Here is a 72,089-nt window from a genome sequence, read left to right on the forward strand (position 1 = left end):
CCTGCACTTGAATCTCAGTAGCATACATTCCAATGTGGCTTTTCATACAGGTATACAGCCATGGTTCGAGGAAAAAAAAGAACCCAGTACACTCTCATTGCTCTGATGCAGTACATGCAATAAATACCAGTACATTGTTTTACTGCTTGGATTATACTGACGTTTTAGTGTGTGTGTTGGCAGGAGGGACCCCCGTCATCGTCCAAGGCAGCAACCAATGAGGATCAGGCTCTCCAGCGTTCTACTGATGTCAGTCCTGACTCTGAGGAGCTGTTTAAGGACTTCTGAGTACTGACCTTTCACTCCTCCATCAAATTCTGTCTATCCCTCACTCCTTTTATCTCTCTATCCTCCATCACTTACTTCTCTGTCACTCTATCAGCCGGTCCCAGCTCTCTGCCTTCCCCTCTGCCTTCCCCCCGGTCCCAGCTCTAACCCTTCGATGTTTGTAAATCTACAAGATGTGGAAAGGTATAAGCAGTGTAGTGATGGAGCTTCCACCACATTCCTTCCACATCTGCAGACATCAAAGGGCCAGGGCCAAGGGGAAAGGGAAGGGAGCAAATTGGTATATTCGATCACTCACTATTTTCCCTCTCTATCCTCCATCCCTTGCTTTCTCTGTCTCTCTATCCCTCTACACAGGGGTGGCCAACACCTGGTACTAATCAGCTGCTCATCATAAGGACCCTGACAAGCTGGGTCAGGTGTAATGGCAGTGCTGGAACTAAAGCCCACTAGCTCTACAGAAAATCTCTGTCCTCCATCTCTCCACCCTGTGCCATCCTCTATCACTGAAACAACTTGACAGAATTACAGAGGATGTCAAATAGACTGTTAAATACACAGAAGTGAATAAGTATTTTTCATACTGTACCATTGTTTACCAATGGCATCATTTAGAATAATGTAAGGGATATTTGTATCCTCAAGATGAACAAACATGAGTTAAAGCTCAGTGTGCTTATTTTAACATGATGAACAGAAGTGTCAGTTCTTTATGTAATGCTATATGTGTATGAAACTCTAATACAGTGAAATAAAGTGAAGGCTAAGATCAAATATAACAGGGGCTGTTGTGTTCTCTAGTATGTTAACTGTGGTTTGATAATTATCTGTTTCGGGGAGGCTACACACAGACAATGCTGGAAAGACAGTTATCTTATATGGCATCCTTTATATCGCACCCCGGAGGACATTGAAAACATTGTGAAATGATTACCGGTAACTTATTTTGTTGGGATTCTGCCTGGGTGCGCTACTGAGTCATTTGAATTTATGCAGCATAAATTGTTTTAGGCGACCCCATCTCTCTCTCTCTCTCTCTCTCTCTCTAACTCCTTGTGTTTTATGATAAGGGGCGGTATCGACTTTGGGGTGTAGGGCATGTGCGCCCCTCCTTTAGCTGGTGACGGATAACAGTAGTGGGTGTGAGGTGGATTTGAACTTCAAGCCGGGGCAGAGTGGAGGAGACTCCTAGCTGATGTCTGAGTAGACTGCGCTCGGAGGAGAGAAGAGAGCTCTGTACAGCTGGAACTAGAACGTATATTAGTCTGGTTCTGGAACTAGAATCCGGGATCTTTGGAAAGTTGATCGAAAACTTACTTGGTGGATAGCTGGACCCAAGGTAGGATATTATCGTTGCTTGATTGAATTGCTTTTCTATGTATGCCTGTTGTCATTTATCATAGGCTAAGTAAGGGTAGTCTTATTATTACTTTTTAATAAACTGCCGTTTTCTCCGTAGCATATGAGCCGATTTGCAGTGGACGTTTTCGTAACAAGGCCTCAGTTGTAGATGATGGTTCACATTGATGTCTGCTTATTGACACTTTTCACGCTTTGCTTGCTGTGATTTATCACCGTCTATACTGTATATCCACGGGCATTCAGAGAGAGAGAGGTGTTTGGGTGATCAGCTTGAGGAATGTTCTCACAATGATCGAGGATCTATAGCCTACAACAGCTCCATTAGCAGATCTCACACCAGGGGTTAGCGCTTTAATGGCCAGGCCATTTACAGTGATCGACAACATATAACATTTTCAGCACAGCTGCTGCTGTAGACGATAGAGAGGCAAGCGAATTTATCATTTCTGTTTCAGGGACGCCTCTGAGTGGCGCGCGTCACAGTTGTCCAATTGCGCGAAGGGACATCTGGAGTAAAATTGTCCCCATTGCCCTCAGCTTCAGTCAGGAGTGTGTGTGTTTAGCCATTTTCCACGGAGCTGCTGGAGAGATGTCCCTGCTTGTCAAAGCTGTTTTGATTGTTCCAATACGACTCAATGCAGTGTCCCAACAAAGTTTTTATTACTTCCATGATCCTACTTAGTGGCTGCAGCTTTTATAGTCATGAGTCTCTTGTCCATTGGTTCCCCTGTTCCAGAACAGTACCACTCTCCATTGTCAGACAATAGGGCTCCTCGCTCTGTGTTTTTGCGTTTTACCTTTCAACACCATAGTGAAGTGAAGTAGGTTGTAGTAAATTTAGCATGTAGACATTTCAACACAAAGGCTAAACAAAAATAATCATGTTAAGTACATAGTCTACTGAAAGGCTGGTAATGGCTCACATCAACACCATTATCCCAGAAACCCTAGACCCACTCCAATTTGCATACCGCCCAAACAGATCCACAGATGATGAAATCTCTATTGCACTCTACACTGCCATTTCCCACCTGGACAAAAGGAACACCTATGTGAGAATGCTATTCATTGACTACAGCTCAGCGTTCAACACCATAGTACCCTCAAAGCTCATCACTAAGCTAAGGAACCTGGGACTAAACACCTCCCTCTGCCACTGGATCCTGGACTTCCTGACGGGCCGCCCCCAGGTGGTGAGGGTAGGTAGCAACACATCTGCCACGCTGATCCACAACACTGTAGCTCCTCATGGGTGCGTGTTCAGTCCCCTTCTGTACTCCCTGTTCACCCACGACTGCATGGCCAGGCACGACTCGAACACCATCATTAAGTTTGCAGACGACACAACAGTGCTAGGCCTAATCACAGACAACGATGAGACAGCCTATAGGGAGGAGGTCAGAGACCTGGCTGTGTGGTGCCAGAATAACAACCTATCCCTCAACGTGATCAAGACAAAGGAGATGATTGTGGACAACAGAAAAAGGAGCACCAAGCACGCCCCCATTCTCATCGACGGGGCTCTAGTGGAGCAGGTTCAAAGCGTCAAGTTCCTTGGTGTCCACATCAACAACAAACTAGAATGGTCCAAACACACCAAGACAGTCGTGAAGAGGGCACGACAAAGCCTATTCCCCCTCAGGAAACTAAAAAGATTTGGCATGGGTCCTGAGATCCTCAAAAGGTTCTACAGCTGCAACATTGAGAGCATCCTGACTGGTTGCATCACTGCCTGGTACGGCAACTGCTCGGCCTCCGACTGCAAGGCACTACAGAGGGGAGTGTGTACGGCCCAGTACATCACTGGGGCTAAGCTGCCTGCCATCCAGGACCTCTACACCAGGCGGTGTCAGAGGAAGGCCCTAAAAATTGTCAAAGCCCCCAGCCACCCCAGTCATAGACTGTTCTCTCTACTACTGCATGGCAAGCGGTACCGGAGTGCCAAGTCTAGGACAAAAAGGCTTCTCAACAGTTTTTACCCCCAAGCCATAAGACTCCTGAACAGGTAACCAAATGGTTACCCAGACTATTTGCACTGTGTGCCCCCCCCCCCCCCCCCCCAACTCCTCTTCTACTCTGCTGCTACTCTCTGTTTATCATATATGCATAGTCACTTTAACTACACATTCATGTACATACTACCTCAATTGGCCCGACCAACCAGTGCTCCCGCACATTGGCTAACCGGACTATCTGCATTGTGTCCCACCACCCACCACCCACCAACCCCTCTTACGCTACTGCTACTCTCTGTTCATCATATATGCATAGTCACTTTAACCATATCTACATGTACATACTACCTCAATCAGCCTGACTAACCAGTGTCTGTATATAGCCTTGCTACTCTTATTTTCAAATGTCTTTTTACTGTTGTTTTATTTCTTTACTTACCTACACACACACACACACACACACACACACACACACACACACACACACACACACACACACACACACACACACACACACACACACACACCTTTTTTATCGCACTATTGTTTAGAGCCTGTAAGTAAGCATTTCACTGTTAGGTCTACACCTGTTTTATTCGGCGCACGTGACAAATAAACTTTGATTTGATTACTTACATCAGCCGACAGTATGTCACTTGCTCAGACTTGATCAGTACTTGTAGTAAAAACGGACTGTGCATAGTTGTTCCAATAGGGCCATGCAAGGTGAGGCCCCTGGAGTGTGTGCATGTGTGCACAGGTAGAGTCACTAGTCTAGGTCCCACTCTGGATTTCCCCCCTCAATCGCTACAGTTTATGTTAAAGTAGGTATATACTGTATGTCATTCATGATCATTTTGATGTGATGAACTCAGTGTTTATTGGTTCCACAGGTTCTATAGAGATGTTACATCTCAGGCACCTGCTCTGGCTGATGTTTCTCTGTTCTGCTTTAGCTGAGAAAGGTGAGTCTTGCTGTGTGTGTGTGTGTGTGTGTGTGTGCGTGTGCGTGTGTGCGTGTGTGTGTTTTTTCACTGACAAACTGGAAACAGGTCATTAGGTTTACACAAAAGCAGAAAGAGACATTCACGCAGCTCCATTCATCTTTCTCAATCCTCAAGACACGCACACACATGCACACAGGATTGGTTAAGTAACTTTCTAAATGTAATCTGTTAGTTACTAGTTAACTGTCCAAAATTGTAATCATTAACGTAACGTTTGTATTACCCAAACTCAGTAACGTAATCTGATTACTTTCTGATTACTTTCCCCTTAAGAGGCATTAGAAGAAGACAGAAATGATCCATCAATCACATTTGGTATCATCCTGGTGGTCTCTGACTTGTGGTCAGACTTGCTCTGGTGGAACAAACTTAGACTTGTGCCTTTTTTCATTGTCATTGAGAAAACGGAAAGGTGTCATAATGTATTTTTTTCGCCAAAAATTCTTTCTGAATTTAAAAGTAATCCAAGAAGTAATCATGTAGTTTTTCAAAAGTATCTGATACTGAGATGTTTTTTTGTTTTTTTGTTTTGGTTATTAAACAACTAATTGACCAACTTTAGTTCGTTTTTTGTGAGTCCAACGCACCGTTTCTCTAGAGAGAAATCAAATAATTCACGAGAGAAATCAAGTCAAGAACTATGTGGGATGCTGGGCTGAAATTGTAGTTTTCATTAAGAAAATATTCAACCTAGTTCTGCGCAGAAACATGGTAATTCGACTGGATGAGAGAGGAATGTACTGAACACCACAACGAGAGGGACCGAGACAGTTCGTGAATGTATGCCTTATTTACTAGTAAAAGGATTTTGTCATACAGCTCTGCAGCATACTTAGGCAGGCTAGCTAAATAGTATGACTAAAGACAGTACAGTGTGGGGAGCACAGAGATAACGTTGTCTGGTTGTCTGGCTGGCTGCTACTGCCTGAACAGAGATGAGATGACTTTAAGGAATTCAAAATGATTAAGTCATGAAATAAAAACGAAGTAATATACACAACTGAAATATTTTATTATTTTATAATAATTTTTTTATTGATGTCTACCTAATGTAGACCTGACAAAGACAATGGAATATGTTTTATATGTTTGCAATTGAAAGTTCACTATTCTTGGCTGTGAAATTTCCATTAAAAAGCTCTAAAATCATTTTAATGTAACTATTTCAGAATACATTTAATGTTGAAGAAAAATAAAAAAGCACTACTGTAATCTGATGACAGTTAGATTTTTGTAATCAGTTTACATGTAATCAATTACTCTCCAACCCTGCACACACACATGCTTCCAATTACTGTACCTACATCTGGGGTTGGATTAATCACACTGTAAGCCATCCGCACCACACACAACCCTCTACTAAACCCATTCACAAACGAAACCCATTCACAAACTAAACCCATTCACAAACTAAACCCATTCACAAACTAAACCCATTCACAAACTAAACCTATTCACAAATTAAACCCATTCACAAACTAAACCTATTCACAAACTAAACCCATTCACAAACTAAACCCATTCACAAACTAAACCTATTCACAAACTAAACCTATTCACAAACTAAACCTATTCACAAACTAAACCCATTCACAAACGAAACCTATTCACAAACTAAACCCATTCACAAACTAAACCCATTCACAAACTAAACCCATTCACAAACTAAACCTATTCACAAACTAAACCCATTCACAAACTAATCCCATTCACAAACCTATCCCATTCACAAACTAAACCCATTCACAAACTAAACCTATTCACAAACTAAACCCATTCACAAACTAAACCTATTCACAAACTAAACCTATTCACAAACTAAACCCATTCACAAACTAAACCTATTCACAAACTAAACCCATTCACAAACTAAAACCATGCTCTGTGTATCTGTCTGCTCTTTGTCATTTAGTGACTTGCAGGCGATCTGTCCTGAATTACACCCATCCACCCTGTGTGCTATCTGACCTGATATAACTGTACATGCTCATTCTGTAGTCATTTGAACTATTAATCCCTGACCTAGAGTCTTACTCTATGACCTTTAACCCCGACCCCTAGCCATGACCCCAAACCTCATATACTTGCTCATCAGTTTTGATAATATAGACACTTGTGTCCTTTACTTGCATGGCTAGATAGTAACTCCCTCTTTCTCTGTTTTTAGATCCATCATGGAGGATGACGGTAGAGAAGGCAGCTCCCGTTAGTGGTTCTCTGGCAGGCAGGGTGGTGCTACCATGCCACTTCTCCATCACCCCCACCACACACACCTCCACACTCACCCCTAGCACCCAGGGCCCAGAGGACCAGCTGAGGATCAAGTGGAGCAAGCTCGAGGGAGATGCGGAGCGTGTGGTGCTGGTGGCCCATGGAGGAGTGATCAAGGTGGGGCAGGAGTACAGGGGAAGGGTGTCTGTGCCCAGCCACCCCCAGGAGGTAGGGGATGCCTCGCTGATCGTTGTCCAACTGAGGGCTAGCGACGCTGGACTCTATCGCTGCGAAGTCATGCATGGGATGGAGGACACCCAGGATAGTGTTCATCTCAATGTCAGTGGTGAGTGGACACACACACGGTAGCAGACACACACAGTAGCACACACTCACACACACATTTCGCCCATTAGAATGTGTAAATAACATAATATATGCCATTTTAGCAGAATCTTTTACCCAAAGCGACTTACAGTTATGCGTGCATACATTTTACGTAGGGGTGGTCCATGCGCTTTTGTCATTAGTTCCATTAGTTGTTGGGTAATATAAATACTGTGAAAGTCTCTAATACTAACTGTTTCCTGTTATTCCCACCCAGACATGCTGGTCCATAGGGAGCCTTTAGTTCGTCTGTAAAGGTGCCACGGTGTGGTCATGTATCAGCCTTATTATGGTGGAATAGTGCAGTTAGCATTCTTGGACAGCAGAGCTGAGCAGCAGGCCAAGTCATCATCGCTAGACTGAGGAAGTAACTGGCAGACAGTGGTGTTGTAGGACTCCAGGAGGAGGACGGTCTTGTACATCTTGAGACCTGGAGACCGGTGTTAGTGACTCAGCTTCATCATTACCTGCTCAGATGGCAGGAGATTCAGACCGGGACTGTGATGTGTGAGGCAGAGCAGATGGCTGGCTGAAACATTTAGCAGGTCTGCATACGTAGATGGAGAAACATTATTGTGTATTCTGCCCAGGGAGTACTGCTATGTTACTCTGGTTGTAACACATTACCTCATGCTGGATCTGATCTGTGCAGACCTACAGGGCTGGTGTAGGTCTTCTGAGGATAAGGTAGAGGTGGTCTGCTCTTTGGTCTCTTCTGGCCAAGGACACTAAGAGAGGGAGAGAGACTGAGACTGAGAGTACTCCTGAGAAATTAACCTAGAAATGTATCCCTCATCTGACAAATTAATCAGTAGTCTACAGTAGCTAGTATCACTATGTTTCACAGCACGGCAGTCAAGTGTCCATTAGCTGTGCCAGAGTAAACAAAACCACAGACTGTCTCCAGGTCTCCCTCTCTGAGTCTTTCTGGGTAGCATGCTGATGTGAGCTGGCTCTACACATGTAGTATTGTTCACTAAACATACAAACCTGTGTTCCAAACATTCTGCTCTGATAGATTTGTCCTATACATTGTGTTATGTAGCTCATTTTGGGGGGTGGTGGGTTACAATGTACTATTGTGTGTGGCATTCAAGCTGGGTGTCTTTCAAAAGGAGAGACCCCCTAAATAGCCCAGATTATCATAGATTCCACATTAGAGATGAACCACAGCCTGTTGATATAGTACAGCCTTTGTGTGTGTAGATACAGCCCCTGTTCAGTCTCTGTTCACTAGGCAACAGACAGAGACTGCTCTATCACACTAACAACTGTCCCTTTACTGCACGTCAATCTACTGGTCAACTCTATAACTGGAGCCAGCTTCCTGGAGGGAAAAATGATCAACTCTTATGAACTTGGAAGACAGGGGTTTGATTCCTCTGCAGAACGATAGTCGTGTTACTTGGTTGTCGCAGTTTCCTCATTTGAATGCACTTTTTGTACAGTAAGTGGATCTGGATAACAGTGGATCCAAAACTACACACACACACGCACACACACACACACACACACACACACACACACACACACACACACCACACACACACACACACACACACACACACACACACACACACACACACACACACACACACACACACAGACTGAACTCCTGTCTCTGTCTCTCCAGGTGTGGTGTTTCACTACAGATCTAGCTCTAGTCGTTACACCTTGTCCTTCCCTGGGGCCATTGACGCGTGTCTCGCTGCCGGGGCCACCATCGCTACAGCCGAACAGCTGACCGTCGCCTTCGAGGACGGACTGGACCAGTGTGACGCCGGATGGATAGCCGACCAGACTGTCAGGTGTGTGTGTTACCTGAGCTCTCAACTGATATACCCATCTCAGGGATACCTCCGTCCTGTCAGAGTTTGTATTGAAGACCACATTTCCCATGCTCCCTCTCTCTTCCCTGTAGATACCCAATCACGAAGCCCCGTCCTGGTTGCATGGGCGATATGAAGCACAGACCTGGGATCAGGACGTATGGGCTCAGAGACCCTAAAGAGACCTATGACGTCTACTGCTATGTAGACAAACTACACGGTGAGGGAGTGTTATTGTTGGTGTTTCTTGATAGTGAGCTAAAGTTATATCAGCGTGTGCCTCTTTGGGTAAAGTGAGTATATGTCTCCCCTGTACTGTAGGTGAGGTGTTCTACGCCCCTGTCAGCTACAAGCTGACCCTTCGCCAGGCCAAGCATGAGTGTGAGAGGCAGGGGGCGGTGCTCGCCTCCCCTGGTAACCTGTTTGCCGCGTGGCGTGGAGGACTGGATCGCTGTGACTACGGCTGGCTGTCAGACGGCAGCGTCCGCTACCCCATCTCCGTCCCCAGGCCCCAGTGTGGAGGAGGGCTGCTGGGGGTCCGGACCCTGTACCGATTCCCTGACCAGTCAGGCTTCCCCAACCCTGTTGACAGACACGGAGCTTTCTGTTTCAAGGGTAAGACTACTGCAATACTATTACCACCACTGTTACTGAAGCTGCTGTCGCTGCTGCTAAGATAATGATGACAATGGCAATTACATTAATGCTGATGAGGATAGGAAGGAAGAGGACGAGGACGAGGATGAGGAGGGAGAAAGTGAAGAGGAGGAGGATAACGAGAAAGAGAGGGAGGAGGAGGAGAAAGGGCGAGAGAGGAGACATACTCTCTTGAGAAAAGACAGAGAGAAAAAGTGAGAGAGTTGCTCCTCTATTGTAGTAACAGACAGGCAGACTTGGCAGGGGAGTATCACCAGGGATATTTATGCAGCTTGAGTTTCTCTCAGGCTCAATGAGTTATGACCCATCCTGTGTGAGGATGAACTCTCACCCTGTTTTCACTTCCTGCTGAGGGTTGTCTAAATGGCCAAGCCTGGGGGGACAGATCACATCTCAGTAGAGAGAGTGAGGAGGGGATGGGGAGAGAGAAAGTGAGATATGAAGGAAATGAGGGAGGAGTAGAATGAGAAAGAGCGAGAGAGACAAAAAGGGGGGAGAGGAGGAGGGCAGTGTCACATGAAAGTCCTTTTACAGCAAAAGACTTAAGAAATATGCATGTAACCCACATTTATTCCTACATCTCCCGTTGATATCAATGCATGATTTATGTAATAGTTAAAGTTACGGGCATGTGTTGTACGTTAGGATCTGGCCCACAAAGTGTTTAAAGCTTTTATTGTGTTATCATGTTGGACATGTCTGTTTACTTTATATCACATCTGGAAAGACAATGGCCCACTCCCTTCCTCTCCCAGACCTACTGTATCACCCAATACTCCCAGCCTTACTGTATCACCCAATACTCCCAGCCTTACTGTATCACCCCATACTCCCAGCCTTACTGTATCACCCCATACTCCCAGCCTTACTGTATCACCCCATACTCCCTGCCTTACTGTATCACCCCATACTCCCAGACCTACTGTATCACCCGATACTCCCAGCCTTACTGTATCACCCCATACTCCCTGCCTTACTGTATCACCCCATATTCCCTGCCTTACTGTATCACCCCATACTCCCTGCCTTACTGTATCACCCCATATTCCCTGCCTTACTGTATCACCCCATATTCCCTGCCTTACTGTATCACCCCATACTCCCTGCCTTACTGTATCACCCCATATTCCCTGCCTTACTGTATCACCCCATATTCCCTGCCTTACTGTATCACCCCATATTCCCTGCATTACTGTATCACCCCATACTCCCTGCCTTACTGTATCACCCCATACTCCCTGCCTTACTGTATCACCCCATATTCCCTGCCTTACTGTATCACCCCATACTCCCTGCCTTACTGTATCACCCCATACTCCCAGACCTACTGTATCACCCCATTCTCCCAGCCTTACTGTATCACCCCATATTCCCTGCCTTACTGTATCACCCCATATTCCCTGCCTTACTGTATCACCCCATACTCCCAGCCTTACTGTATCACCCCATACTCCCAGCCGTACTGTATCACCCCATACTCCCAGCCTTACTGTATCACCCCATACTCCCAGCCGTACTGTATCACCCCATATTCCCTGCCTTACTGTATTACCCCATACTCCCAGACTTACTGTATCACCCCATACTTACTGCAGTCTCTAACCTCTCCATCCTCTCTCTACCTTACTGCAGTCTCCAACCTCTCCATCCTCTCTCTACCTTACTGCAGTCTCTAACCTCTCCATCCTCTCTCTACCTTACTGCAGTCTCTAACCTCTCCATCCTCTCTCTACCTTACTGCAGTCTCTAACCTCTCCATCCTCTCTCTACCTTACTGCAGTCTCTAACCTCTCCATCCTCTCTCTACCTTACTGCAGTCTCTAACCTCTCCATCCTCTCTCTACCTTACTGCAGTCTCTAACCTCTCCATCCTCTCTCTACCTTACTGCAGTCTCTAACCTCTCCATCCTCTCTCTACCTTACTGCAGTCTCTAACCTCTCCATCCTCTCTCTACCTTACTGCAGTCTCTAACCTCTCCATCCTCTCTCTACCTTACTGCAGTCTGCAACATCACCTTCTTCTACTTTCCTTGCTGTTGTCTGCAGTCTCCAACCTCCCATTATTCTGCCTTACTGCAGTCTCCAAGTCTCCAACCTCCCCTTCTTGTCCCTGCTTCCCTGCCATACTGCAGTCTCCAACCTCCCCTACCTCTTCAACCCTCTCCCTACCTTACAGTCTCCAACTCCATGGCTGATTTAGCCCAATGTCTCCAACATGGTCGGTTAAGGCCAGTTCTTTAAGAGTCGGGGCTTAAGACTGGATCCTGGCTCGAAACATGGCTCTGATTTGTTGGGCCACTAGAAAACATTAAAAACTGTAGGTGGGTCGCAGCAGAGACCCAGTTACAGTTAGGAACCCAAGTATATAGTGTGGTGTTGCAAGGTGGATGAGTTATGCAGAGAAATAGGGCTCTGTTTAACTCTATCTCTCTCCTGTTCCTCACATTTGGGGCTGTGTGTTTTTTACGAGGGGAAAACCCAACTCATGCTCTCTAAGACAGAAACAGGACAGGTCCCTAATGCACTACAGCTGTCCCCTTCCCAGAGAGAGAGTGTAACGAGAGAGAAAGCAAAAGAGGAGGGAGAGAGAGATACTGAGTAGGAGAGCGAGCAGGCAAGTCTTACTTGCCCAGGAGTATCATTATCATCATCATGATCATCATCATCATCAGAATAGATTTACGCACTTGCAACCTTCTTTTTCCACCAACAAAATATTATGTTGCAATCTACTGGTTTCTAAAATACCAGAAAATGTAATCCATGCCATAATTCCCATGGAAATCACCTGAAACAGTAAGGTCTCTGACAGAGTGGTAGTGATTTATACAGCTCAGAACCTACAGTATATGTGAGTTGCCTCATGCACAGTGGACGTGACATGGATATAGGGACAGGGGACAGACTGCAGCCCAGCCAACCAGATGGCCTGGCCCAGCCAAACACATGACATCAGACCTGGGCTGGAGCTAAGCAGGAGCTGGTCCCCTCACAGTGTGAGTGAGCAGGCTAACTAACTCCCCTGAGGGTCTCTGCTCAGAGTAATGCCAGCTATAAACGCCCCCAACACTCACACAGAGAGAGAGAAAGAGGGGGGTGGGGGTGTAGAGGAAGATAAAGTGATGGAGAGAGGGAGTGAACGACAGAGAGAGAGAAAGAGAAAAAGAAAGCGAAAGGTTGGGAAAGAGAGAGAGGGAGCGAGAAGGGGTAAGGGGGGGGGGGGGGTCCCAGCTCCTTCATCTATACATGGCCTCAACATTTTGAGAGGAGGTGGGGTGCTGAAATGGAATATATACATTAAACATAATTATGTCATTATCGTGTGTCAATAAGGTTAACATGCATCAGCTGCCCGGTGTGTGTGTGTGTGTGTGTGTGTGTGTGTGTGTGTGTGTGTGTGTGTGTGTGTGTGTGTGTGTGTGTGTGTGTGTGTGTGTGTGTGTGTGTGTGTGTGTGTGTGTGTGTGTGTGTGTGTGTGTGTGTGTGTGTGTGCGTGTGTGCGTGTGTAAAGATTTACTAGAGGTCCACAGATGTTGTTGGATGCCAAACTCATATTTCTCTGTGGTTTACACAGACAGCCTGTGGGTGAATTATATGGGCAGACAATGTAAAGACTTTGGGTAAGGCTAGAAAAGAGAGAGTGCTAACATGTTGGCTTAAGATGTGTTCCAGTGTTGAAACATAGCAGGTTATGTGAAGCCAAAAGGGTGTGTGTGTGTGTGTGTGTGTGTGTGTGTGTGTGTGTGTGTGTGTGTGTGTGTGTGTGTGTGTGTGTGTGTGTGTGTGTGTGTGTGTGTGTGTGTGTGTGCTTATGCCAAAGAATCTCCCAAGGGAAAAAGGAGGTTGGAGGTGTACAGTTGTAAAACAGCACATTTGAACACAGTTCAGACACCATGCTGTCTAAAAATACAGACCTCCTGGCAGTTAGAGAGAGGATTATTATCCTGACAGACTGACACCACTGGCACTGACACTTCCACTGGTTTATTCTTGACGGCTGACGTCTCTCTTTAAAAATAAAACTCTCTGAGTTGGATTGCCTTTTACAGCCTGTTGCTGTGAGCTGACACCGTTCTGATTCTCACAACACCATGTTTAGCATTCTCTGTTAACGTTCAGATTCTTCTTCCTTTCTGATTTACTATGGCACAGCATCGAACATCTGACCCCATCTGACCCTCATCTGACCCCCATCTAACCCTCATCTGACCTCCATGGTTCATCTGGTTATCTGACCCCATCTAACCCTCATCTGACCTCCATGGTTCATCTGGTTATCTGACCCCCATCTAACCCTCATCTGACCTCCATGGTTCATCTGGTTATCTGACCCCATCTAACCCTCATCTGACCTCCATGGTTCATCTGGTTATCTGACCCTCATCTAAACCTCATCTGACCTCCATGGTTCATCTGGTTATCTGACCCCCATCTAACCCTCATCTGACCTAGATGGTTCATCTGGTTATCTGACCCCCATCTAACCCTCATCTGACCTCCATGGTTCATCTGGTTATCTGACCCCCATCTAACCCTCATCTGACCCCCATGGTTCATCTGGTTATCTGACCCCCATCTAACCCTCATCTGACCTCCATGGTTCATCTGGTTATCTGACCCCCATCTAACCCTCATCTGACCCCCATGGTTCATCTGGTTATCTGACCCCCATCTAACCCTCATCTAACCCCCATGGTTCATCTGGAACATTACTGTATCTTGACTGTTATCTCAGGTGGGGGTATATTTTCCTGTTAAAGGTGTTGTGACCACAGCTAAGCATCTCCCGTCTCTCTGTCTCTGCAGGGAAGGAACCAGAGATCACCACTCCTGGACCTGTGACGACCACAGACGCTCGCAGGACAGACACAGCTACAGACAATCCTGATGCCATCTACCACACAGGCAGAACTGACCACACAGTTACAGACAGAACTCACACAGGCAGAACTGACCACACAGTTACAGACAGAACTCACACAGGCAGAACTGACCACACAGTTACAGACAGAACTCACACAGCCAGAACTGACCACACAGTTACAGACAGAACTCACACAGCCAGAACTGACCACACAGTTACAGACAGAACTCACACAGCCAGAATTGACCACACAGTTACAGACAGAACTCACACAGCCAGAACTGACCACACAGTTACAGACAGAACTCACACAGCCAGAACTGACCACACAGTTACAGACAGAACTCACCCCACAGACAGACCACACCAGACTACTGCAGACCAAGACAGAAGTCAGCATGCAGGTGGACCACATGAGACAGCTTATACAGGCACAGACAGACATTACACAGCTACTGACAGAACACACACCACCAAACACAAACATTACACCACTGACTACACGACAATAGACAAAGACAGAACGACAGAAGACAGAACGACAGAAGACAGAACGACAGAAGACAGAACGACAGAAGACAGAACTACAGAAGACAGAACTACAGAAGACAGAACTACAGAAGACAGAACTACAGGCAGAAAGCCAGACTCCTCTGTTGGTACCACTCTGTTCCCTGAGAATGACGTGGATGACTTTGGCCCAGACCTAACCAAGGTAGAGTCAGTCCCAAGCAGGGGTGATACCCTGTTCCCTATGCAGCTGCCCCCTCTCCCCACCACCCGCTCCCAGCCCATCCACCCCCACCTCGACATCAACCAGGGGGGAGACCGGGTGGGAGAGGGAGAGACTCAGATAGGCTCAGGCAGAGGGGAGAGCAGTGGGAGTGGGGAGGGGAGCAGTAGTGATGGGGGAAGTGAGGGGGAGGACAAGGTAGTAGTGATTCCTACACAGGGCTTCATGGCCGGGACAGGGATGGGATCAGACCCTTCACGCCCAGGACAACCAGGTTACCCAGGACGTCCAGGGTTGGTCACACCAGAGCAGGGCCAACCAGGCTGGGACGGAGTGACAGGACAGAAGCCTGCTGTGGTCTACAAGGAGGAGGAGGGCCAGAGCTCTAGAACAACAGCCCATAGCATACCAGGAGCCACGGAATCATACAGCGTGGACCAATCGGTGGCGATCCCTCATGAGGCATCTCCCACCAAACCACCCTTCCACCTCATCATCGTCAACGTGCATGACAAGAACCAAACAGGTGAGAGTTTACTGTTGACTCTAGTGACATGATGTGGAGATAAACACAATATTGTTTAATGTACTTCACAACCAACCTAACTCTTATCTTAGGACTGCTAAGTCAGAATGTATGTAGATGCACTGTAACACCTGTGTTTAGAGGGATTTTCCTCATATTGTATCACTAAACTATGCAGTGTCTCAGCCCTCTTGTTGTGAAGTGACTTTAATAACTTCTGTTGTGTACTCTAATATTCTGAGTCTCTGTGGGTGACCGTGTGCTGAAGGACTCTGTACTCGCTGTACCCACAGTGGCCTGCTTCTATTGATGCTCTGTAGGCAGACAGAATAGAGAGAGAGAGAGATTGCATGGAAAGAGAGTATACAGGACACACTGTTAACGAATGTGTGCGGAATGGACAGGAAGGAGACAGTGACCACTCTTAAAGCAGGCTACTGCTGGACAACTGTGACCTAAACTGACCTGATACATCTCCATAATATATTCATATCTCCAGATTACCATCCAAGAAACATTTACGAGGGGTCTCTGAGATCTGTCATGTCAGGAAGCCTTGGCTGCTGTAGGACTTCAGGATCTGTGGCAGCATTTTTACATTCAGGGCTGACCTCATTTAGCTGCGTGTGTGCGTGCGTGCTTGCAGTCAGGCCTTGGGGAAATGTGTGGCTTGACGAGTTTGAGCTCTGGATGCTTTCTAGGTGTTTTAGGTCTTGTTTTAATAGAGAAGTTGTATCATTATCACCCCTGTCCATTTACAAGCAACACCAGTTTACATGCAACACATCACATTCTGCACAAACAGAATCTGTTGGTCTTAGCTTGGTCCTCCAGAGAGAGCGAAAAAGAGAGAAAGACACGCATGCATGCACACACACACACACACACACACACACACACACACACACACACACACTACAAGTAAGTATTTAGTTGGATGGTGTATACCATGTGTATCATGGACATTACGACCAATAAAACTTAAAGAAACTTAAACAAATGGCAGAGCCTCTTTTAGATCAATCAGTGATGTAATCATTGTCAACTAATTACTCCCTCCTTCTCCAACCGTCATCCCCCCTAACTCCCCCATCCCCGTGCCTCTCCCCCTTTCCCCTTTGATGTGCGTGAGTCGACCCTGCTCCCCTACCCCATCCAAGGTAGAACATTTATGAATGGCTATTGTTTATTATTAAAGGGCATATTGTATATTGGATCCAGTAAGTTAGGTAACATTTCACCCAGTAACTCAATAAGAGCTCACTTCTTAAGTGGGTTATAGTCCTACTGTTTCTACCTTAGAGGAAATTGAAATATATAGTATTATGGTTCACACTTCCTATTTCACATATAGTAGATCTTTTTGATTCAGGGTCACAATTGGACACCTCTTTAGGTTGGGAGTGGGTTTTATTAAGATGGGTAAGTCTGACGCACACACACACACATTTAAGTAATTTATTAGACGCTCTTATCCAGAGGGTCTTACAGGAGCTCAAGGGCATGTCGACAGATTTTTCACCCAGTCAGCTCAGGGATTTGAACCAGTGACCTTTAGTTTACTGGCCCAACGCTCTTAACCGCTAGGCCGGATACACACACACACACACACACACACACACACACACACACACACACACACACACACACACACACACACACACACACACACACACACACACACACACACACACACACACACACACACACACACACACACACACACACACACACACACACACACACACACACACACACACACACACACACACACACACACACACACACACACACACACACACACACACACACACACACACACACACACACACACACACACACACACACACACACACACACACACACACACACACACACACACACACACACACACACACACACACACACACACACACACACACACACACACACACACACACACACACACACACACACACACACACACACACACACACACACACACACACACACACACACACACACACACACACACACACACACACACACACACACACACACACACACACACACACACACACACACACACACACACACACACACACACACACACACACACACACACACACACACACACACACACACACACACACACACACACACACACACACACACACACACACACACACACACACACACACACACACACACACACACCACACACACACACACACACACACACACACACACACACACACACACACACACACACACACACACACACACACACACACACACACACACACACACACACACACACACACACACACACACACACACACACACACACACACACACACACACACACACACACACACACACACACACACACACACACACACACACACACACACACACACACACACACACACACACACACACACACACACACACACACACACACACACACACACACACACACACACACACACACACACACACACACACACACACACACAGATTAAATGATTTATTTATACCATCTCGTCACGTTTTTTTATTTGTCCCCAGAGATATAACTAACCTCAGGTTTAGTGCTGCCTGTCCATATGTGCTTCCCCCTTGCACCCGTTCCCACGATATATGTTCCATGTGTACCATAAAGATCTAATGAAGACACACAAACCTGCCTTGTTCCAGTAATACGTCTGGCTCGGATCGACCCAGTCGTAGCCAACACACAGCAGACACTATTCACTCTTTGTGGATGGTATTGCAGTGCTGAAACAATGATCATTTATCAGCAATGTGCATGAGGAATTCCCCATGGTGTTTCTGGTAGACCTTAATCCGCAGGATCTGCAGGTCCTGATGCGTGCGCACACACACACACACACACACACACACACACACACACACACACACACACACACACCCTTATTTGGATCCACAATGTAGATTTCAAGAGATATCCAAACCTCTCAAAGGTCCCTGTATACATGGACACTGACAGCTAAAGAAACCTCCTTCTTCTCCAAACAGCTAGGCTGCCCCTAACAGCTGAAACAGAGCAGTACCTAGCCAACTGCTTTGCTTTGGTCTGGAGGCCACGTACTGCAAGCCTATGAATCTGGCTGAGACTGCCAAATATAAGTATCACAGTATATCAGAGGCTGTCCAAGCGTGCTACGAGGGGCTAGTATTTTATGTAGCAGTCAAATGAGCAACTTCTGGAATCAGACCCCCCCCCCCCATGCAAGAAAGCACATCAACATTGTGGAAAATGTCACAAGGGAGAATTTTTCTTGTTTTACTATCCTTGTGGGTCCCCACTAGGATAGAACCAACCCACACACACACTCTCTGACTACTCCCTGTCTTGCTTCTGTGTTTCCAGTGGACCACATCCTGCAGATCCTTGGCCAGCCTCTAGGGGGTAATGGAGATTTCCAGTCCCCGCTCATCCCAGCCTTCCCATTCATCCAGACTGAGGCCATCCAGGGCAGCGAGGACTCTGACAGTATCCATCCCATCACTCTCCCCCCAACGCTAAGCTTCATCAACGGGAAACACCAGGTCAGATTTACTGTGCTTGACTAGATTTGTGAGATATATTCAGCCTCTCTTTCAAGGACAATGGAAGTAGAAAAGCATTATCAGGATGGGTTGCATAAAGTGACACAACAGGAACATGAAAATGAATTCATTCATTTAGGTGACTCTGGAGCCAGAGCTGCCAGGGAAGGAGCAGGAGGCGAGAGGAGACCAGTTTGAGACGGCCACACCAGTCCACAGTGAACTGGGAGAAGAGATGGATCATGATGAGGAGGAGAAGAGCCTCACTCCCTTTGACTATGGAGTCATTCATACTGGAGAGACCAGAGAGTCCACAACTACAGACAGAGACACAGACAGAGACACAGACAGAGACACAGACAGAGACACAGACAGAGACACAGCCAGAGACACAACTACAGACAGAGACACAACTACAGACAGAGACACAGACAGAGACACAACTACAGACAGAGACACAGACAGAGACACAGCCAGAGACACAACTACAGACAGAGACACAACTACAGACAGAGACACAGACAGAGACACAACTACAGACAGAGACACAGACAGAGACACAGCCAGAGACACAACTACAGACAGAGACACAGACAGAGACACAGCCAGAGACACAGCCAGAGACACAGACAGAGACACAGACAGAGACACAGACAGAGACACAGCCAGAGACACAACTACAGACAGAGACACAGCCAGAGACACAGCCAGAGACACAGCCAGAGACACAGCCAGAGACACAACTACAGACAGAGACACAGACAGAGACACAGACAGAGACACAGCCAGAGACACAACTACAGACAGAGACACAGACAGAGACACAGACAGAGACACAGACAGAGACACAGACAGAGACACAGCCAGAGACACAGCCAGAGACACAGCCAGAGACACAGACAGAGACACAGCCAGAGACACAGCCAGAGACACAGCCAGAGACACAGCCAGAGACATAGCCAGAGACACAACTACAGACAGAGACACTACTACAGACAGAGACACAACTACAAACAGAGACACAGACAGAGACAGAGACACAGACAGAGAAACAGACATATACGGAGACACAGACAGACACACAACTTCAGTCACAGACAGATATACAAACAGAGAGAGGACACAGACAGGAGGAAAGACAGAGAGCTCCAAAGAAACAACCCCTTCTTCCCTACACACATCCCCAGTCTCTTCCCCAGTCTCTTCCCCAGTCTCTTCCCCAGTCTCTTCCCCAGTCTCTTCCCCAGTCTCTTCCCCAGTCTCTTCCTCAGTCTCTTCCCCAGTCTCTTCCCCAGTCTCTTCCCCAGTCTCTTCCCCAGTCTCTTCCCCAGGCTCTTCCCCAGGCTCTTCCCCAGTCTCTTCCCCAGTCTCTTCCCCAGTCCCAGTCTCTTCCCCAGTCTCTTCCCCAGGCTCTTCCCCAGTCTCTTCCCCAGTCCCAGTCTCTTCCCCAGTCTCTTCCCCAGGCTCTTCCCCAGTCTCTTCCCCAGTCCCAGTCTCTTCCCCAGTCTCTTCCCCAGGCTCTTCCCCAGTCTCTTCCCCAGTCCCAGGCTCTTCCCCAGTCTCTTCCCCAGTCTCAGCCTCATCCCCTGGTTCCCCCGATACTTCCCCAGATGGCATCTCCCCCTATGAGGACATGGAGGGGTCGGGTGGCCATACCCAGGAGGGCTCAACAGATGATACCCGGCCCACCCCAGCCTTAGATAGCCAACCAGGTGTGGTCACGGACGAGACAGAGATTGGAGGGGCGGAGAGCGTCACACACACCCCATCTCACACACACTACACTTACACCAAAGACACACAAACTCCCTCTCAGACCGAGGTAGGAGACTTTGAGGGGTCTACGTCGACAGAAGAGGAAGGCTCGGCCCAGGAGGTGTACCCACCTGAAGACCCCAGAATCACCAGCCCTGGCAGCCCTGGAGCCATTGAGGCTCCCCTGGTGGGGCCTGGGGTGGAGGGACAGGTGACAGTTACACCCGAACCGGGAGCCAGACCGGGAGCCAGACCAGGAGCCAGACCAGGAGCCAGACCAGCCCAGGCAGGAGGGACTGTAGGAGACCACACTGCACATCACATAGACTCTTCTACACAGCACACAGACTACCCCCTCCAGCCTACCATGCAGGATAAAGACCTCTGGACTCATACTGAGGATCAGACCAGATACCCACCTACACATGGGAAGGACCAAACCACCCAGCATGCCTCACACCATAGGGATCACTCCACATACACTAAGGATCATACCAAATACCCCACTACACAAACCACCCAGCATCCAACACACGATGGAGATCACTCCACACACACTAAAGAGCAAACCAAACAACCTTCTCACCCTAGATTCCCCACCACCCACCACCAGGAGCAAACCAGCCTCTCTACCACAGATCAGAAGACCACACAGCACCTGAACCTGACATACACACACCCTGCTCACCCCTCCACCTCCCACCTCCCACCCACCCTCCTCCACTCCACCTTCTGCACATCCCTCCACTCCACCTCCCACCCACTCCTCCACTCCACCTTCTGCACATCCCTCCACTCCACCTCCCACCCACTCCTCCACTGCACCTTCTGCACATCCCTCCACTCTACCTCCCACCCACTCCTCCACTCCACCTTCTGCACATCCCTCCACTCTACCTCCCACCCACTTCTCCACTCCACCTTCTGCACATCCCTCCACTCTACCTCCCACCCACTCCTCCACTCCACCTCCTGCACACCCCTCCACTTCATTTCCCACCCACCCCTCCACTCCACCTCCTGCCCGGCCCTCCCGCCCCATCCCTGACTGGGCCCTGACCACCCAGACCCTCCTGCCTGACGGGGAGGAGTTTGTGGATTATGACCGTGTGAATGGTTCTCCTCTGCTGGAGGCCAGTCCCCCTGTTCCTGAGGAACCCCAGTCCACCTATCATCCTGAAACAGGAACTGACTACTACATCGAGGCCCAGACCGTCGATGTCAGACGTAGGTGTAAATCTCAGAGCCTATTCAATGTTTAATGATGGGTGTATGACGTCATCATGGCCATTGGTTGTTGTTGAACGTTGATGATAATAATGTTATTAATGAGTGCCAGTCCAACCATCATCAATGTTATTGATGATGATAATAATGTTATTAATGATGATAATAATGTTATTGATGATGATAATAATGTTATTGATGATGATAATAATGTTATTAATGATGATAATAATGTTATTAATGATGATAATAATGTTATTGATGATAATAATTATGTTATTGATGATGATAATAATGTTATTAATGATGATAATAATGTTATTGATGATGATAATACTGTTATTGATGATGATAATAATGTTATTAATGATGATAATAATGTTATTGATGATAATAATAATGTTATTGATGATGATAATAATGTTATTAATGATGATAATAATGTTATTAATGATGATAATAATGTTATTGATGATGATAATAATGTTATTAATGATGATAATAATGTTATTGATGATGATAATAATGTTATTAATGATGATAATAGTGTTATTGATGATGATAATACTGTTATTGATGATGATAATAATGTTATTAATGATGATAATGTTATTGATCATAATAATAATGTTATTGATGATGATAACAATGTTATTGATGGTGATAATAATGTTCTTGATGATGATGATGACAATGTTATTGATGATGATAATAATGTTATTGATGATGATAATAATGTTATTGATGATGATAATAATGTTATTGATGATTATAATAATGTTCTTGATGATAATAATAATGTTATTGATGATGATGATGATGATGATGATGATGATGATGATAATAATGTTCTTAATGACAATGATGCTGATGATGCTGATGATGATGACAATGATAGCGATGCCGATGTTAACTTTGCGATGATGCTAATGATAACTACTGTGATGATGAGGATGATAATTATGATGATATGTGTGTGTCTGTCTCAGCTTTGCAGCAGTGCACGGTGAATGTGTGTCTGAACAAAGCATCTTGCTACCAGAGAGGCAACGCCAGCATCTGTGTATGTGCACCTGGATACACCGGACAGCGCTGCGAGACAGGTACACACACACACACACACACACACACACACACACACACACACACACACACACACACACAGTTATATTATATTCTATGTCATTTGTGTAGATGTTGATGAGTGCCAGTCCAACCCGTGTGCTAATGGAGCCACCTGTATGGACGGAGTCAACTCCTTCAGCTGTGTGTGTCTGCCCAGCTACGCAGGACAGCTCTGTGAACAAGGTAACACACACACCAGTGCAGCTGCTTTAATACCCTCATCAAAGCTTTTACAAAAAAGAGTCAGCCTTTCAAGACAACTCACAGTTCTGTCCAAAAGTGGTAAATGATTCTAGTGGAACTGCCAGCTCTTGGTCGTATTTAGTCAGTAAACAGACTCCATTCTCTGGATCAGGCTGAGAACACCATTGTCCAAGGTTGACTACGGCTGTGTATAGGTTGCATCACACACACACACACACGCACACACAGTGAGTCATGTCTGTGCTCCCTGGATATCCCGTAACGCTGGGCGTTGGCTGCACACTAGATTAGTTCCAGCTTCATCCCCAGTACTGCTGCTTTTACTCAGCAACTATACTGTACATACATGCATGCTTACATGCATACACCAAATAACATGTGCATTCACCTCGTACTGTATCTGTAACAGTACATACACACATGTCATGCTAAACAAACACACTGACAGCCACACCTGGAGAGCCACAGCTGTGTTCTGATGCTAGTGGGCCAGAGGAGAGAGAGCAAGGACAGAATCAGTCCATTATTTTATTAGAAAGATGTTGCAGCTGTAGGGAACTGGATCAATACAGGCTGTACTAACCACTGGCATGGACCAAATCAACTCTTTATCCAATACAGAGCTGCTCGTTGACAAGTTGGTGTATGTTTGTGTTTGTGTGTGTGAGTATGTGTGTATGTAAGCATGTGTGTGTGTGAGCGTGTGTATGTAAGCGTCTGTGTGTGGGTGTGTGTGTGTGTGTGTGTGTGTGTGTGTGTGTGTGTGTGTGTGTGTGTGTGTGTGTGTGTGTGTGTGTGTGTGTGTGTGTGTGTGTGTGTGTGTGTGAGAGCCTGTATGTGTGTGTGTGTGTAGCCAGTGACGGGGGTATGATAAGCTAATAAAGGTGATTTGAAGCTCGCTGATGATAGACGCACCCTGAGGCCTTGATTAAAAGTAATTTCATTGTCAATTGCACTCAAGGTCCAACTGAAACTTCCTCCTTTAACCCATCCCCTCTGAATCTGAGAGGGCGTTACCTGCCTTGCTCACGGGCAGAAAGACAGATTTTTCACCTTGTTGGCTCAGGGATTCAAATGGTCAACCTTTCAGTTACTGGCCCAGTGCTCTAACCGCTAGGCCACCTGCTGGCCCATAACCCCCCACTTGACACACACCACAGACATGCTCAGTCAACCAGTCTTGCTATAACCCTTTATAATGTTTGCATGTTTCTCTAGACATTATAAATGATGACGTAACAAACACCTGCCTGTTCAGCCTGTACGATATGAATAACACTGGTCATCCCCTAGCAACGAACTTAGCAACAAGACCCACGGGAAACAAGCAAAACAGACCCATTCTACAGTAGAACACTCAGAATAAACTTCTAGAAAAATGGAACTAGTCTAAACAACTATTCAGAATTCTAATTCTATGACAACAGCTCATCCAAGCCAGCAGCATGCTGGATCATGGTTATCTGACATAGCATTGTGGACCCACTAACATACACAAATCTTGCACAGTCCCAAAACTACAAAGAGGGTTCAGTATGGAGCCACAGTCCCTTAATGCAGTAGCATGCTCTTCTATTCTCGACTTACACAGGTGGATCAATGTGGGTGAATGTATGAGAGCGAGCAAGCTTGTGTGTGTGCGTGTGTATGTGTTTGGCCTAGAGAACAGGGGAACTTGTGAGGGTTTCCAAAATGGATAATGAGCTCCAACTGTGAGTCTGTGAGCTCATTCAGTCAGGGACCTTTCTAAACCAGCTGGAGCTCTTTCACAGTCCACCATTTGTTTTAGTTTCTCTCTCTAACTCTCTCACTCGGTTTCAATCTCTTTCGCTCTCTGTTTCTCTCTCTTCTCCCCTAATTTTGTGCAATTTGTTTCATCTCTGTGGATATTGTTAGCCATTGATTCCTCTGTTAATCGTTCCTCTCTCTCCCCCAGACACGGAGGTGTGTGAGTATGGCTGGCAGAAGTTCGAGAGCCATTGTTATAAGTACGTCACCCACCGTCGGACATGGGATGCTGCCGAGAGAGAGTGTCGTGTCCAAGGAGCCCACCTAGCCAGTGTCCTGTCACAGGAGGAGCAGCTGTATGTCAACCGTAAGTCCCGCCTCCCTTAGGTTGTCATTAGTCACAGGTAACAGGTTAGGGTGAGAGGTCAGAGGGTAGAGAGTATGGAGCGTAGAGATATTGTGTGTCATATGTAGCACTCAGGACTCCATAATGAAACTGTTTTGATGAGTCTGCACAACAAACTGTAAAAAACAGTTTTCCTGACTAGTTTATTGGGGACAGTTCACAGTAGGGGGGACTCACGTCATACCCTAGGGCTGCTTACCTACTGTACAGTAAGTACCCCTTCTGATTTGGTCTGTATCATTCATACACACACAGCAAACTACCCACTGGGCACAAACGTCAGCACAACGTCTAGTTTTGATTTACATTTGGTTGAGTTGTCAGCTAACGTGAATTCAGCGTAAAATCAACACATTTCACCATGTCATTGGATTTAAAAGTTGGGTGACAAAAATATCCAATCAGCTTTCCACATTGATTCAACGTCATCACATAGAATCTTTGGTTGAAATGATGTGTAGACAATGTTGATTCAACCAGAAAGGGGGAAAGAGGGAGAGATCGGCAGTGTTTTGGGGCTTAGAAAGCAGCCTTTGGGAACAGGAAGCTGGTGATTCATACATCGTAAAATGTATTTGTGATTTGTTGTTGTAGAGTTAGACAGATTCAGTCCTGTTGTTTCTCACCCCCAGGTCTGGGCCATGACTACCAGTGGATCGGTCTGAACGACAAGATGTTTGAGAGAGACTTCCGCTGGACAGACGGCAGCATCATGGTAAAACAGGAGAAAATCCCCTGATAAGATTCACTACATGGTCAAAAGTATGTGGACACCCCTTCAGATGAGTGGATTCGGCTATATCAGCCACACCCGTTGCTGACAAGTGAATAACATCCAGCACACAGCCATGCAATCTCCATAGACAAACATTGGCAGTAGAATAGCCTGTACTGCAGAGCTCAGTAACTTTCAGCGTGGCACCGTCATAGGATGCCACCTTTCCAACAAGTCAGTTCGTCAAATTTCTGCCCTGCTAGAGCTGCTCCGGACAACTGTAAGTGCTGTTAATGTGAAGTGGAAACGTCGCAAAGTGGTAGGCCACACAAGCTCACAGAGCGGGACCGCCGAGTGTTGAAATGCGTAGCGTGTAAAAATCGTCTGTCCTTGGTTGCAACACTCTCTACCGAGTTCCAAACTGCCTTTGGAAGCGACGTCATCACAATAACTGTTTGTTGGGAGCTTCATGAAATGGGTTTCCATGGCCGAGCAGCCACACACAAGCCTAAGATCACCATGCGCAATGCCAAGCGTTGGCTGGAGTTATGTAAAGGTCGCCGCCGCCATTGGACTCTGGAGCAGTGGAATCACGCTTCACCATCTGGCAGTCCAACGGACGAATCTGGGTTTGGCGGATGCCAGGAGAAAGTTACCTGCCCGAATACAAAGTGCCAACTGTAAAGTTTGGTGGTTGGAGGAATAATGGTCTGGGGCTGTTTTTCGTGGTTCGGGCTAGGCCCCTCATTGTTCAGGCCAGGTGCTTCCAACTTTGTAGCAACAGTTAGTGGAAGACCTTGACTGGCCTGCACAGAGCTCTGACCTCAACACTATCGAACACCTTTGGGATGAATTGGAACGCTGACTGCCTAATCGCCCAATATCAGTGCCCGACCTCATTAATTCTCTTGTGGCTGAATGGAAGGAAGTACCCGCAGCAATATTCCAACATCTAGTGGAAAGCCTTCCCAGAAGAGTGGAGGCTGTTATAGCAGCAAAGGGGGGACCAACTCCATATTAATGCCCATGATTTTGGAATGAGACAATCGATGAGCAGGCGTCCACATACTTTTGGCCATGTAGTGTATGATATGATGTGATATGGGTGTTACAGATGATTTTAACACATACACACACATACTAAGCAGAGAATGTCTGTTTTCTCTGTATGAAGTGTGAGCTGAGATATGGAGCAAGGACAGTGTGTGTGTTTGTGTGTGTGTGTGTGTTGCTGCGCACACACAGCCACAAGAGAGAGACACAGATGATACTGTTGAAACAATGTTGTTTTTTAACGGCGTTATCGCTCAGTACTGCAAGATACAACCTTGTTCAGTTCTAAGTGTACATGTGTGTGTTTGAGTGTGTGTTTTAGTTAACATGCATTAATGCATAGCTGTAGCCGTTTGAACCAGGGACACTCCAACAAAAATATCCTAAAGAAGAGAAGGGGGAGGCGGGGAAAATTGGGGAGAATTCCCCCTGTCCCCATGCCAGAGGGTGGTTCTGGTGGTCGGGGGTTAGCTAAACATCTGGTTCAGTTTCACAGTAGAGATTATAGGTCTGGCTCACTGAGATGGCGCAATAGCGCCCCCGTATGACCTCTTTGTGTATTACAGCCACATGCTAACGCCACCGCAGCACTATTCTGTCACAGGAGTCTCCACTGGGTTCTTTCGTCTAGCGGCTGTTCGTTAGTAAAGCTTCTGACAGCTTACAGAAAAGCAGGGTTAACAAAGGAAACTTGTGTATAAACTGATAGGCTTGTTAAAAGGTACTGTCATCTGGTTCCTATAGTGGCTAGTGATGAATGAGATTGGTAAAGAAGTTACAATGAGATTCCTCCCCTGTGTTATACAGTGACTACCTTATTGGTCAGGTATACTGTGAATGATGATCTTATACAGTAAGGGCTGTGTGAGCTATCAGGGTAACTGTGGAGCTGTTAAGCTGCTAGTGAATATGACTGTAGTAAAAAGGTCTAAACTTTGCTGATGATGATGAGAGTGTGTGATTTGTTTGTTTGCAGCAATATGAGCACTGGCGTCCCAACCAGCCAGACAGTTTCTTCCAATCTGGAGAGGACTGTGTGGTGATGATCTGGCACGAGGGAGGACAGTGGAACGATGTACCCTGCAACTACCACCTCACCTTCACCTGCAAGAAGGGCACAGGTAACACAAATGGGTCAATTCCAGTTCAATTCCAGTCAATTCAGAAAGTAAACCAAATTTCAATTTTCCTCGTTGAAAAACATTGAAGAGAATTGGCATGGGTCTTCAGATCCTCAAAAGGTTTTACAGCTGCTCCATCGAGAGCATCCTGACTGGTTGCATCACTGCCTGGTATGGCAACTGCTCGGCCTCCGACCGCAAGGCACTACAGAGGGTAGTGCGTACGGCCCAGTACATCACCGGGGCCAAGCTTCCTGCCATCCAGGACCGCTATACCAGGCGGTGTCAGAGGAAGGCCCTAAAAATTGTCAAAGACTCCAGGCACCCTAGTCATAGACTGTTTTCTCTGCTACCGCACGGCATGCGGTACCGGAGCGCCAAGTCTAGGTCCAAGAGGCTTCTTAACAGCTTCTACCCCCAAACCATAAGACTCCTGAACAGCTAATCAAAGGGCTACCCAGACATGCACTCTCACACACACACACACACACACACACACACACACACACACACACACACACACACACACACACACACACACACACACACACACACACACACACACACACACACACACACACACACACACACACACACACCTTACCCTTGTCCTCTCTCCTCCCTCCAGTCTCTTGCAGCCAGCCCCCATTAGTGAAGGATGCCTGTGTGTTTGGTTCTATGAAGCCTCGTTATGAAATCAACACTCTGGTTCGTTACCACTGTAAAAACGGCTTCATACAGAGACATGTCCCTACCATCCGCTGCCGTGACAATGGCCAATGGGACAGCCCCAAGATCACCTGTATGAGCCGTGAGTACCTTCCCTTTCCGCTGTCTCCATGACAACCAGAACAGACTATAGCCACCAACTAATCAGGGCCTTGATGCAACGACATTAACAATCTCTCCTTTTGTTTTTTCAGCCGCTACCTACCAGAAGTCTTTCGTTTCTAGGCAACGTACCGATAATCACAATCATAACCAGAATCAGTACAATCACAACAATCGAAACCAACAATACAACAATTAAAACAACCAAGACCAACAGAAGAACTACAACCAGCAACGTCAGGGCAGCCGTAACCAGCAGCAACAGAGCCAGAGAGAGATGAGACATCAACACTAATCTGATCTCTGCTCAGTCCTTAAAAGCGCAGATAAGGTTGCAAAATTCCCCAAATTCCAAAATTTTCCAGAAATCCTGGTTGGAGGATTCTGAATTTCCTGCTTATTCCCTCCTGATTCCAGGACTCTTCCAACTGGGATTTCTATAATTTTGAGTAATGTACTAATCCCAGATCAAGTCAGATCGGATCAAAGGGGCTAGCTAGGGCCAGACCCATAGACATACATTCAGAACTATTTATAAATATGTATAGCTATGGCTCTGGATAGGGCCATGGAGTATTTCACAAGGCATAATCATAATCAGCAAGCTAACTCTGATAAACTGATAAAACACAGGTTTAATAAACATTGTTACACATTGTATTGTATTGAGTATTGAGTCAATTTCAAATTCAACTAGGACAAATTAAGTTTCAGAATATTTTTGAAGTTAGTTGGCTAACTTGATCTTGATCTTGCTTAGCGAAATCTCCCCAGATCACATCTGATTCTTCCTACAACAACACACAGTGCCTTAATGGTTAATACAGCAACAGTGTCCATCTCTAGAACAGGAGAGCTTTTCTGTGCCTGCTCTAGAGGGACACATCTCAATCCAATGCTTTCTGAAAATGTCCACTTTATCCTGTTTCTTTTTCCTGAGAAATAATCCACTGAAAAGACATATAAAATATATATTTGTCTCACTACTAGAATGTCTGCCTGTGCCCTGGTGACAAGTTTGCAATTATTCCAGTGAAAGAGACCCTAGTTTATTATTTGGAATAATGAGCATTCACATAATCACATCAGCAAGTTATGAAGGTTTATATGAATCATTCCACATTTTCTGCTCACAGAATGGAAGATAGAAGTTGATTGTTCTCATATACAACCCCCCCCCCCACCTTCAGAACAGCTTCAATTCGTCTGGGCATGGACTCTACAAGGTGTTGAAAGCGTTCCACATGGACGCTGGCCCATGTTGACTCCAATGCTTCCCACAGTTGTGTCAAGTTGGCTGGATGTCCTTTGGGTAGTGGACCATTATTGATAAATACGGAAAACTGTTGAGTGTTAAAAGCCCAGCAGCGTTGAAGTTCTTGACACAAACCAGTGTGCCTGGCACCTACTACCATACCCCGTTCAAAGGTACTTAAATCTTTTGTCTTGTCCATTCATCCTCTGAATGGCACACATACACAATCCATGCCTCAAGGCTTAAAAATCCTTCTTTAACCTGTCTCCTCCCCTTCATCTACACTGATTGAAGGGGATTTAACAGGTGACATCAATAAGGGACCATAGCTTTCACCTATATTCACCTGGTCAGTCTGTGTCATGGAAAGAGCAGGTGTTCTTAGTGTTTTGTATACTCAGTGTAGTCTTGATTCAATATTGTGCATACAGGCAGTATGTCATGTGAATTCATTTTATGTAAATAAAAATTAGCCACATGTTTATCACTATCTTCGGTCAATGAAAAAGTCACTATGAAGTGCAATCGTTGTTCATGACAAGTGACTGTTAACATATGGAGCATAGACCTGATATCTGTGACAGTCACCTCCTGCAGTGGCTCTCCAGCGTATTCAAAAACATCAGTCATTCCTTCATCGTAAAGATCATGTTTTTAAAAGGGTGTGTTTAAAAAAAAAACAGTATGTATACAATGATAAAGAGGAAAATATAGAGTTTAATGCATGTCAGGTATGTGGGTGGGCGTGTGCTGTGGCTAGAGACCTGACTCATAAGATAGAGGATAAAAGTTATATATGAAGACATATCCATTTAATTTATTGTATATGTTACACCTATGAATGGACTGTGATACTGTTAAAGGTCATGAGAACTGAAGTGATTTTTACAACAATGACTTCTTTTGCTGTTTACAGAAATCTGTCTTGTTGTACCTTGCAGAGAAAGTACCTTATCTTACATTATGTTGCCTTTCAGTTCTTTATGTTGCACACAACCTGTTTAGTAAAGTTATACAATCCAGATATCTGAGCTGTTACTGTGCTGGGCAGGGGGTTGACCTGTACCCAAGAATCACCACAAACTGCTCTCAACAGAACCAACTGTACCCAAGAATCACCACAAACTGCTCTCAACAGAACCAACTGTACCCAAGAACCACCACAAACTGCTCTCAACAGAACCAACTGTACCCAAGAACCACCACAAACTGCTCTCAACAGAACCAACTGTACCCAAGAATCACCACAAACTGCTCTCAACAGAACCAACTGTACCCAAGAACCACCACAAACTGCTCTCAACAGAACCAACTGTACCCAAGAATCACCACAAACTGCTCTCAACAGAACCAACTGTACCCAAGAATCACCACAGACTGCTCTCAACAGAACCAACTGTACCCAAGAATCACCACAAACTGCTCTCAACAGAACCAACTGTACCCAAGAATCACCACAAACTGCTCTCAACAGAACCAACTTTGAGAAACACTCAGGTCGTGTTCCCCTGCTCAGACAATGCATGTATCAACCAATGGATGCATGCCAGATCATCGACTGCGCCGTCAGGCATCAGATTGCTGTAACATATGAATTTGTTGGCTGATACGTAAAATACCTATCCAGGCACATCTAAGCAGAGTAACACAACCTCAAAGACACTTGAACTATGACCTTTTAGAAATACAAATGATTCCTTTTTACGTTAGGAACATTATTGGTCCCCAAAAAATAGCTCAAATACTTCTTCAGTATATCCTGTTACTATCGTCCGTAAAATATCTGTATAAATCAATTGCTCCTGATTAAGCATGGACAACAGTACAAAGAGGAGACTGTATTGAAAGTTTATCGGCTAATATCGCTGTTCCTCAGTTAGAGGATTCTGCTGCATTTGTCTTCTTTGTTTACTGCTTTCATACATTCTGTTTGTTTTATCATCCATGTCTGTTTCTACCCAGAGAGTGTTGGGGATACTGTATCGGAGGAGGCAGAGGGAATGTGACTTATCAGAGAATACTTAGTCTGTTTCTATGTTATGTTGTGTATGTCGCCAAAGACCCACTAATAATGTACCTATACACCATCCTCTGCTCCATCGCAACTTCTGCTGTGTGTGCAATAAAAATATTATAACAAATTTTATCCATGTGTATCAATGTTCTCTCGCTTCATATCTCAATGCAGAAGATTAGTCATTACATACACTGGAGCTTGTTGAAAATTAGACAAATATTGTCTTTACCTGCAATAAGTATTGATTACCAACAGAGGGAGCCACTGTACTTTATTTCAGGGAGTGGGGATGTATTCTAATGTCTAATGCTTAGAGTGATGACATACTCTCACTAAGTGAATGAGTCTATCTTTCCTGTCTGTCTGTCAGTCCAGCCCTGCTGAATGTCCTGGCAACAGCTGAAGGCTGGTTGGGGGACATGAAAATAGCCTTTTGCTCTAGAAACCAGCATGAAAATATGAAACGCCGCCAGCAAACCAACCACCCTCATGACGTCATCCAGCTTCTAAAACAATCTGCTGCTTTGAAAGACATTTTTCAGTAACAAGATCAAGGAACAGAACAGTAATACCACGAAAAGACTTCTGTAATTCCTCAAACTGGCAGGAAAACACTTATGCAAACGTCCCCCACGTTTGGAAACACGTACATTACTGAGGGCCTGCATGTGTCTGTTGGTACCCCTATCCTCCTACTATATCCCCTAACCCTATCCTCCTACTATATCCCCTAACCCTATCCTCCTACTATATCCCCTAACCCTATCCTACTATATCCCCTAACCCTATCCTAATACTATATCCCCTAACCCTATCCTACTATATCCCCTAACCCTATCCTCCTACTATATCCCCTAACCCTATCCTACTATATCCCCTAACCCTATCCTCCTACTATATCCCCTAACCCTATCCTACTATATCCCCTAACCCTATCCTAATACTATATCCCCTAACCCTATCCTACTATATCCCCTAACCCTACCCTCCTACTATATCCCCTAACCCTATCCCTACTATATCCCCTAACCCTATCCTCCTACTATATCCCCTAACCCTACCCTCCTACTATATCCCCTAACCCTATCCTACTATATCCCCTAACCCTATCCTACTATATCCCCTAACCCTATCCTCCTACTAGATCCTCTACCCCTATCCTCCTACTATATCCCCTAACCCTATCCTCCTACTAGATCCTCTACCCCTATCCTCCTACTATATCCCCTAACCCTATCCTCCTACTAGATCCTCTACCCCTATCCTCCTACTATATCCCCTAACCCTATCCTCCTACTATATCCCCTAACCCTATCCTCCTACTATATCCTCTACCCCTATCCTCCCACTATATCCACTACCCCTATCCTCCTACTATATCCCCTAACCCTATCCTCCTACTAGATCCTCTACCCCTATCCTCCTACTATATCCCCTAACCCTATCCTCCTACTATATCCCCTACCCCTATCCTCCTACTATATCCTCTACCCCTATCCTCCTACTATATCCCCTACCCCTATCCTCCTACTATATCCTCTACCCCTATCCTCCTACTATATCCACTACCCCTATCCTCCTACTATATCCCCTAACCCTATCCTCCTACTAGATCCTCTACCCCTATCCTCCTACTATATCCACTACCCCTATCCTCCTACTATATCCCCTAACCCTATCCTCCTACTATATCCACTACCCCTATCCTCCTACTATATCCTCTACCCCTATCCTCCTACTATATCCCCTACCCCTATCCTCCTACTATATCCCCTAACCCTATCCTCCTACTAGATCCTCTACCCCTATCCTCCTACTAGATCCTCTACCCCTATCCTCCTACTATATCCCCTAACCCTATCCTCCTACTATATCCTCTACCATCATCCTCCTACTATATCCTCAACCATCATCCTCCTACTAGATCCTCTACCCCTATCCTCCTACTATATCCCCTAACCCTATCCTCCTACTATATCCACTACCCCTATCCTCCTACTATATCCTCTACCCCTATCCTCCTACTATATCCCCTAACCCTATCCTCCTACTATATCCTCTACCCCTATCCTCCTACTATATCCCCTAACCCTATCCTCCTACTAGATCCTCTACCCCTATCCTCCTACTATATCCTCTACCCCTATCCTCCAACTATATACCCTAACCCTATCCTACTATATCCCCTAACCCTATCCTCCTACTATATCCCCTAACCCTATCCTCCTACTATATCCACTACCCCTATCCTCCTACTATATCCTCTACCCCTATCCTCCTACTAAATCCTCTACCCCTATCCTCCTACTATATCCTCTACCCCTATCCTCCTACTATATCCACTACCCCTATCCTCCTACTAAATCCTCTACCCCTATCCTCCTACTATATCCTCTACCCCTATCCTCCTACTATATCCACTACCCCTATCCTCCTACTATATCCCCTAACCCTATCCTCCTACTAGATCCTCTACCCCTATCCTCCTACTATATCCTCTAACCCTATCCTCCTAATATATCCCCTAACCCTATCCTTCTACTAGATCCTCTACCCCGATCCTCCTACTATATCCTCTAACCCTATCCTCCTACTATATCCCCTAACCCTATCCTTCTACTATATCCTCTACCCCTATCCTCCTACTATATCCCGTATCCCATCCTCCTACTATATCCTCTACCCTTAAATGGGGTGATTTTCTGGCCCATTCATGGTCTAGTCTAGAGAGGGCTGCTCTGCTAGTGATGAGTGAGGGTATTGCAGGCTCTGTGGTAATGCAGCTAGATCGGCTTCAGACATGCAGACTAACTTAGCATCGTTAGCTTGCTAACAGCCTGTCACTGTTCAGACAACCAGCTCCATAGATATCACTGGGTCTACTCATTCCCTCTAAGAAATGATTTGTGTAAAAAATATCTGTTTTTTTGTTTTGTTTTAAGAAATGTGAAATTACACTGCAAGTATTTATTTTGCCTATCTGCAGTGCATACAAGCTCAGATGCTCGCCTTGTGTTTCTAGACACTAGAGGCTAAGCCATACATAGAGGCACAGAAACTAGTGTCTTACATAATGATTATACTGCAGGTCTGCATGTCAAGATACTACCCAGTGGCACAGTACTCTATTGCCAGGCATTTTGTGTTGCTGCTGAGGACTTAATACTGTTTACCTTGTCCCTTCTAGGCCACCGTAAGTCTTCTGACATAAACACAGTGTTCAGTGCAACATTTGTATTTGTTTTTCCTTGTTTTTATGTTTCTGGGGTTAGTTTCAACACTTTAGCCCTTTGACTGATCATGAAACTCTGGGATAGCATAGAAAATAAAACTGTAATGTTAATATTTATATATCAAAAGATATTCATAAACAGAAATACAATTCTAGATAATCACATTCTACACATTCATATTTGAAAACTGAAACAATGCTAATGGTTGCCTTCTCCTTTTTATCTGTTTCTATGAAACTGATGTTTGGTCCACACATTATAAAATAAACTCCTCAAAATGATGCTGAAGTACATGACACTGTTGTAGCACCCTGCAAAGATGGACAGTAGACAGGCTTTTCATTGTGCTATACACTGACACATGACATAGACTGACCAGGTGAATCCAGGTGAAAGCTATGATCCTGATTTTGTACACTCAGAGTAGTTGCTTTCTGTAATATAATAATAGCTTGATCTACGCCATCTTTGCGTTTAGTTTTTGTGTAAATAGTGTTGTTCTTTTGTTGTCCTAGGTTTAATTGCACAGAACAGGTAAGTGCCCAAAGGTATCAGTCCAATTATCAGAAGTTGTACCAGGTTGTTCTCAGTCCAAGCACGTCCTTTGGGGTATGGCATGAATAATCCACTAACTATGTCACTTTGGGAATGTGTGACATCATCTTTACCTCCCTCCCTCCCTCCCGTCCCCAAATCCATCTTCCCTTTCTGTTCCTGCATAGAAACAACAGATTAAATAACATTTACCTTAAATATGCGTAAACTATGCCCGTACAATTTCAGGTCCCAGATTAGAAAAAAAACATGGATTTTGTCTCACACCTCGTGTTTTACAGTATCTAAAAAGAAAACATCACAGTTTTAGTTATACCACTAACTTCCTCCACATGACCTCCCTCTCTCCTATGTCCTCTCCCACATCCTCCTCTCCCTCCTTCTCTTTGTAAATGTAATAGGTTCTCAATGTGTGTGAGAACCTACCTATCACTCAGCCACCCTGCGTTGCACCAGTCCAAACCCCAATGCCAAGCCTCATACAGCTGGTCAAACGACGCCATGATGGAGTCCTGATCGCGACACGCCGCTCAGCTTCAAAGAAGTTCAGGTTGTAACGACCCAGCTCAGGGAAGTAGGGGTAGACGATAACAGGGAGAGGAGAGAGGAGAAGAGAGGGAGAGAGAGGGAGATGTGGAAGAGAGAGGAGAAAATCAATAACATAACAGCAATAAATAAAACATCAATTTGCTTCGGGTTTTATGTGTTCACTTAATCTCTCTTTAAACAAAACAGTAGTTGTAAAAAAACAAACTGTAATAGCTAAACCCCCATTACCTTATAGCCTTTTATCAAATCCTACTATTTCTATTCCAGTGTTGTGTTCGTGTGTGGTGGCTGTAGGCCTGTAACTCCAGGCTTTAGATTGGCAATGGGTGATCATTCTCATATATAATAAAGCAGGTCTGGCTGGCTGATGTATGGAGTTATACCCTGTCCCATGGAGGAGAGCCAGGAATGGAAATCTAATTGATGAACTCCATTACTCTGGCCTGACTCTGTGTGTGTATGTGTGTGTGTGTGTGTGTGTGTGTGTGTGTGTGTGTGTGTGTGTGTGTGTGTGTGTGTGTGTGGTGTGTGTGTGTGTGTGTGTGTGTGTGTGCTTCTGCATGAGCGTGCTTGTGTGTGCACCTGTATGCGCATGCCTGTGTGTGTGCAAGTGTGTGTTTGTGCGCGAGTGTGTGCCCCTGACAGTCCTCCTGGGTAGTCAGCTCGTGGTGCTATATATAGCCAGAACCCTGGGCCAGCTAGACAAGGACAGGCTGCTGCGGAGTTGACACAGTCACTTTACCACAGCCCAGTCACTTAAAATGATGGTTCTCCCAAAGAGTTAGTCAAACATTTCCATACCTGAAAAGTGAACGGAGTGCATTTTAAATGCTGTGTGAGGGCATACTTTCAGTATCTGTGTGTGTGAGTGTCTACGAGCATCCATGCGTATGTTACCTTGCAGGTCCAGAGACACCACACATGTTCCGTTTTCCATCCCGTCGATGACCTCACACTTATATCTCCCATAATCCTCCAGTGTGAGCTCTGTGATGACCAGCGACGCATCGGTAGGAGGCGAGTCCTGTAAGTAGACGCGTCCATGGAAACGTCCGTAACTCCGCTTGTGGAAGCCCATGGCAACGAACACATCCACCTAGAACAAGATGAAGGATGATTTGAAATTGATGTCATCATTTGGCACCAATGGATACTTCCTGGTCTCTTTTATGACAGACTATCCCCCATAGTGCAATACTTTTGACCAGACCTGTAGAGTATCTGACTCTGACTAAAAGTCCTGCATTATATGGATGGAAAAGGAGGTTTGATTCAAGTTTTACCCTGGTCTATTTTATGACATTGGTTCTTGTAGAAACACACCTCTTTGAGGTATTCTGAGGTCAGCTTGGTCCATTTTATCCTCAGTTTGGGGTTGGTGGGCAGTGACACGTTGTAACGCCCTGGCCATAGAGAGGGGTTTTTTGTTCTTTATTTTGGTTAGGCCAGGGTGATACATTGGGTGGGCGTTCTATGTTCTGTTTCTATGTTTTTGTATTTCTTTGTTTTGGCTCCCAATCAGGCACAGCTGAAGTTCGTTGTTGTTGATTGGGAGTCACACATAAGTCCAGTTGAAACTGGAGCAGCAGCATGACCAGGTGGACTGGGGACAGCAAGGAGTCATCAGGCCAGGTAGTCCTGAAGCATGGTCCGAGGGCTCAGGTCCTCCGAGAAAGTGAAAGAAAGTAAGTATGCCCTCTCTAACCCCCTTCTTTCTTTCTCTTCTTTCTTTCTTTCTTTCTTTCTTTCTTTCTTTCTTTCTTTCTTTCTTTCTTTCTTTCTCTTCACGCAGGACACCGAATAAGACATGAGAAATATTCCAGATATAACAGACTGAAACTAGCCCCCCAACACATAAACTACTGCAGCATAAATACTGGAGGCTGAGACAGGAGGGGTCGGGAGACACTGTGGCCCCGTCCGACGATACCCCCGGAGAGGGCCAAACAGGCAGGATATAACCCCACCCACTTTGCCAAAGCACAGCCCCCACACCACTAGAGGGATATCTTCAATCACCAACTTACCATCCTGAGACAAGGCCGAGCATAGCCCACAAAGATCTCCACTACGGCACAACTGAAGGGGGGGGGGGGCCAACCCGGACAGGAAGATCACATCAGTGACTCAACCCACTCAAGCGACACACCCCTCCTAGGAACGGCATGGAAGAGCACCAGTAAGCCAGTGACTCAGCCCCTGTAATAGGGTTAGAGGCAGAGAATCCCAGTGGAGAGAGGGGAACCGGCCAGGCAGAGACAGCAAGGGCGGTTCGTTGATCCAGTGCCTTTCCGTTCGCCTTCACACTCCTGGGCCAGACTACACTCAATCATACGACCTACTGAAGAGATGAGTCTTCAATAAAGACTTAAAAGGTTGAGACCGAGTCTACGTCTCTCACATGGATAGGCAGACCATTCCATAAAAATGGAGCTCTATAGGAGAAAGCCCTGCCTCCAGCTGTTTGCTTAGAAATTCTAGGGACAGTAAGGAGGCATGCGTCTTGTGACCATAGCGTACGTGTAGGTATGTACGGCAGGACCAAATCGGAAAGATAGGTAGGAGCAAGCCCACGTAATGCTTTGTAGGTTAGCAGTAAAACCTTGAAATCAGCCCTTGCCTTAACAGGAAGCCAGTGTAGTGAGGCTAGTAATATGATCAAATGTTTTGGTTCTAGTCAAGATTCTAGCAGCCGTGTTTAGCACTAACTGAAGTTTATTTAGTGCTTTATCCGGGTAGCCGGAAAGTAGAGCATTGCAGTAGTCTAACCTAGAAGTGACAAAAGCATGGATTAATTTTTCTGCATTATTTTTGGACAGAAAGTTCCTGATTTTTGCAATGTTACGTAGATGGGAAAAAAGCTGTCCTTGAAACAGTCTTGATATGTTCGTCAAAAGAGAGATCAGGGTCCAGAGTAACGCCGAGGTCCTTCACAGTTTTATTTGAGACGACTGTACAACCATCGAGCAGATTCACAGAAGATCTCTCTGTTTCTTGGGACCTAGACCAAGCATCTCATTTTTTGTCAGAGTTTAAAAGTAGAACATTTGCCGCCATCCACTTCCTTATGTCTGAAACACAGGCTACCAGGGAGGGCAATTTTGGGGCTTCACCATGTTTAATCGAAATGTACAGCTGTGTGTCATCCGAATAGCAGTGAAAGTTAACATTATGTTTTCGAATGACATCACCAAGAGGTCAAATATAAAACAATAGTGGTCCTTAAACGGAGCCTTGAGGAACACTGACATTTACAGTTGATTTGTCAGAGGACAAACTATCCACAGAGACAAACTGATATCTTTCCGACAGATAAGATCTAAACCAGGCCAGAACTTGTCCGTGTAGACCAAGTCTTATGGCTTGCGGGTAGAAGCTGTTAAGAAGCCTCTTGGACCTAGACTCGGCGCTCCGATATCTCTTGCCGTGCGGTCCCAGAGAGAACAGTCTATGACTAGGGTGACTGTAGACTTTGACAATTTTTAGGGCCTTTCTCTGACACCGCCTGATATAGAGGTCCTGGATGGCAGGAAGCTTGGCCCAAGTGATGTACTTGGCCATACGCACTACCCTCTGTAGTGACTTGCAGTCGGAGGCTGAGCAGTTGCCATACCAGGCAGTGATGCAACCAGTCAGGATGCTCTCGATGGTGCAGCTGTAGAACATTTTGAGGATCTTAGGACCCATGCCAAATCTTTTCAGTCTCCTCAGGGGGAATAGGCTTTCTTGTGCCCTCTTCACGACTGTCTTAGCGTGTTTGGACCATGATAGTTTGTTGGTGATAAAAGAATGAACATAGTCAGGTTTATGTTAGAGAATGAACATAGTCAGGTTTATGTTAGAGATTGAACATAGTCAGGTTTATGTGTGGTTGAGAATAATCATCTCTGCCAGACCTACAGGGTACATGGGGTAGCAATTAGTCCGGGGATGAGATTAAGTTTTAGGTTATGTTCATGTCTGTAGGAAAATAAACATACGGTATGTCAGGTTCCTGTGCGTCCAGATATGTTAATAGACAGGTACGTTATGGTGTAACAGTCTGTAGGTGTTTCACCAGTCCTCTCACTTGCTTCTGTGGTTAATAGATCAATAAAAAAAACACTGGTAAAATGTACAGTACAGTACGTGGCTCAAACAGAACATAGACGCTGTTACTGGAGGACTAAGGCTGGGCTGGGTGGTTTATTTAGTCTTGAATGGGGCATTTCTGTATTCATTTCAGTATACGCAAAGGATCCAACCTGGGTCTGTGACGGAAGGACTGAGTGGGTTTCGTAGATGCTAGTACCAGTAGCATCTACTATAGTAGAGATGGGATGTTGTAACAGTCATCTCTAAAGACAGCTGAGGACACCAGAGACACCAGATTCACTAGAACAGCCTTTCTAAAAGTATGGGTCTCGACCCAAAGTGGGTCTTTGCTAGGTAATGCCCCTCCTTATCCCAGCTCACTGATCACCATAGCATCACCCACCCGTAGCACGCGCTCCAGCAGGTATATTTCACTGGTCATCCCCAAAGCCAACACTTCCTTTGGCTGCCTTTCCTTCCAGTTCTCTGCTGCCAATGACTGGAACGAATTGCAAAACTCTCCCTCTCTAACTTTAAGCATCAGCTGTCAGAGCAGCTTATTTGATCACTGTACCTGTACACAGCCAATCTATAAATAGCATACCCAACTACCTCATCCCCATATTATTACTTACCCTCTTGCTCTTTTGCATCCCAGTATCTATACTTGCACATCATCATCTGCACATCTATCACTCCAGTGTTAATTGCTAAATTGTAATTATCTCGCCTCTATGGCCTATTTATTGCCTTACCTCCCTACTCTTTTACATTTGCACACACTATACATCGATTTTTCTATTGTGTTATTGACTGTATGTTTGTTTATGTGTAACTCTGTGTTGTTATTTTTGTCACACTGCTTTGCTTTATCTTGGCCAGGTCGCAGTTGTAAATGAGAACTTGTTCTCAACTGGCCTACCTAGTTAAATAAAGGTGAAATAAAACATTTAAAAAAATAATGATCTTGTTAGAATAATGTTACAATAATCCATATTTTATTAATCAGGTTAATTTGCTCAATAAAAGGAGCAGTAGTCTACTACTAAAAGCATATGTTGAAGCTGTGGAAGCTGAACCACAAAATATCCTTCATTCCTGTTCTTGATTCTCCACCAAGAAAAAGTTGGACACGTTGTGTTCTTCCACCAGCTGTTGCTAAAACACACACACACACACACACACACACACACACACACACACACACACACACACACACACACACACACACACACACACACACACACACTGCTCCAATATTTGTTTAACCAGGTGTTTCCTCCACGTTGGTGCTTTTAACAAGAGTCCGGGGGGGGGGGGGGGGGGGGGGGTGTGTGTGTGTGTGTGTGTGTGTGTGTGTGTGTGTGTGTGTGTGTGTGTGTGTGTGTGTGTCAGACGAGGGGCCACAGACCCTGGGCATAGTGGAGCCACTCAGTCTCACATCAGAGAGACGCATGTTACCCTTTCTAAGAGATTATAATATAAACTACAATGCGAAAGGTACTGTTTCCTTGACTTTTAGTCATGTCCGCACATGTAACAGCAGTTTACAGCACTTTTTGTTCATTTTTCTTCCTCTCCCCAGTTCACTTAAACAATATATTTTTTTCCCCCATGGGCTTCACCAGAGCACCCCCTAGTGGCTGGAAAACAACTGTATTAAGCCACTTACAACACCCCCCTGCAGAAAAGAAATGTTGTCCCAAACATTTCACTGGCCTCAAAACAAACACAGAGGATGTAAGTACTGGTCATGAGAACACCTGAGAAAACTGAACAAACACTCATAACTATATAGACATGCCCAGTCTACCTATATGGGTAAAGACGAAACCCCAACTAAATATGATCACATTGTGATTAGTAAAGGTAAACAAGAAAATATATACACCGCTGAGCATCTCTAGTTGTTATCCTGATAAGAGCTTGGCAGCCCAAAGTGTTATAGGTTAGAATGTCTCTGGGCCTCCTCTGCCGGGCTGAACGACGAGGCAAGGTCATGGGTGACCCCAATTAATCAGTGTCCACTTCATCATGAGATGATTGAGTCTCTGAGCCCTCAGATGTTTCCATATTTACCCCCGGGCATGTCGAAGTCTAACACTGGCTCTCAGACATGAAGTGGCATCCTTAACACCTTAACAATAATAAGTAATAATATCTCAGAGAATAATATGAAACTATACGCTGATTCGGTGAGTGAGTTTATAAGTAAGTGTATAGGAGATGTTGTACCCACTGTGACTATTAAAACCTACCCTAACCAGAAACTGTGGATAGGTGGTGGCATTCGCACAAAACTGAAAACGCGAACCACCGCATTTACCATGGAAAGGTGACTGAGAGTATGGCCGAATACAAACAGTGTAGTTATTCCCTCCGTAAGGCAATCAAACAAGCAAAATGTCAGTATAGAGACAAAGTGGAGTCGTAATTCAACGGCTCAGACACGAGATGTATGTGGCAGGGTCTACAGACAATCACGGACTACAAAAAGAAAACTGCTGCTGCCTACATAGCACTCACTTCTGTCATCATGAAGTGCTTTGAGAGACTAGTCAAGGATCATATCACCTCCATCTTACCTGTCACCCTAAACCCACTTCAATTTGCCAACCGCCCCAATAGGTCCACAGAAGATGCAATCAGCATTACACTGCAACTACCCTATCCCATCTGGACAAGAAGAATACCTATGTAAGAATTCTGTTCATTGACTACAGCTCAGCATTCAACACCATAGTACCCTCCAAGCTCATCATTAAGCTTGAGGCCCTGCGTCTCAACCCCGCCCTGTGTAATTGGGTCCTGGACTTCCTGACGGGCCGTCCCCAGGTGGTGAAGGTAGGAAACAACATCTCCACTTCGCTGATCCTCAACACTGGGGCCCCACAATGATGCGTGCTCAGCCGCCTCCTGTACTCCCTGTTCACCCATGACTGCGTGGCCATGCACGTATCCAACTCAATCATCATGTTTGCAGACGACACAACAGTAGTAGGCTTTATTACCAACAACGACGAGGCACTCGGAGTGTGGTGTCAGGAAAACCACCTCTCACTCAACATCAACAAAACAAAGGAGATGATCGTAGACATCAGGAAACAGCAGATGGAGCCCCCCCCATCCACATCGATGGGATAGCAGTGGAAAGTTTTAAGTACCTTGACATACACATCACGGACAAAATGGTCCACCCACACAGACAGTGTGGTGAAGAAGGCACTGCAGCACCTCTTCAACCTCAGAAGGCTGAAGAAATTTGGCTAGTCACCTAAAACCCTCACACACTTTTACAGATGCACAATTGAGAACATCCTGTCGGGCTGTATCACCGCCTGGTACGGCAACTGCACCGCCCACAACCGCAGGGCTCTTCAGATGGTGGTAGGGTCTGCACAACGCATAGCCTTAACCTTAATCACTTTGATAAGATCTGCAAAGAGTGGGACAAAATCCCTCCTGAGATGTGTGCAAACCTGGTGGCCAACTACAAGAAACGTCTGACCTCTGTGATTGCCAACAAGGGTTTTGCCACCAAGTACTAAGTCATGTTTTGCAGAGGGGTCAAATACTTATTTCCCTCATTAAAATGCAAATCATTTTATAACATTTTTGACATGCGTTTTTCTGGATTTTTTTTGTTATTTATTCTGTTAGTTATTCTGTCTCTCACTGTTCAAATAAACCTACCATTAAAATTATAGACTGATCATTTCTTTGTCAGTGGGCAAACGTACAAAATCAGCAGGGGATCAAATACTTTTTTCCCTCACTGTATACTGTATCCTTCACTATTTATTCTTTACTATCTATTGCATCTTAGCCGCTCTGTCACTGCTCATCCATATATTTTATACTTATATATTCTTATCCCATTCCTTTACTAGTGTCACAGCTGTCGTCATGGAGAGAAGTGGACCAAGGTGCAGCGGAGTTAGTGTTCATAATTTTTAATTCAAAACGGAACACTATACACTTCCAAAACAATAAAACACCGACAGCTCAACAGTATTGACAGCATAACACACTGAACAGAAACAATTACCCACAACCCCAAGGAAAAACACACACTACTATATAGGACTCCCAATCAAAGGCAACTCAACACACCTGCTTTCAATTGGGAGTCCAACCCCAATTAACTAACACATAACACAAAATTTCTGCCACGTCCTGACCAAAGCTAATACAATTACGCCCTCTGCTGGTCAGGACGTGACAACTAGATTGTGTGTATTAGGTTTTGTTGTGGAATTGTTAGATATTACCTGTTAGATACTGCTGCACTGTCGGATCTAGAAGCATAAGCATTTCGCTACACTCACAATAACATCTGCTAACCATGTGTATGTGACAAATACGATTTGATTTGATTTGACAGACATGAGGAATATAAATGAGGTCATTGAGATAAAGAGAAAAGTCAACAGTATCACTACTTCTGGTGTTCTGTTATGCATTTGGAGTGAGTGGGATATTTGTCTATTGGATTAATTGACTAGGATTGGGTCAAGCCACTGGAATTTACTGAAAGCGTAAATAATATTAAATTATTGTTTGTGTAGTTACTTCTGATGAAACCTATAAATGTTCATAAATGTTTATTTAAAGTCAGTCATCTTCAGAATATCAATTAAACGTATTCTTGATTTACTGTTGGCATCGGACTGAAATATCCAATTGTGCCAGAATGATGTTTCTATGTACTGTAGTTGAATGTTAGCTTGGGTACCTGACTTTCTACTTTCAACAATGCTATATAGATTTAGTTCTTCAACAACAATCTGGCTAAAAGCCCATCTTCTGGCTCACAGGTATGGTACAGACAGTATTGTTTTCAGAGCTCTGTAACGTTCTGATCTGTCAAGCAGAGTTTGGTGCAGGTAACCATAACCTTGTTATGATGCTCTTACCATGCTAATAGCCTAATATCATGGGCAGAGTTTAAGGTAAACTTCAGTGCTCAACTCACACTCTTACATTTCACCAGCTTACACCATGGGCTCTCAAACAAAAAGAGAGAAATAGCTTGTACTGACAGATGTTGCTATTTTAGGGATTTGAGTGATTTATTTATCTCTTAACACACATGGGGGACAGGACACACAGTCAGAGATAAGGAGAGACACTCTGGCACTTTGAGGGAGAGATGACTGTCTGTCAATGGGAACGTACAGTACGTACGGTCACTGTGGGGACGACGTCATTGATGCACTTATTGATGAAGCCAATGACTGATGTGGTGTACTCCTCAATGCCATCGGAGGAATCCCAGCAACATATTCCAGTCTGTGCTAGCAAAACAGTCCTGTAGCTTAGCATCTGCTTCATCTGACCACTTTTTTATTGATTGAGTCACTGGTGCTTCCTGCTTGAATTTTTGTAAGCAGGAATCAGGAGGATAGAATTATAGTCCGATTTGCCAAATGGAGGGCGAGGGAGAGCTTTCTATGTGTCTCTGTGTCTGGAGTAAAGTCGGACCGCCGCCTCTGGGTGAGCATTTTCCTGTTTGCTTATGGCGGAATACAGCTCATTTAGTGATGTCTTAGTGCCAGCATCAGTCTGTGGTGGTATGTAGACAGCTACGAAAAATACAGATGAAAACTCTCTAGGTGGATAGTGTGGTCTACAGCTTATCATGAGATACCCTACCTCAGGCGAGTAAAACCTTGAGACTTCCTTAGATATCGTGCACCAGCTGTTATTTACAAAAATACATAGTTCGCTGCCCCTTGTCTTACCAGAGGCTGCTATTCTATGTTGATAATGTCGTCGTTCAGCCACGAATCTGTGAAGCATAAGATATTAGAGTTTTGAATGTCCCGTTGGTAGTTTAATGTTCCGCGTTGGTCATCAATTTTATTTTCCAAAGATTGCACGTTTGCTAGCAGAATGGAAGGAAGGGGAGGTTTATTTGATCGCCTACGAATTCTCAGAAGGCAGCCCGCCCTCTGGACCCTTTTTCTCCGTCTTCTCTTCACGCAAATGATGGGGATCTGGGCCTGTTCCCGAGAAAGAAGTACATCATTCTCGTCGGACTCATAAAAGGAAAAAAAGGATTCTGCCAGTTCGTGGTGAGTAATCGCAGTTCTGATGTCCAGAATTTATTTTCGCCATAAGAGATGGTAGCAGCAATATTTGTAGAAAATACGTTTTTAAAAAATGGTTTCAAACAATGCAAAGAAACGAACAAAAAAACACAATTGGTTAGGAATACGTAAAACATCAGCCTTCTTCCCCAGCGCCATTTTCACATGTTATGTACTGGATCGGTGGATAGCCAGCTATTTTCAAAACATTGGATTACCAACTAGAGTGGTGACGTCTCAGTTTGCATCACATTTTCACATGGATGTATATACAATACTGAACAAAAATATAAACACAACATGTAAAGTGTTGGTCTCATGTTTCATGAGCTGAAATAAAAGATTCTAGACATTTTCCATACGCACAAGAACCTTATTTATCTCAAATGTTGTGCACCCTGGTCCTGCCTCAGTAACAGTTTATAAATTCCTTTTTAGAAAACATTTCAATTCAGCCTTTGTGGTTTGGAAACTATAGTGACATCTGGTGGATGGAAAGTGAAATATTCTTTATATATATATATATATATATACTTGATACTTACCTTGATACTTCAGACAAGGAAAAATTATGGATAGCTAATTAAAATGAAAAAAAATACCTTTATGAATTATGAAGCGTTTATGTGCGATTTTTCAATACATAAATGCTTTAAAAAATCCCAAAATGTGATGTTAGCTTCCAAATAAGTTGTTTTCAGCAATTTTCAAAAAACAACTACAAATATTCCTTACCCAATAGGCTGAACAGGTGTAATGAACACGTGGAAAAATGACAATAACAAGTGTTCTAATCACCTGTAAATGCACACTAAACAGGTGTGCATTTACCTTGGGGTGCTTTTTTAGTCTTTTGTTTTAAATTGTTATTCTTTTGATGTTGTTTATCCTCTTATGTTTCTTGTGTAGTAAATGTTTCATGATTTTTTTCATAGTGTTTTCCTGTGAAGTGCATTGTGTTGCATTCATGCCTGAAATGTGCTACATAAATATATCCTGATATGATTTATTATTCTGTTCCAGAATAAATGGGCTTTGGAATGGGCTTTGGAATGACCCCGGTCCTTCCTCCACTGCAGCTTCCTCAATTAATTCCTTTGTAGAAACAATATTTTCATCCAGGCTTTGTGTCCTGGAAAGGGTAGTGACTATTAATACATTCATCTAACAATCAAACAGATGGGGTTTTGGAAATGTGAAATTAATGTAGGAGAATGTAACACATTAGATCTGGTAAAAGATAATACAAAGAAAAAACCAACCGTTCTTTTGTATTTTTTTGTACCATCATCTTTGAAATGCAAGAGAAAGGCCACAATGTATTATTCCATCCCAGGTGCAATTTAGATTTTGGCCACTAGATGGCAGCAGTGTATGTGCAAAGTTTTAGACTGATCCAATGAACCATTGCATTTCTGTTCAAAATGTTGTATCAAGACTGCCCAAATGTGCCTAATTTGTTTATTAATAACTTTTCATGTTCAAAATTGTGCACTCTCCTCAAACAATAGCATGGTATTATTTCACTGTAATTGCTACTGTAAATTGGAAAGTGCAGTTAGATTAACAAGAATTTAAGCTTTCTGTCAATATCAGATATGTCTATGTCCTGGGAAATGTTCTTGTTACTTACAACCTCATGCTAATCGCATTAGCCTACATTAGCTCAACCATCCCGCGAGGGACCCACTGATCCTGTAGAGCAGTGGTTCCCAAACGTTTTATAGTCCCATACCCTTTCAAACATTCAACTTCCAGCTGCGTACCCCCCTCTAGCACCAGGGTCAGCGTACTCTTCAATGTTGTTTTTTGCCATCATTGTAAGCCTGCCACACACACACACACACACACACACACACACTATACGATACATTTTTTAAACATAAGAATGAGTTCGAGTTTTTGTCACAACCCGGCTCATGGGAAGTGACAAAGAGCTCTTATAGGACCAGAACACAAATAATAATATAATAATAATCAATAATTTTGCTCTTTATTTAACCATATAAAACCTTATTTGTTCATCGAAAATGTTTAATAATTTACCACAGGTTAATGAGAAGGGTGTGCTTGAAAGGATGCAGATAACTCTGCAATGTTGGGTTGATTTGGAGAGAGTCTCAGTCTTTAATCATTTTCCATACATAATCTGTGCCTGTATTTAGTTTTCATGCTACTGAGGGCCGAGAATCCACTCTCACATAGGTAGTGGTTGCAAAGGGCATCAGTGTTTTAACAGCGCGATTTGCCAAGGCGGGATAATCCAGAAATCTGGCAGTGGCTTCTGGTTAAATTCAATTTTCACAGAACCGCTTGTTGCAATTTCGATGAGGCTCTTTTGTTCAGATATCAATAAGTGGACTGGAGTCAGGGCATGAAAGGGATAACGAATCCCTTGTGTCCTCCTCCCAGAGTGCTAAGAACCTTGGCGTGATCCTGGACAACACCCTGTCGTTCTCCACTAACATCAAGGCGGTGACCCGATCCTGTAGGTTCATGCTCTACAACATTCGCAGAGTACGACCCTGCCTCACACAGGAAGCGGCGCAGGTCCTAATCCAGGCACTTGTTATCTCCCGTCTGGATTACTGCAACTTGCTGTTGGCTGGGCTCCCTGCCTGTGCCATTAAACCCCTACAACTCATCCAGAACGCCGCAGCCCGTCTGGTGTTCAACCTTCCCAAGTTCTCTCACGTCACCCCGCTCCTCCGCTCTCTCCACTGGCTTCCAGTTGAAGCTCGCATCCGCTACAAGACCATGGTGATTGCCTATGGAGCTGTGAAGGGAACGGCACCTCCATACCTTCAGGCTCTGATCAGGCCCTACACCCAAACAAGGGCACTGCGTTCATCCACCTCTGGCCTGCTGGCCCCCCTACCTCTGAGGAAGCACAGTTCCCGCTCAGCCCAGTCAAAACTGTTCGCTGCTCTGGCACCCCAATGGTGGAACAAGCTCCCTCACGACTCCAGGACAGCGGAGTCAATCACCACCTTCCGGAGACACCTGAAACCCCACCTCTTTAAGGAATACCTAGGAATACCCCCCTTAAAAGATTTAGATGCACTATTGTAAAGTGGTTGTTCCACTGGATATCATAAGGTGAATGCACCAATTTGTAAGTCGCTCTGGATAAGAGCGTCTGCTAAATGACTTAAATGTAAATGTAAATGTAGAAGATGTATAGTGTCATTAGAATGAGGAGGAAATCTCTATTAAAGATGAAGACTGGAGGAACATATTGTTTCAATAAAATAATGAATAAACGATGGAAGGTATTTGTTTTCACTTGGTCTTATAGCTTGTTACTTCAGAGGAAAAATTGTTGATGTATAGAAATTAAATAAGATCAACTGTATTCGTGGCATTGAGCTCTAGAATGAGATTTGTTTGTCATCACACGGAGTCTGTGTAGCGCAGTCAGTCAGTCAATCAGTCAGTTTGACCCTTTTCTGATATCAATAACAACAGAATTTGGTTTTATTGCTCACAGTAGAAAATAAAATAATACATTCTGAATTAACATAATAAAAATAGCATAAAAAAACACTATAAGAGCCAAATATGGATTACAAAATGATTGAAGACACAGTATGCATCCCAAATTAGTCCATGGCCCAGAGGGCCAAATTTCACAAATATACCCACTTTGGCGTAGCAAAGTCTAATGACAATTTTCATTAAGGTCCATGTCTGTGGGTTATGTTTTGGTATGATAATCACTTATAGAGAGGGTTTTGTCCATCCCTCTCTTGCCGTCTCCCCCCTTTCTTCCTGGTGAAGACAGCAGGGTGGATGTAGTGATGCCGCCTAGGGGGTCGAGGGTAGGGGGTCGGCAGGGGTCGGCCCTCCTCTCCGGGTGTTGGCCCCCCTCTCCCTGAGTAGGCCCCATCCCTCTCTGGCCCTCTGTAGGGAGCTACTGTGGCTTGCGAAAGTATTCACCCCCCCATGGCATTTTTCCTATTTTGTTGCCTTACAACCTGGAATTAAAATAGATTTTTGGTATTATTTGATTTACACAACATGCCTACCACTTTGAAGATGCAAAATATTTTTATTGTGAAACAAATAAGAAATAAGACAAAAAAAACAGAAAACTTGAGCGTGCATAACTATTCACCCCCCCAAGTCAATACTTTGTAGACCCACCTTTTGCAGCAATTACAGCTGCAAGTCTCTTGGGGTATGTCTCTATAAGCTTGGCACATCTAGCCACTGGGATTTCTGTCCATTCTTCAAGCAAAACTGCTCCAGCTCCTTCAAGTTAGATGGGTTCCGCTGGTGTTCAGAAATCTTTAAGTCATACCACAGATTCTCAATTGGATTGAGGTCTGGGCTTTGACTAGGCCATTCCAAGACATTTAAATGTTTTCCCTTAAACCACTTGAGTGTTGCTTTAGCAGTATGCTTAGGGTCATTGTCCTGCTGGAAGGTGAACCTCTGTCCCAGTCTCAAATCTCTGGAAGACTGAAACAGGTTTCCATCAAGAATGTTCCTGTATTTAGCGCCATCCATCATTCCTTCAATTCTGACCAGTTTCCCAGTCCCTGCCGATGAAAAACATCCCCTGAGAATGATGCTGCCAACACCATGCTTCAATGTGGGGATAGTGTTCTCGGGGTGATGTGAGGTGTTGGGTTTGCGCCAGACATTTGTTTTTCTTTGATGGCCAAAAAGCTCAATTTTAGTCTCATCTGACCAGAGTACCTTCTTCCATATGTTTGGGGAATCTCCCACATACCTTTTGGCAAACACCAAACGTGTTTGCTTCTTTTTTTCTTTAAGCAATGGCTTTTTTCTGGCCACTCTTCCATAAAGCCCAGCTCTGTGGAGTGTACCCCTCTCTTGGCAGGTTTGTTGTGGTGCCATATTTTTCAATTTTTTAATAATGGATTTAATGGTGCTCTGTGGGATGTTCAAAGTTTCGGATATTTTTTTATAACCCAACCCCGATCTGTACTTCTCCACAACTTTGTCCCTGACCTGTTTGGAGTGCTCCTTGGTCTCCATGGTGCCGCTTGCTTGGTGGTGCTCCTTGCTTAGTGGTGTTGCATCCTCTTGGGCCTTTCAGAACAGGTGTATATTTACTGAGATCATGTGACAGATCATGTGACACTTAGAATGCACACAGGTGGACTTTATTTAACTAATTATGTGACTTCTGAAGGTAATTGGTTGCACCAGATCATATCATATGTAAATGCACACTGAACAGGTGTAACGGGGGAATATACACGGCTGTGGCTATAACCGAAGATAATTCTCTTGGGAGGTAATATGGTCGGTATTTGATTGTGAGGTATTCTAGGTCAGGTGAACAAAAGGACTTGAGTTCCTTTATGTTATCACAATCACACCATGTGTAGTTAATCATGAAACATACACCCCCGCCCTTCTTCTTCCCGGCTGTATGTAAGAACACACTAAAATGTCTTGGCTAACAATGTAAGAAATAACACTGCAAAGTTGCCTCGGGGCTAGAAGCATGGCTGCCCTCTCTATCAGTGCCATTTTGTATATTGACTACGTCTGTCCTAGCTCGCTCATTAATGTCTTAATCGAAATTACGGATTGCATTTTATCCGCTTGTCGTCCACTTATGTCATAGTTTGTACATCTCAATTGTCATTAGAAACCATATTTGTTTAAGCAAGTCAGCCATTTCAGCTATGTTTTTTTTAAAGGCAGTAAATGAAAGGCTGAATGAACTGTTTCACTGAATGGGGCTCAATGCGAAATAGTTAATGACAAATCAGGAGTAACCTTCTAAGACAGGGGTGGGCAATTCCAGTCCTTGAGGACCTGATTGGTGTCACAGTTTTGCCCCAGCCCCAGCTAACACACTTCCCCCCCCCCCCCCCAATTTTTTTTAAACGTCAGAAAATATTGTTGTTAGTGCCGATTTGGACATCTTTCTATAAAAGACAGAACATACAGAGTTCCATGTACGTGTGTAAATATATGAATATATAGGATGAAATATTAGGTACATACCTTTATGATTTATATTTACCTGATTGAGATATATTCCTTTGTTATTAGTGTACTTCGTTTTTAGCTCCCCCTCTTGCCCATTCATCGTACTGTGGTAAGTGTGTTAGTGACAGGATAAAGACAAGAAGTTGGACCTTCGGGGGAGAGCCTTTTGACCAGACAGACACAAACAAACAAACACAAACAGGCCATATTATGTATTTTTCACATCAAGTAATCTCTGCTTTAAGTTGATTGGAGAAGCATTTTTTTGTTAGATATAAGAAGAATAAATATTTTTGTTGAACCATATCCCTGGATCTCATTGAATGTTTTGGCCGCTTGGGAACTTCAAATGTGGACTGTATGCGTCCGAAACAAACCCGCTTCAGGCTTGGGCAGTGGCTATGGTCAAGACGAAAGGAAGCCACTACAAAAAAAATTCAGCTGGGACGCATGCAGACGCCTTAACTCTGCCCCCCAGCCTCCCATACTTACAGCCTTTACTCCCAGCTCTGTCCCCCTGTACCCAAACTCAGCCTTTACTCCTAGCCCTGTCCCCCTGTACCCAAACTCAGCCCTTACTCCCAGCCCTGTCCCCCTGTACCCAAACTCAGCCTTTACTCCTAGCCCTGTCCCCCTGTACCCAAACTCAGCCCTTACTCCCAGCCCTGTCCCCCTGTACCCAAACTCAGCCTTTACTCCTAGCCCTGTCCCCCTGTACCCAAACTCAGCCCTTACTCCCAGCCCTGTCCCCCTGTACCCAAACTCAGCCTTTACTCCTAGCCCTGTCCCCCTGTACCCAAACTCAGCCCTTACTCCCAGCCATGTCCCCCTGTACCCAAACTCAGCCCTTACTCCCAGCAATGTCCCCCTGTACCCAAACTCAGCCCTTACTCCCAACCCTGTCTCCCTGTACCCAAACTCAGCCCTTACTCCCAGCCCTGTCCCCCTGTACCCAAACTCAGCCCTTACTCCCAACCCTGTCTCCCTGTACCCAAACTCAGCGCTTACTCCCAGCCCTGTCCCCCTGTACCCAAACTCAGCCCTTACTCCCAGCCCTGTCCCCCTGTACCCAAACTCAGCCCTTACTCCCAGCCCTGTCCCCCTGTACCCAAACTCAGCCTTTACTCCCAGCCCCTTACATGGTTTGTCTGACTTTCTGATTTGTAAATTTACTGCAGTGCCCAACATTGACCAGCAGGTGGCAATGATTCTCTCTTCTCAGACTGTAAATTACAACCTGTTAGCTGCATTTGTTTTGTCAGGGGGGATGGAAAGGCATTGAGACGATTTGTCATCGAAGCAATTTTACTCATGGGAATGGGTCCAAAGAGATAAGAGAAGCTAATATTGGTACGCACTGTTAAATCTTTACAGCTGAGAGCAATAATATGACTATAATTAAAAAACATCCCTACCATCTGCTGGCTGGATCGGTCTTCTTCATTGAATTGAAACAGTTTTAAAACTTAGAGATGATTAACTAAAATATGAAGACAGCATCATGCTGTATGATAGCATAAACCCTCTAATGTTCGTCACTAGTTAACAAATTCACAAACCCTGCCCATTTTTACATTTTAGCAGACGCTCTTATCCAGAGCGACATACTGTAGTGAGTGCATTCATTTTCATACTTTTTTACAAATTTAGTAATCGAAACCACAACCCTGGCGTTGGAAGCGCTATGCTCTACCAACTGAGCTACAGTCTTAAAATCTGATTTTAACCCTAACCCATACTGCTAACCTTATGCCGAACCTTAATTTAAGTTTAAATTCCAAAATGTACATTTTTGTTTTCATGACATTTTACGATAGGCCTTTAGACAATTTTGACTTTGTGACTGGAGAGGCAAGGGGGAGGATTTTTCTCCAAGTACCTGTGCAAAGGTGAAAGTGAAAGTTCTGTCTCAGTATAGGCCTGAGGTGCAGATTGTTCTGTAAAAACGAGTAGATATACATATATAGTGAATATTAGAGTATGGTTATGGATTTAAATAAACTATGTTTAATCTGAAGTGGAGGACATGAAGACCAGTAAAGGTAAGAGGAGATCTCAGTATATTTCACTTTCCAAACTAGACACAACAGTCCTGTTTTAAAACAATGAGGACTGGAGAAAGAGGAAGTGATGTTTGCATCTGTGTGATTGAGCAAAATAGAGAATTTGATGAATGGTAATTGTCACATCTGCTCCTGCAATGCCCTCCACTGCTCAGCCTGTGTCTCCTTGACCCTCTCTCTCTCTCTCTCTCTCTCTCTCTCTCTCTCTCTCTCTCTCTCTCTCTCTCTCTCTCTCTCTCTCTCTCTCTCTCTCTCTCTCTCTCTGTGTGGGTGGAGACAGGTGTGCTGGAGTCAGAGCAGATCCCCACCAGCTGCAACCTGTTCCATAATCAAGACCTCTACATATACTCAGCCCTGCCACTTCCACGCTGCCAGATCGTAATCTCTGCTCAGTCAGTCTACGTTGCTAGCTGTTTGTTACACTTCAGATTCTGTGTGCCTGTTTTCCTTGCCTGACGCTGTTTTCCTCTCCGCTACAGTTCTGCCCACTCTGGTCCCTGTCTCCAGTCCCACGTCTCATCATCCTGCTACTCTGTCCTGGTTTCCCCACTCTACTACTCCCTTGGATTCCCCTCCGGACCTGCATACCATGTCTCAACCCCTCTCGTTCCAGCCTCAGCCTCCGCACCTGGTTTCCAGCAACCCGCTGGAGCTTCCCCTGATCTCCATCTTCCCCCTGTGTTTTCAATAAATACAGTTGAAGTTGGAAGTTTACATACACTTAGATTGGAGTCATTAAAACTTGTTTTTCAACCACTCCACAAATGTCTTGTTAACAAACTATAGTTATGGCAAATCGGTTAGGACATCTACTATGTGCATGACACAAGTCATTTTTCCAACAATTGTTTACAGACAGCTTATTTCACTTATAATTCACTGTATCACAATTCCAGTGGGTCAGACGTTTACATACACTAAGGTGACTGTGCATTTAAACAGCTTGGAAAATTATGTCATGGCTTTAGAAGCTTCTGATAGGCTAATTGACATAATTTCAGTCAATTGGAGGTGTACCTGTGGATGTATTTCAAGGCCTACCTTCAAACTCAGTGCCTCTTGGCTTGAAATCATGGGAAAATCAAAAGAAATCAGCCAAGACCTCAGAGAACAATTGTAGGCCTCTGCAAGTCTGGTTAATCCTTGGGAGCAATTTCCAAACGCCTGAAGGTACCACGTTCATCTGTACAAACTGTAGTACGCAAGTATAAACACCATGGGACCACGCAGCCGTCATACCGCTCAGGAAGGAGACGCGTTCTGTCTCCTAGAGATGAACGTGCTTTGGTGCGAAAAGTGCAAATCATTGCCAGAACAACAGCAAAGGGCCTTGTGAAGATGCTGGAGGAAACAGGTACCAAAGTACATTTACATTACATTTACATTACATTTTACATTTACATTTAAGTCATTTAGCAGACGCTCTTATCCAGAGCGACTTACAAATTATGATATCCAGTGGAACAACCACTTTACAATAGTGCATCTAAATCTTTTAAGGGGGGGGGGGGCGTTAGAAGGATTACTTTATCCTATCCTAGGTATTCCTTAAAGAGGTGGGGTTTCAGGTGTCTCCGGAAGGTGGTGATTGACTCTGCTGTCCTGGCATCGTGAGGGAGCTTGTTCCACCATTGGGGTGCCAGAGCAGCAAACAGTTTTGACTGGGCTGAGCGGGAACTGTGCTTCCTCAGAGGTAGGGAGGCGAGCAGGCCAGAGGTGGATGAACGCAGTGCCCTTGTTTGGGTGTAGGGCCTGATCAGAGCCTGAAGGTACGGAGGTGCCGTTCCCCTCACAGCTCCGTAGGCAAGCACCATGGTCTTGTAGCTGATGCGAGCTTCAACAGGAAGCCAGTGGAGAGAGCGGAGGAGTGGGGTGACGTGAGAGAACTTGGGAAGGTTGAACACCAGACGGGCTGCGGCATTCTGGATGAGTTGTAGGGGTTTAATGGCACAGGCAGGGAGCCCAGCCAACAGCGAGTTGCAGTAATCCAGACGGGAGATGACAAGTGCCTGGATTAGGACCTGCGCCGCTTCCTGTGTGAGGCAGGGTCGTACTCTGCGAATGTTGTAGAGCATGAATCTACAGGATCGGGTCACCGCCTTGATGTTAGTAGAGAACGACAGGGTGTTGTCCAGGGTCACGCCAAGGTTCTTAGCACTCTGGGAGGAGGACACAATGGAGTTGTCAACCGTGATGGCGAGATCATGGAACGGGCAGTCCTTCCCCGGGAGGAAGAGCAGCTCCGTCTTGCCGAGGTTCAGCTTGAGGTGGTGATCCGTCATCCACACTGATATGTCTGCCAGACATGCAGAGATGCGATTCGCCACCTGGTTATCAGAAGGGGGAAAGGAGAAGATTAATTGTGTGTCGTCTGCATAGCAATGATAGGAGAGACCATGTGAGGATCTGACAGAGCCAAGTGACTTGGTGTATAGCGAGAATAGGAGAGGGCCTAGAACAGAGCCCTGGGGGACACCAGTGGTGAGAGCACGTGGTGCGGAGACAGATTCTCGCCACGCCACCTGGTAGGAGCGACCTGTCAGGTAGGACGCAATCCAAGCGTGGGCCGCGCCGGAGATGCCCAACTCGGAGAGGGTGGAGGATCTGATGGTTCACCGTATCAAAGGCAGCAGATAGGTCTAGGAGGATGAGAGCAGAGGAGAGAGAGTTAGCTTTAGCAGTGCGGAGAGCCTCCGTGACACAGAGAAGAGCAGTCTCAGTTGAATGACCAGTCTTGAAACCTGACTGATTTGGATCAAGAAGGTCATTCTGAGAGAGATAGCAGGAGAGCTGGCCAAGGACGGCACATTCAATAGTTTTGGAGAGAAAAGAAAGAAGGGATACTGTTCTGTAGTTGTTGACTTCGGAGGGATCGAGTGTAGGTTTTTTCAGAAGGGGTGCAACTCTCGCTCTCTTGAAGACGGAAGGGACGTAGCCAGCGGTCAAGGATGAGTTGATGAGCGAGGTGAGGTAAGGGAGAAGGTCTCCGGAAATAGTCTGGAGAAGAGAGGAGGGGATAGGGTCAAGCGGGCAGGTTGTTGGGCGGCCGGCCGTCACAAGACGCGAGATTTCATCTGGAGGGAGAGGGGAGAAAGAGGTCAAAGCACAGGGTAGGGCAGTGTGAGCAGGACCAGCGGTGTCGTTTGACTTAGCAAACGAGGATCGGATGTCGTCAACCTTCTTTTCAAAATGGTTGACGAAGTCATCCGCAGAGAGGGAGGGGGGGGGGAGGAGGATTCAGGAGGGAGGAGAAGGTGGCAAAGAGCTTCCTAGGGTTAGAGGCAGATGCTTGGAATTTAGAGTGGTAGAAAGTGGCTTTAGCAGCAGAGACAGAAGAGGAAAATGTAGAGAGGAGGGAGTGAAAGGACGCCAGGTCCGCAGGGAGGCGAGTTTTCCTCCATTTCCGCTCGGCTGCCCGGAGCCCTGTTCTGTGAGCTCGCAATGAGTCGTCGAGCCACGGAGCAGGAGGGGAGGACAGAGCCGGCCTGGAGGATAGGGGACATAGAGAATCAAAGGATGCAGAAAGGGAGGAGAGGAGGGTTGAGGAGGCAGAATCAGGGGATAGGTTGGAGAAGGTTTGAGCAGAGGGAAGAGATGATAGGATGGAAGAGGAGAGAGTAGCGGGAGAGAGAGAGCGAAGGTTGGAACGGCGCAATACCATCCGAGTAGGGGCAGAGTGAGAAGTGTTGGATGAGAGCGAGAGGGAAAAGGATAGAAGGTAGTGGTCGGAGACTTGGAGGGGAGTTGCAATGAGATTAGTGGACGAACAGCATCTAGTAAAGATGAGGTCAAGCGTATTGCCTGCCTTGTGAGTAGGGGGGGAAGGTGAGAGGGTGAGGTCAAAAGAGGAGAGGAGTGGAAAGAAGGAGGCAGAGAGGAATGAGTCAAAGGTAGACGTGGGGAGGTTAAAGTCACCCAGAACTGTGAGAGGTGAGCCATCCTCAGGAAAGGAACTTATCAAGACGTCAAGCTCATTGATGAACTCTCCAAGGGAACCTGGAGGGCGATAAATGATAAGGATGTTAAGCTTGAAAGGGCTGGTAACTGTGACAGCATGGAATTCAAATGAGGAGATAGACAGATGGGTCAGGGGAGAAAGAGAGAATGTCCACTTGGGAGAGATGAGGATTCCAGTGCCACCACCCCGCTGGCCAGATGCTCTCGGGGTATGCGAGAACACGTGGGCAGACGAGGAGAGAGCAGTAGGAGTAGCAGTGTTATCTGTGGTAATCCATGTTTCCGTCAGTGCCAAGAAGTCGAGGTGCTGGAGGGTAGCATAGGCTGAGATGAACTCTGCCTTGTTGGCCGCAGACCGGCAGTTCCAGAGGCTGCCGGAGACCTGGAACTCCACGTGGGTCGTGCGCGCTGGGACCACCAGGTTAGAGTGGCAGCGGCCACGCAGTGTGAAGCGTTTGTGTGGCCTGTGCAGAGGGGAGAGAACAGGGATAGACAGACACATAGTTGACAGGCTACAGAAGAGGCTACGCTAATGCAAAGGAGATTGGAATGACAAGTGGACTACACTTCTCGAATGTTCAGAATGTTAAGCTTACGTTGCAAAAATATTATTGACTAAAATGACGAAGATGATACAGTACTGCTGGCTGGTGAAGTAGGCTAGCTAGCAGTGGCTGCGTTGTTGACTTTGTTTGAACGTGTAGCTGGCTAGGTAACCTCGATAGTTTCAGTACTACACCTTATCATGATACAAAAGCAACTATGTAGCTAGCTAACATAGCACTAATCAAGACGTTCCTTTGTAATGTATTTAGTTTCTACAATGCTGCTCGTCGGTAATAGTTGGCTAGGTTTGGAAAAATGCCGTCGAGGGGGACGAAAATAGCTGGCTAGCTAACCTCGATAATTACTCTAAACTACACAATTATCAAACTATGACAAAGACAACTAACACTGCACTAGTCAAATCGTTCCGTTGTAATGTATTAGTTTCTACAGTGCTGCTAGTCAGTAAAGGTTGGCTAGCTAGCAGTGGGTTTGATGATGACTAGGTGTGTTGACTAAGTCTGGAGTCTGGACAACGGCGTCGCGTCGCGGCTGGCTAGCTAACCTCGATAATTACTCTAAACTACACAATTATCTTAGATACAAAGTCAGCAAAGACACCTATGTAGCTAGCTAGCACTACACTAATCAAGTCGTTCCGTTGTAATGTAATAGTTTCTACAGTGCTGCTAGTCAGTAAAGGTTGGCTAGCTAGCAGTGGGTTTGATGATGACTAGGTGTGTTGACTAAGTCTGGAGTCTGGACAAGGGCGTCGCGTCGCGTACCTATATCCATAGTAAAATGAGTCCTATATCAACATAACATGGAAAGGCCGCTCAGCAAGGATGAAGCTACTGCTCCAAAACTGCCATAAAAAATCCAGACTACGGTTTGCAACTGCACATGGGGACAAAGATCGTGCTTTTTGGAGAAATGTCCTCTGGTCTGATGAAACAAAATAGAACTGTTTGGCCCTAATGACCATCATGATTGGAGGAAAAAGAGGGAGGCTTGCAAGCCAAAGAACACCATCCCAACCGTGAAGCACGGGGGTGGCAGCATCATGTTGTGGGGGTGCTTTTCTGCAGGAGGGATGTGTGCACTTCACAAAATAGATGGCATCATGAGGCAGGAAAATGATGTGGATATATTGAAGCAACATCTCAAGACATCAGTCAGGAAGTTAAAGCTTGGTCGCAAATGGGTCTTCCAAATGGACAATGACCCCAAGCATACTTCCAAAGTTGTGGCAAAATGGCTTAAGGACAACAAAGTCAAGGTATTGGAGTGGCCATCACAAAGCCCTGACCTCAATCCTATAGAACATTTGTGGGCAGAACTGAAAAAGCGTTTGCAAGCAAGGAGGCCTACAAACCTGACTCAGTTACACCAGCTCTTTCAGGAGGAATGGGCCAAAGTTCACCCAACTTATTGTGGGAAGCTTGTGGAAGGCTACTCGACACACTTTACCCAAGTTAAACAATTTAAAGGCAATTCTACCAAATACTAATTGAGTGTATGTAAACTTCTGACCCACTGGGAATGTGATGAAAGAAATAAATCATTCTCTCTACTATTATTCTGACCTTTCACATTCTTAAAATAAAGTGGTGATCCTGACTGACCTAAGACAGGGACTTTTTACTAGGATTAAATGTCAGGAATTGTGAAAAACTGAGTTTAAACGTATTTGGCTAAGGTGTATGTAAACTTCCGACTTCAACTGTACCTTGGTTACTTCATCCCAGTGTCTTCGTCTGAGTCTGCTCTTGGATTCCACTCCGCGTAACAGTAATGATGTAAATATAAATGTTTTCTCTTATTGCAGTTAAAATAGCAGAGTCCAGAGTAAGTCAACATGCTGTAACATTTACATTTTTTACATTTATCAGACACTCTTCTCCAGAGCGACTTACAGTAGTGAGCGCATACATTTCACACATTTTTTCCCGTACTGGTTCCCCGTGGGAATCAAACCCACAACCCTGGCATTGCAAACACCATGCTCTACCAACTGAGCCACACGGGACTATAGTTCATTATTGACTTTTCTTTCATGTATCTGGGAGAACAGTACTAAACCAACTATTGAAAATGAAATGTGTTTGTGGTTTTATTTCTCATTATGTGTCAGTGGATGAAATGTGTTTGGAACATGAGGAGTTGTAGCTGAGTTTGTCTGTGAAACGGCTCTGCTGCTCCGCAGTGACCTCTCCCTCTAAACATGTATTTTTATTATATAACTCTTTCAATCCAGTCGGACACAATACGGAAGAAAAAACTTATGTACTTTACAGGCTCTAGAGAAGTTAAAGTTGTACATATCAACAAATAAGTTGGGCTCCTGAGTTGTGCAGCGGTCTAAGGCACTACATCTCAGTGCTACAGGCGTCTCTACGGACTCTGGTTCAATTCCAGGCTGTATCACAACCGGCCATTATTGGGAGTCCCATAGGGTGGAGCACAATTGGTCCAGCGTCGTTAGGGTTTGTCCGAGGTAATCTGTCATTGTAAATGAGAATTTGATCTTAACTGACTTGCCTAGTTATTATTTATTTAAATAAAAAATATATTTATCCAGAGCAATTAGGATTAAGTGCCTTGCTCAAGGGCATATCAACAAATGTTTTCGTAGTTGCCTCAGGGATTCAAACCAGCAACGTTTCGGTTACTTGCCCAATGCTCTCAAGTGCTAGGCTATCTGCCAAACATTTCTGACTAATGGGAAAATACAGTGCCTCCAATTTATTCTAAATATTTAGTCATAGCAGATATTTTTTTTCTTCAGTAGATATAAGTTGAGTTCGGTTAAGGATATACTTGATCAAAATGATGTTACAGATTTTACCATTTTCCATTAGCCTTTACTGACGTTTAAATCAGTGATTTTTACTGTAAAACATATTTTGTTTTTTCAGGGGGAATTGGCCATGTATAGACCCATAAACTGAATTAGTATAATAATGTAACTGATATTTAATGTTATTAGGTTTGTTTAGTGAATCTTGCACAATTGTAGACCTGGTTTATATGAATGTTGAGGCTTGGGCACTGGGGTAGACCTGTTTTTATGAGCATGCCCATGGATTTACCTGGTTTATAATGGGGTGTAGGGATACACAAGGCTCATTCAGGTAATAGGGCTGGATGGACATCTATTGCCAATTTCAAATCCTTTCTGGCAACAACATTTGTGGTAGGAAAAAAGTGATTGGGGCTGGGACATGTTATACCAGTGTACTACCGTAATTTCCGGACTATTAAGCGCACCTGAATATAAGCCGCACCCACTGAATTAAAAAAAAAATATTATTTTGAACATAAATAATGTCTATAAGCCGCAGGTGCCTACCGGTACATTGAAACAAATTAACTTTACACAGGCTTTAACGAAATACGGCTTGTAACAAAAATAAATATGCTTTAACGAAACACGGCTTGTAACAAAAATAAATAGGCTTTAACGAAACACGGCTTGTAACAAAAAATAAAACATTTGCAGTAAGCTTTAGTTGTCTTTTTGCACTGAGTCAATTCCTCACGCTGCTGTTTCCAACGTCTTATCATCGACTCATTAAGACCAAGCTCCCGTGCAGCAGCTCTATTTCCTTTTCCAACAGCCAGATCAATCGCCTTCAACTTGAAAGCTGCATCATATGCATTTCTCCGTGTCTTTGCCATGATGAGGGTGACAAAATGACTACCGTAATCAGAATGATGGGAAGTTTGAGAGCGCTCAATTTAATCTAAACAGTAAACAAAAAAGTTGTTTGACCTTAACCCGTTCGGCAATTTCATTGGTCTAATGAAAGCTTCATGCTGCCAAAAAACTGAGCACGTCACAGAATGTGTTTTTTTGGAGAAAGCGGGAAAAATCCATATATTAGCTGCGTCATTGTTTAAGCCGCGAGGTTCAAAGCCTGGGAAAAAAGTTGCGGCTTATAGTCCGGAATTTACGGTATATTAGTTTATCTATGAAATGATTAGTGTATACAGGTCAGATGTCACAGGACTAAAACATGCCGATAACAGGGTTGGGGTGTGCAGCAAACAGCTGGATATAGGTTACTGTTGGTGACTTGGGGAATACAGACCTAAGGAAAGTGGGTAAAAGGGCTGAGATCAGCAAGTAACACGGATGAGGTGTATTGGCAAAGGAACTGGGGTCTTGAGTAACACAGGTCATTTAGGGCCAGGATATGCCTGTATCCAAACTTGATTGTATACATTTGAGGGTATTGGCATGTGGGGGTTAGGGTTAGGGCATGGGGGTAACAGGGCTGGGGTGTGTGGGTCATTGAGTGTAGGTGTGTGGGTAAGTGGGCTGAGTTATATAGATATTGAGGTTGAGGAATAGGGGTAAATACCTGTTCATGTTATTATAGGCAGAGCACTCTATCAAAATTGTGACCAAGAATAAAACATACTTTTAAATAAATACAAAAATAAGCAAAATGGAATACATGTTAGGCTTACTAGTGGCATACGATTTGCATAGTGGCATGTCTGGGAAAGATGTGGTAACAAATGGGATAATATCATTCTAGATAGTAGCAGTCACATTCTTCTATGACATATATATACTTTCCTTCAAATGAATATGTCTGTCGGATTGTGTGTGTTGTATTTTAGAATTGACATGGTCCTGGTTTTTGTATGTCTGTTGTCAGAAGACTGTGTAAGGGCTGATGTTGGTGAAGATGTCACCTCCCACCTGAGAACAGTGCTGTTGCAACGACGATCAGGTGGTTTAAAGAGACAGAGTGTATTTACCTGTTTAAGAATGCCCAGGTGACAGAGAGGAGTGGCTACGAGGACAGAGTGAGTCTGATCACCCAGGACATGGAGAGAGGCAACGTGTCCCTGAGGCTGAGAGACTACAGGAGGAGTAGACGTGTCTCTGACATGTCTCTGAGGCTGAGAGACTACAGGAGGAGTAGACGTGTCTCTGAGGCTGAGAGACTACAGGAGGAGTAGACGTGTCTCTGACGTGTCTCTGAGGCTGAGAGACTACAGGAGGAGTAGACGTGTCTCTGACGTGTCTCTGAGGCTGAGAGACTACAGGGAGTCAGAAGGAGGAGTCTACATATGTCAGGTCATCCATGGAGAACAGAAGGAGGAGTCTACATATGTCAGGTCATCCATGGAGAACAGAAGGAGGAGTCTACATATGCCAGGTCATCCATGGAGAACAGAAGGAGGAGTCTACATATGTCAGGTCATCCATGGAGAACAGAAGGAGGAGTCTACATATGTCAGGTCATCCATGGAGAACAGAAGGAGGAGTCTACATATGTCAGGTCATCCATGGAGAACAGAAGGAGGAGTCTACATATGTCAGGTCATCCATGGAGAACAGAAGGAGGAGTCTACATATGTCAGGTCATCCATGGAGAACAGAAGGAGGAGTCTACATATGTCAGGTCATCCATGGAGAACAGAAGGAGGAGTCTACATATGTCAGGTCATCCATGGAGAACAGAAGGAGGAGTCTACATATGTCAGGTCATCCATGGAGAACAGAAGGAGGAGTCTACATATGTCAGGTCATCCATGGAGAACAGAAGGAGGAGTCTACATATGTCAGGTCATCCATGGAGAACAGAAGGAGGAGTCTACATATGTCAGGTCATCCATGGAGAACAGAAGGAGGAGGCTGCACTGTGTTTGAGGGTCAGAGGAGGTAAGTGTTCTATAACTCCAGTAATGTTTATAAACACCTAAACAACAACAATAACAACCAGTCTCTTTCCCTGTACAGAACACTCCTACTTTCTCTTGTAGGTAGGAGTTCATAGTAGGAGTTACAGATGAATAGACTAGATGAATTCTGAATATATACTAGTTAGAATGCATATTACAATCACTCCGAGCTTTGAGCTTGATGTCCTAAAGCATTTGAACCATTCCAACATTACTGGTAACGTCCCTTGATTGTCATTAGTAATGAATGTGATGAACACTTATACCACTCTGATGTATATCACATCACTATGGTATTTGATAGGATAATGTGACAAATGGTGATTTGAAGGTAATGATAATAACTAATACATTCTGTTTCACATGATCATTATTCAAGACTCTCCTTCATAATAATGGATGATCAGATCGATGTGAGTTTTTACTTATTTTGTATTTTTTGTTATTGACAACCAATAACACAAGACAAAGAACAGACCAGTGTTAATCTGATACTATAAAAACTACAGGCCTTGTGAACAGCAGTGTGTCTTCTTCAAGGCTACACATTAAATCAGTTTCTTTACATTTATCAATACTCTCCCCAAATGTTCTCAAGGTAGGTTGGATTATGATGTATAGATGTTCTTCAAATTATCCTGAATTTACATACCATAGACATTCCACAATATATCTGCCAAAGAGGTCAACATGTCACACAGCCCTCCCATAATATATCTGCCAAAGAGGTCAACATGTCACACAGCCCTCCCACAATATATCTGCCATAGAGGTCAACATGTCACACAGCCCTACTACAATATATCTGCCATAGAGGTCAACATGTCACACAGCCCTCCCACAATATATCTGCCATAGAGGTCAACATGTCACACAGCCCTCCCACAATATATCTGCCATAGAGGTCAACATGTCACACAGCCCTACTACAATATATCTGCCATAGAGGTCAACATGTCACACAGCCCTCCCACAATATATCTGCCATAGAGGTCAACATGTCACACAGCCCTACTACAATATATCTGCCATAGAGGTCAACATGTCACACAGCCCTACTACAATATATCTGCCATAGAGGTCAACATGTCACACAGCCCTCCCACAATATATCTGCCATAGAGGTCAGCAATTCACACACCAAAATTAACACAGAATCAGCTTGAATTTAGCTTGATGTCCTAGTATGAAGCACAGTCATTCTCAGACTGTTCACATAGTAGCACTGATTACATCTCTTTCCCTAGATGTAATGAATTGTCACGTCCTGACCAATATTTAGGTATTATTTCTATTATATTTGGTCAGGACGTGGCAGAGGTATATTTGTTTTGTATTATGGGGTTTTGTGTGTGGTGTAGTGGGGTGTATTAGTTTGGTATAGGTTCTAGGTTTGTTTTTCTATGTGTAGTTTTGGGTGCTGGACTCTCAATTGGAGGCAGGTGTTTCTAGTTGCCTCTGATTGGGAGTCCCATAAGTAGGTGTGTGTTTGTTTGGTTTTCGTGGGTAGTTGTTTTTGCACTGCGTGTTGTGTGCCTGCAAAACTGTTCCTGTCGTGTATATTGTTTTCCAGTGGATGCGTTACTCCTTTTTTGAATTAAAACATGAGCATCCATATTCCCGCTGCAGTTTGGTCTATTCAACACGTCTCTTTTTGTGACAGAACTACCCACCACCAAAGGACCAAGCAGCGGAGAAGAGGACAGAGGCAAGTGAGGGAGGAATGTTGGAGGCAGCCCCAAGAATTTTTTAGGGGGGGGCACAAGGGCTATTTGGCGGGGCGAGATTACAGCCCCAGGCCAGCTCCCCGTACCCTTGTAGGGCAGACTGGACAGGTCCCGTGCTTTGGGGTTGGGGCTGTGGTGAGGCCTGGGATTTTCAGGCCGGTAGGCAAGGTACCAGCGCCCCGCATGTGCCAGGGCGAAGTAGGCATCGATCCGGAAGGGGTGATGCCAACCCTGCGCTCAAGACCGCCAGTGCGCCCTTTCGGTCCGGTGTTTCCCGCCAGACGCACTAGCATGGAGGTGCGTGTCTCCAGGCTGGCACGTCCTATACCAGCCCCACGCATCAGGAGTCTAGTGTGTCAACCCAGCCTCGCCAGTCAACAGTCACCAGAGCTGCCCGCCAGTCAACAGTCGTCAGAGCTGCCCGCCAGTCAACAGTCGTCAGAGCTGCCCGCCAGTCAACAGTCGTCAGAGCTGCCCGCCAGTCAACAGTCGTCAGAGCTGCCCGCCAGTCAACAGTCGTCAGAGCTGCCCGCCAGTCAACAGTCGTCAGAGCTGCCCGCCAGTCAACAGTCGTCAGAGCTGCCCGCCAGTCAACAGTCGTCAGAGCTGCCCGCCAGTCAACAGTCGCCAGAGCTGCCCGCCAGTCAACAGTCGCCAGAGAGGTCAGACTGCCCTGAACTGCCGGAGTGGCCAGACTGCCCTGAACTGCCGGAGTGGCCAGACTGCCCTGAACTGCCGGAGTGGCCAGACTGCCCTGAACTGCCGGAGTGGCCAGACTGCCCTGAACTGCCGGAGTGGCCAGACTGCCCTGAACTGCCAGAGTGGCCAGACTGCCCTGAACTGCCAGGGTGGCCAGACTGCCCTGAACTGCCAGAGTGGCCAGACTGCCCTGAACTGCCAGGGTGGCCAGACTGCCCTGAACTGCCAGGGTGGCCAGACTGCCCTGAACTGCCAGAGTGGCCAGACTGCCCGGTTCTGCCAGAGGTGCCCGCCTGCCCTGATCTGCCAGGGTGCCCGGCCTGTCAGGATCAGCCCGAGTGGTCCTCCTGCCCTCCGGTCCAGCCCGAGTGGTCCTCCTGCCCTCCGGTCCAGCCCGAGTGGTCCTCCTGCCTTCCGGCCCAGCCCGAGTGGCCCGCATGCCTTCCGGCCCAGCCCGAGTGGTCCGCCTGCCCTGATCTGCCAGGGTGCCCGGCCTGTCAGAATCAGCCCGAGTGGCCCTCCTGCCCTCCGGCCCAGCCCGAGTGGCCCTCCTGCCCTCCGGCCCAGCCCGAGTGGCCCTCCTGCTCTCCGGCCCAGCCCGAGGGGCCCTGCTGCTCTCCGGCCCAGCCCGAGGGGCCCTGCTGCTCTCCGGCCCAGCCCGAGGGGCCCTCCTGCTCTCCGGCCCAGCCCGAGGGGCCCTCCTGTCCCCCGGGCCAGCCCGAGGGGCCCTCCTGTCCCCCGGGCCAGCCCGAGGGGCCCTCCTGTCCCCCGGGCCAGCCCGAGGGGCCCTCCTGTCCCCCGGGCCAGCCCGAGGGGCCCTCCTGTCCCCCGGCCCAGCCCGAGGGGCCCTCCTGTCCTCCGGCCCGGCCCGAGGGGTCCGTCTGCCTGGCGCAGCTATCGGCTCCACCGAAGTGGGCGACGCCGAGGGTGGAGCAGGGTCCACGTCCTGCACCGGAGCCACCTCCAGGATAGGTGGGTTGGGGAGGGAGGGTGTAGCACAGTGCCGTCGTTGACGGCAGCCACCCTCCCTTCCCTCCCTTATTGTTTAGGGGGTATTGCTTTTTGGTTTTGTTGGGGTAATGGGGATTTTTTGTGTTTTTCTTTTAAGGTGCATTCCGGGGTCTGCACCTTTAGGGGGGGGTAATGTCACGTCCTGACCAATATTTAGGTATTATTTCTATTATATTTGGTCAGGACGTGGCAGAGGTATATTTGTTTTGTATTATGGGGTTTTGTGTGTGGTGTAGTGGGGTGTATTAGTTTGGTATAGGTTCTAGGTTTGTTTTTCTATGTGTAGTTTTGGGTGCTGGACTCTCAATTGGAGGCAGGTGTTTCTAGTTGCCTCTGATTGGGAGTCCCATAAGTAGGTGTGTGTTTGTTTGGTTTTCGTGGGTAGTTGTTTTTGCACTGCGTGTTGTGTGCCTGCAAAACTGTTCCTGTCGTGTATATTGTTTTCCAGTGGATGCGTTACTCCTTTTTTGAATTAAAACATGAGCATCCATATTCCCGCTGCAGTTTGGTCTATTCAACACGTCTCTTTTTGTGACATGAATGTGACGAACAGTCATTCCAATATGATGTATGGTATTTAATTGAATAATGTAATGTGACAGAAATTGGATTGAATGTAACTCGAATAACTCGTACATTTTGTTATACATTATTATCATTATTCATTACTCTCTATCTTGGATAATGGATGATCAGGAGCAATACAATAGCCCTCCCACAATATACAGTTGAAGACGCAGGTTTACATACACCTTAGCTAAATACATTTAAAATCAGTTTTTCACAATTCCTGACATTTAATCCTTGTAAACATTCCCTGTCTTAGGTCAGTTAGGATCACCACTTTATTTTAAGAATGTGAAATGTCAGAATAATAGTAGAGAGAATTATTTATTTCAACTTTTATTTCTTTCATCACATTCCCAGTGGGTCAGATGTTTACATACAATCAATTAGTATTTGGTAGCATTGCCATTAAATTGTTTAACTTGGGTCAAACGTTTCGGATAGCCTTCCACAAGCTTCCCACAATAAGTTGGGTGAATTTTGGCCCATTCCTCCTGACAGAGCTGGTGTAACTGAGTCAGGTTTGTTGGCCTCCTTGCTCTCACATGCTTTTTCAGTTCTGCCCACAAATGTTCTATAGGATTGAGGTCAGGGCTTTGTGATGGCCACTCCAATACCTTGACTTTGTTGTCCTTAAGCCATTTTGCCACAACTTTGGAAGTATGCTTGGGGTCATTGTCCATTTGGAAGACCCATTTGCGAACAAGCTTTAACTTCCTGACTGATATCTTGAGATGATGCTTCAATATATCCACATCATTTTCTATCCTCATGATGCCATCTATTTTGTGAAGTGCACCAGTCCCTCCTGCAGCAAAGCACCCCCACAACATGATGCCGCCACCCCCGTGCTTCACGGTTGGGATGGTGTTCTTTGGCTTGCAAGCCTCCCCCTTTTTCCTCCAAACATAACAATGGTCATTATGGCCAAACAGTTCTATTTTTGTTTCATCAGACCAGAGGACATTTCTCCAAAAAGTACGATCTTTGTCCCCATGTGCAGTTGCAAACTGTAGTCTGGTTTTTTTAAGGCCGTTTTGGAGCAGTGGCTTCTTCCTTGCTGAGCGGCCTTTCAGGTTATGTCGATATAGGACTAATTTTACTGTGGATATAGATACTTTTGTACTTGTTTCCTCCAGCGTCTTCACACGGTCCTTTGCTGTTGTTCTGTGATTGATTTGCACTTTTCTCACCAAAGTCATTCATCTCTAGGAGACAGATTGCGTCTCCTTCCTGAGGGGTATGACGGCTGCGTGGTCCAATGGCGTACTATTGTTTGTACAGATGAACGTGGTACCTTCAGGCGTTTGGAAATTGCTCCCAAGGATGAACCAGACTTGTGGAGGTCTACAATTTTTTTTCTCAGGTCTTGGCTGATTTCTTTTGATTTTCCTATGATGTCAAGCAAAGTGGCAATGAGTTTGAAGGTAGGCCTTGAAATACATCCACAGGTACACATCCAATTGACTGAAATTATGTCAATTAGCCTATCAGAAGCTTCCAAAGCCATGACATCATTTTCTGGAATTTTCCAAGCTGTTTAAAGGCACAGTCAACTTAGTGAATGTAAACTTCTGACCCACTGGAATGGTGATTTTAATTGAATTTTAATTGAAATTATCTGTCTGTAAACAATTGTTGGAAAAATGACTTGTGTCATGCGGAAAGTAGATGTCCTAACCGACTTGCCAAAACTATACATTTTTGGAGTGGATGAAAAACGAGTTTTAGTGACTCCACCCTAAGTGTATGTAAACTTCCGACTTCAACTGTATATGCCATATTGCTCAACATTTCACACAGCTCTCCCACAATATATCTGCCATAGAGCTCAACAATTCACATACCACAATTCAACTGGAATCATGTTGAATTTAGCTTGATGTCCTAGTATGAAACATTCAGTCATTCTCAGACTGTTCACATAGTAGCACTGATTACATCTCTTTCCCTAGATGTACATTAGTAATGAACGTGATGAACAGTCATTGCAATGTGATGTATGGTATTTAATTGAATAATGTAATGTGACAGAAATTGGATTGAACGCACTTGCTCCTCTCTGATCCAGTTATCACAAATGTCTGCTGTTCTCCCAAACACAACATCAGGAGGGAGAAGTGAGGTTCCAGAAATGGCCTACCACTGAAGATCTGGTCACAGTCCATACTACACTGGTCAGGACTTGTCTGGAATACGGAGGAGTGCAGTTTGTTGGATGCAGTAAAAAGCAGCAGGCCCAACTAGACAGGGTGCAGAGGATGGGCTTGAGGATCATCTCCAGAGGTGGAGCAGTCCAACCACAGCTCCCGTCACTGCAGAGCAGGCGAGAGCAGGCTGCAGTGCATCTGGTGAAGGACATGCACACTCTTGACCATCCACTGAATGACCTGCTCCCTCCAAATAGAGGTAACTGCACCACCAGGCTCCTGAGAAACAGCCACCAACTGTCCTGTATAACTAACCGTACGAACCACCTGCAAAACGCCACTCTACCCACTGCTGGCAGACTGTATAATAACTTTA

At 45.3% G+C, this 72,089-nt stretch overlaps 1 protein-coding gene and 1 pseudogene across 1 annotated transcript; one reads left to right on the forward strand and one right to left on the reverse strand.

The window, feature by feature from the left end:
- Window positions 1–1,419: 1,419 nt before the first annotated feature.
- LOC106568264 (uncharacterized) lies at window positions 1,420–32,940 on the forward strand. Its single transcript, XM_082955656.1, is given in 17 exon segments — window positions 1,420–1,627; window positions 4,499–4,570; window positions 6,780–7,169; window positions 8,844–9,018; window positions 9,132–9,259; window positions 9,361–9,654; window positions 14,503–15,819; window positions 19,196–19,374; window positions 19,514–21,829; window positions 21,831–22,356; window positions 23,346–23,459; window positions 23,551–23,664; window positions 25,622–25,780; window positions 26,452–26,534; window positions 28,564–28,708; window positions 29,337–29,519; window positions 29,632–32,940. Coding segments are annotated over 16 exon segments (6,291 nt in total). The 5' UTR covers window positions 1,420–1,627; window positions 4,499–4,509; the 3' UTR covers window positions 29,739–32,940.
- A 4,081-nt stretch (window positions 32,941–37,021) lies between these two features.
- LOC106568271 (hyaluronan and proteoglycan link protein 1-like) lies at window positions 37,022–43,311 on the reverse strand (annotated as a pseudogene).
- Window positions 43,312–72,089: the final 28,778 nt, after the last annotated feature.

This window comes from Salmo salar, chromosome 01 (genome assembly GCF_965601325.2).
Source record: "Salmo salar chromosome 01, fSalSal1, whole genome shotgun sequence".
Taxonomy (NCBI): domain Eukaryota; kingdom Metazoa; phylum Chordata; class Actinopteri; order Salmoniformes; family Salmonidae; genus Salmo; species Salmo salar.